We start from the raw sequence: 72,089 nt of genomic DNA, 5'->3' as shown, positions 1-72,089 counted from the left end.
CAAGGTGGTAACTAAACCGAAAGTTTAGCAATCGAGGCCACGAGGTCGATTCTGATACTCGGCTGGGAGCTATCGAGGGCGATTGATGTACGACTAACAGTTACGATAAAATGAATGGTGGCTCTGTATGGCCAATAATAAGCAATAAATGAAGACACTAAATGGAAGCAATAATATCAAGAGAATGTGTTAGAGAGCAGAGAGAGTGTTCTTGTGTATTTAGTATAGAGCAACAAATGTTTACAATTGACAAGGACCCCCTTTATATATGAGGGGAATCCTAACATAGTACAAGATACATTAATTACAAAGATATGGAGATGGGACAGCTAGTTAACGCCCTGATTCGGGTTTAGACTAGTCCACTAGACTTTGTGAGCCCTAGTCACGTGTCTTGGGAACTCCTCACTTTTACCATAACCGTGGTCAGTGCTTCCCCGAGGTCGAGCATCGTCGATCCTCGAGGGAGGAAGCTCGGTCGTAGCCTCGAACCTTCGAAACGATCTTTCGAGGTGCCTTGATGACGAGAAACTGGACCCTCTGATTTTACCGTATATAGATAGTCCTCGCGTTTCTTAGAGAGGAACGATAAGAAATGACTTTGACATCCCTCTCTTCGAACTTCCTGTGATGATGTCATATTGCTGATGTCACCATACTTATAACATAAACCTTTGTGACAACCTATACGTCCTGTCGGTCCACTTTTCTAGAATTATTCACTACACTGTCAGCTTTTATTCCTTATGACCATAATATTGCCGATAGTCCATTCTTCAAAAACGCATTGATTGTGCTTGCCGATACGTCTTCCAAGGATATTGATGGCACTGTCGGTTATGTTTTCCATAGAGTATTGATTGTGCTTGTAGGCTATGCTCCCCTTTTTCTATAAATGAGAGTTTTTTTATTCAAATGCTTTCTAATAGCCTCTCACCCCTTTCTTCTCTTTGTCCCTATCCATGGTTATTTTCCATGTTTGAGCCCCGCGGCCTTAGGGCCGCATGGCGGTGCACTCATCAGTCATGTCGCGGCCTTTTCCTAGGACTTTCTCTTACCGAGCGAGGTTACATCGGCTCGTTGTTTTGCTGTTGTTGTTGTTGTTACTATCGTCGTTGGTTTGACATGATGAGATAGGGGGACGACTTCTTTCGATTTAGGAGGATGTTTGGATTCTATAGTGCTGCTTGGGAGGGCATTCGGATTATATACCACTGCTCACCTCCCTACTCCGGCCTGGAGTGGCACATCACCCCCTTAGCTTTCCAAGAGATGAAATGCCACAACCGGCCGCTTAACTTGCATGGCACAATGCCCTAAGAGGCGGACTCAAAGTAGTCGTGCAAGTAGGGTCGGCGCTCGCCAAATCTTCTATTGGGCTTCGATTTCCCCGTCCTGATAGAAGCCTTCGGTCTTTGGCGGGCTATGTCTCTTTTTTCTGCTTCTTCTGCATCACTTTCCTCTTCTTCATCTTCCCCCTTGAATATTCCGTTCTAGAAGATCGAGATAAGACTCTCGAGGAGATGGCGCTCGAAGATACTGCCACCAAGGATGTTCCCTCGAGAATAGTCTAGGCTCTAGGCTTTCACTATATGTGTACCTTTTAGCTTCTTTGTTTCTATGTAAGGACCCCTCGTGGGATTTCGTAATCAAGTGATTATAAATATAAAGATGTTACTTCAATTTTGTCTTTGATGTATGCTATATTTCCCTTTCTCTATGTTTGTGAAGAGCCTGAGTGTATGACCCTACCGATTGGTGCAAATGTCGAGCCCAGGTGCGGCTCCCCACAGAACACTTTGTCGTTCCTTGGATCAAGCCCGGATTGGACTATTAAACTCGGGTCGTCGGGACCCTGACTTCGAGTTGAATGAAAGTAGTTCTTCGAACCTTTAGATTGAGATTTAGCCTTTAGACCCTGCAGTAATCTTCGAGGGGGGATTTGCTCGGAGGCCCAAGGATAGGGACTGCCTTTAGGCTTTCGAGAGTAGTCCCCGAGTGGGGGTTCGCTCAAACCTGGGCCACCTGGAAACTTGCTTTGAACTTAGCTTAGATAGCCTTAAGGCATTGTAGGTAAATCCCGGTTGAGGGGTTACCCGAATTTAGAAGGTACCCCGAGGCCAAGCCCATATGGGTAGAGTTTAAGTGCTTGTTTCCTTTTTGAGAGCAGCCCTCGATATCGGGTACCATTTTGGGACTCGCAATGATGCCAATGGCTTCTTAGAGCCTAACTTCTTTTTGATGGAGGTCCTTGAGGTCAGGTACCACCTCTGGACTCGCAATGATACCGATGGCTTATTAGAGCCTAACTTCTCTTTGATGGAGGTCATCGAGGTCGGATACCACCTCGCGACTTGTAATGTTGCCAATGGCTTCTTGGAACCTAACTTTTCTTTGATGTAGGTCCTCGAGGTCGGGTACCACCTCGGGTCTCGCAATGATGCCAATGGTTTCTTGGAGCCTAACTTCTTTTTGTTGGAGGTCCTCAAGGTCAGGTACCACCTCGAGACTCGCAATGATGCCAATGGCTTCTTGGAGCCTAACTTCTTTTTGATGGAGGTCCTCGAGGTCGGGTACCACCTCGGGACTCACAATGATGCTGATGGCTTCTTGGAGCCTAACTTCTTTTTGATGGAGGTCCTCGAGGTCGGGTACCACCTCGGGACTCGCAATAATGTCGATGGCTTCTTGGAGCCTAACTTCTTTTTGATGGAGGTCCTCGAGGTCGGGTACCACCTCGGGACTTGCAATGATGCCAATGGCTTCTTGGAGCCTAACTTCTTTTTGATGGAGGTTCTCGAGGTTGGGTACCACCTCAGGACTTGTAGTGGTACGGGTATCTCTGACCCCAAAACATCACATGGCATCGTCTAATGTACGACACGACTGCAAAGCGACTGAGGCAATCCCGCCGGCACATCTTTTCGATGATATCGTTCAGTATTTTTAATCGGCCTTTGAGACAGGTGGATCGTCGGCATTTTTTCCATATATTGGGTTGTTTCCACTTTTTTGGAGATTCCACCATTCTAAGTAGTTACCCTTTTTCCTGTGTTAGGCCTTCCATTATTTCAGTGTTAACGCTCTTACCCAAATTCCTTCTCCAGCTCTCTAATATTGCCATAGTCATGACTGCTACATCAGGATCCACTCGGCAGGGAGGAGAGAGTTCCACCTCCGATTTTTGCCTTGTTGGCGGAGCGTCGCTGATGCCAGGCGGGCCTGACTTGGGGAGTTTTGCTTCGAGAGGGGACCTCTCGTCGGAGAAGTACCCTGATGTTCAGGATCAACGGGAGCATACCTTGATGTTTACTTCTTCGATAGGAGAGGAACACCATGGGTTAGTGAGAAAAGACTGCGAATAGGGGGAGAAGGTAGTGTTACAGATACCTTCCCCGGATAAGGGCATCACGGACCATGCCAATAGGTTTTTGAATGTGTAAACATATCCTTTCACACTGGGCCCCCTTTATAGGGTTGTGCTCGACTTCTGTCTAAAGTATCGGGTTACCTTGGCGCAGATTCACCCGTCATTTTGGCGAATAGAGTGGATGATGAGATTCTTTGCAGAGAAGGCAGGTCTTCAACTTACGCTCAATCATCTTATCAGGTTGTACCGGCCTTTTCACCATCGAGGTCTGCTAACCTTACGATGTCGGTCAACTACGCCTTTCATCGTTGATGATGAGCAAGACAGAGATCAAAAGTGGATGAGTCGATTCGTCCGAGTACAGACCGTTGATATTATCCCAGTGGAGTTTATGTCATTCCCTAAGGGATGGAATTATATGCGTAAGTGGTACACTCGTGCCTTCTTAGTTTTGTTTATAAAACTAGTTTTGTAAATGCGCTTCCTTTTCTTTTTCTCCAGTGATTTTGCGAACGCCGGGCGACGTTCCTGATCTTCCAGATTAGGTTTGGAAGTTGGCGACCCACTCGACTTACGATGAGCGTAAGTGGCGAGCTTTGCCCGGGGGCAGATGGGAAGCGAAAAATCATGGTACATGCTGTGCGATTTTTTCCTTTCCCCTTTTTTCATTTGGAAAGGCACTTTCCCTTTCTGCGTACTAACCATGCTATTGTAGGCATCAGAGAGCCTTCCAAGGTGAGGTCGTCTCCCCTTGGAGAGGGGGAAGGGTTGATAGCTTCCGCGCTAAAGAATGATAACAATAAGCGAGAGATGCCTTCACAGGGTGATGTGGTCAAAGCAAGGCAACACTGGATCGGGGCCCCGGAGTGGAAGTATTGTCTTTTCCTGTCGCGCCTGTGGTTCCTGGTTTTGGAAAGGTGGTTTCTCTGTCGCTGTCATCTTTTTTTCCATCGAAAGTACTTTGAGGGATACTTAAAACCCGAGGTCGCATGCACCGAGCGACCGTGCCTCGACCGAAGTCGACTCTTTCGGAGCGAAGGGATCTAGGTTAGCAGATGTGCACTCACCTTCGAGGAATCCCAGTGGCTTCACTTTGTAGTGAGTTTTGGCACAGGCTTTTTGAGCTTCGCGCCCGCCCTTCCTTATTGAGTTTTCTTTTGCAGGCTTTCGATAAACTTAAATCTGAGTTGCTTCAGTGTGAGGCCAAGCTGCGGAAATCTCTGGATGAGGAGAGATCCCTTAGGCTCCTTTGCAATGAAAAGGAAGTCGAGTTGCCACACTTACGGTATAAGGCGAGTCGGATCTTGAATTATGGAAGCTACTTGAAGGAGCATGCAGTTTTTTGTCCTGAGTGAGTGTGTGTTCCTCCTTCTAGCTCCTGAGGCTAATGTTTCATTTATCTCAGTCGTAGAAAAAGACGAAGATCCTGTAGCACCTTCAAGATGAAGCTGGTCGAGCCGAGCACGAGCATGATCAGCTAAAAGTTCAGGCGGAGGTTCACGCTTCAGAGAGGGAGGGTGCTCTGGTTAAAGCTTCCGCCTTTGAGGCAACTTCGGTTATCTCATGACAATGCCTCGGTTTGAACAAATATGATTACGAAGCTTGAGTCCGAGCTTTTGAAGGTCAAGGCCGATGTCGTTGATGCCCAGGCTGAAGCTGTAATGAGCCGAACTAAGGCTGACCAAAAGATGGCGGTCTATTTGAAGGACGTTGCCAAGGCACAAGCTAAGCTGAGAAGGACCCTCGACCGCTAAGACAGGATCAAAGAATATGCTCGTTTTAAGTCTCGGAGAAATATTCTCGAGGAGATCTATGCTAGGGGATTTGTCCTCTCGGAAGAGTTGGAGCGAGCGAGGGCAGACGAGCGTGATATTCGGTTACTTCTATCCAACACCGAAGATAGCGAAGATAAGGCCGATAGGCCATAGCCCCTAGGGGGAACATAGACTTTGCTTTCTAATTATGTATATAGCATTTTCAAAGTATGTTGTAAATGGAGCTTGTATGTTATTACATATATGTATAAAGTGAAAACCTCATGATTTTGTATATTCCGAGTTTCTGTTTTTCCTTGATTTTAGCCAGATGAACCGGTCTTTTAGTTGATAGGAATCCTTAGATTCGCGATATAGCCCTGAGGCTCATTAGGCTGTTCTGAAGGCTTATACACGTTTGGTCGATGTGACCTTTAACGTGGCTGGCGACAATGGCTCTTATTCTTTTTCTCTTAGGCATATTTAGTTATATGTTTTGGGTTCAGTCTCCGAATCGGGTTTTGACTCGAGCTCATTCGACCCTCAAGTTTTGGATTTGTGTAGGCTGGCGACACTAGCTCTTACGCCTTGGGTCGATGCGACCTTTTATGTGGGCTGGCAATAATGGCTCTTACGCTTTGCTCTTAGGCATATTTAGTTAAATCTTTTGGGTTCAGTCTCCGAATCGGGTTTCGACTCGAGCTCATTCGACCCTCAAGTTTTTTGATTTGTGTGGGCTGGCGATAATGGCTCTTACGCCTTGGGTCGATGCGACCTTTTATGTGGGCTGGCGATAATGGCTCTTATGACTTGGGTCGATGTGACCTTTTATAGGCTTTATTTTTCCCCTGTTAAGGACTTTTTCGAAATAAAGTTTGTGTGACTCTTCGACGGTTCGATAAAAACCTCAATTACGAGTCGTTATGTGGCAATGATCGAGCACCTCAGGAGGTTTGGCTCGGAGGCTGAGTATCTCGAAGCCTGTAATTTGGAGCTTACATGGTCGAAGCACTTTTTCCTGTGCCGAGAGTAGCCTATTTAACCTATTCTTTTCGAAGTAGATTCGAAGTAATTGAAGTCCTGTGATTTTGTAGCAACAGTTGGGCGTCCCCGAGTCATGTTAGTTTGGTTGGTACAGCCTTGTGACCGTAGTCATTTGTGCTTGGCCAAAGCCATTTTCAATCTCGAGTGAAGTAGTTTCGGTGTCTATATCGAGGGTATGCCTTTTAGGGGTCTTAAAAGTTCGATATATAGCCTTAGCTTTGAGATCAGGTTTATGCCTTTAGTAAGGTCTTATAAATTTTTCATACCTTTGAGGTCTTACAGTTTTTAGATACTTGGTACGAGTATGGTTCATGCCTTGCTCGAGGTCTTACAGATATTGCCACTTGGTACAAGTGTGGTTCATGCCTTGCTTAAGGTGTTACAGATACTGTTCTTGCCTTGTGTAGGTTTTACGAGACTGAGTCTGCCCACTTGGGGTCTTATGGCCTCGAGTTTTTAATGAATGGTGATTGGCGACAGTCCCCGAGTCATCGAGGGTATCTTGGCTTGGGAGCCATTACTCGTAAACTTGGTATTGCCTCATTGTGGGCTTACGATTTCGGAGATTTCGACCCTGAGGTCGTTCGATTTTTGAGATTTTGACGTCATTCCCCGAGTGTTCGGGACACTTTTGACTTTGGAGACATTTTGTGATTTTGATGTTTCCTCGTTGAGGGCTTATGAGTTTGGAGTTCCGACCTGGGGGTCGTTAAGGTGTTGAATTGTTGACGCCAGTCCCCGAGTATTCGGGACTCTTTTGGCTTTGGAGACATTTTTTCGAAAAATGCCAAGTTTCTTTTGAAGCGTGAAATGCTTTGATGGAAGTATTCTTCGATTACTTGGTACAAGTATACATGTTTTCATTGTCAGGGGCCCAGCTATCCTATACGGACACGGTTCATTCGACCGTTTGGCCTGGTATATCATTTTCCTATTGAGACCTCATTCGGCGTTTCTTGGCTTCTCCGAGTAGATGGCTTTCCGGTGGGATGCCCAAAAGTATTCAAGGTTAATTGTAGAAGAAGCCTTGGATACTTGTGGAGTCTCCCTTAGGTAGCATGTGGATTTTTCCTCGTTAAAAACCTTGCCGGTAAAACCCTTTTTGGGATAAAAAACCCGGTTGAAGGAAAAGAGTGCAATGGATGCTTTAAAACCTTAAGGTCTTCGAGATGGGTTAGCATTTTTACTGCCTCGGTCGGGCGCCTGTAAAAAGGTTAGTATGAAGTATAAAATGAAAAGGGAGATAGCCATACCTCAGTGTGGAATGTGTCGGCGATGTTTTGAGCCCCAATGTGTTCCATTCGCTTGTGATGAGGACGTGGTACGGTCCTCTGCTTTGTATAATCGGGCTTAACCGAAGATGTAGATTCTTGTCGCTATTTCACTATTTGATTACCCTTTGGCTCCTTTGAGGGCAGAGGTACTGGTGTCGACACCACATCGTGTACCACAAACATTTTTCTTGCCGCATGTTGTTCCCCGTAGACGTTATTAATCTCGTCCCTTGTCAGGAATTTCATGATTTGATGGAGGGTGTATGGTACTGCTCTCATGCAGCATATCCACGGCCTCCCGAACAAGGCATTGTACCTCATTCTCCTTCGATGACTTGGAATTTGGCATTTTGGGTTGTGCCGGCCACGTTGACTGGGAGGGTAATTTCACCTTTCGTTGTTTCATTTGCCATGTTGAATCCGTTGAGGACTCGAGTGGCGGGAACGATTTGGTCAAGCAGTCCGAGCTGCTCTATTACCCTCGACCTGATAATGTTGGCCGAGCTACCTGGATCCACAAGTACACGTTTAATTTGAAATGTATTTACAAGGAAAGAGATTAGCAGTGCATCATTGTGAGGCTGAGATAAGGTCTCAATGTCCTTGTCGCTAAACGTGAGAGCATCCTTGGGTATGCATCCCCGGGTTCGCTTTTCTCTGGTAACGGATATTTTTGTTCTTCTCATCACGGGCTCCTGTGGGGCATCGATGCCTCCCAAGATCATGTGGATGACATGTTGCGGCTCATTCATTTTGTTCTTCTTGGCCGCCTCTCTTTCCCGGAACTGATTTTTGGCCCGGTCGCTTAGGATTTCTCGGAGGTGATCTTTATTGTGTAGTCTAGCTACTTCTTCTCAAAGTTGGTGGCTATCCTCGGTCCTATGGTCGTGCGTATGGCCACCTGGCATCTTTGATTTTACTGATGGCGAACACGATGTCCGATACGTCGACATTGAAATTGTATTCCGACAAGTGAGGTGCCTCCATTGACCATGTGTGCCTATCAAATCTAGCTCTGTTGACGAGTCCTCGAGGATTCTGTCCTCGATCCATTCTTCGATCATTGCGGGGTTTGTTTTGCCTCGGGGCGTTCCTCTTTGTCTTCGGTGTATGGCTGGTACATTTTTTTGTTTGGCTTTGGCTCCTTCGCCAGAAGCCTGCTTGGGTATACCGAGACCGAGGGGGCTCCTAGATGGTCGTCCTCGACCCTGATCTTCGATTGATATCGGTTGTGAATATCCGACCAGGTCACGGCAGAATATTCAACCAGATTCTGCTTCAGCTGCTTTGAAGCCACCGAGCTTCGTTCATTCAAACCTTGAGTGAAGTCCTGCACTGCCCAGTCATGGGAGACTGGTGGCAGTTCCATTTGTTCTATTTGAAAGCGAGACACGAATTCTCACAGCATTCGTTCTCCCTTTGCTTGATTTTGAAGATGTCGGATTTCCTTGTGGCCACCTTGATGGCCCCGGCATGTGCCTTTATGAAGGAATCTACCATCATGGCAAATGAGTCTAGAGTTTGGGGACAGGTTGTGATACCACATCATTGCCCCTTTTGAAAGTGTTTCCCCGAACTTCTTCAGCAAGACGGACTCGATCTCGTTATCCCTTAGGTCGTTGCTCTTCACTGCACAAGTATAAGCAGTAACGTGCTCATTGGGGTCCGAGGTACCGTTATACTTCAAAAGTTCTGGCATTCTGAACTACTTCGGAATAGGTTTCGGGGCCACTTCCTGTAGGAATGGCTTCTATACGAACTTCTTTGAGTCCACACATTTCCATATCGGGGGTGCTCATGGAATTTGGTTGACCCTAGAGTTGTAGGTCTCGACATTCTTATTGTTGGCTTCTATCATTTTCTCACCCGATTCGATCCTTCTTGTGAGATCCTCGAGCATCTTTACGATGGCAGGATTGGCTGCCGACCCGTTGTCGCTCGATCTCTCCAGTACTTGCTCGGCTGGGGGAGTCGTCCCCGATGCTGCCGTGCTAGGAGTTTTCTGGTGACTTTGTAGCTGAGCAATAGCCAACTGTTGTGCCTAAACATATCGAAAATAATATGAAGGCTAACCTCTCGTTCTTCCCTAGTTAGGGTTTTTTGAGCTTCTTGTTGGTCTCCTTGGTGCACACTCTTGTTAGTGTAGGAGCTTATATCGACATGTTGGGCGTCGTGTGAGATCGTGTCCAGTGGAATTGGTCCTGGTGTGTTCTCAAGGTTTCGTGGTGGCACACCAACACCTGGAATAGCCACACTATTCTCTCTATGATTCTCAAGATTGTTGTTTACTGAATCAAACATTTTGACCTGAAATCAAAGATCTTGGACAAGAAAAAAGTGTGAAAGATAACTTGCGTTGTGTAGTGAAACCAGCAAGAAAATAATCACTATTATTTTTAGCTCCACTGTGGGCTCCACACTGTTTACCGTAAAAATGGTAATAACAATTAAATTTTATTATGGGACTCTAAAAACACGTGATCTATTTTTATGCTAGTTGTTAGGCAGTTGATGCTATGTGAAAGACTTAGAAACGAGATAAGAGTTTGAGAACAAGGTGGTAACCAAACCGAAAGGTTAGCAATCAGGGCCTCGAGCTTGTCGATTTGGAGGCCTCGAGGTCGATTCTGATGCTTGGCTGGGAGTAATTGAGGGAGATTGATGTACGACTAACAGTTACGATAAAATTAATGGTGTCTCTTTATGGCCAATAATAAGCAATAAATGAAGAACTAAAAATGAAGACAATAAATGGAAGCAATAATATCAAGAGAATGTGTTAGAGAGCAGAGAGAGTGTTCTTGTGTATTTAGTATGGAGCAATAGATGTTTACAAAGTGACAAGGATCCCTTTTATATATGAGGGGAATCCTAACATAGTACAAAATATATTAATTACAAAGATATGGAGATGGGACAGCTAATTGACGCCCTGATTCGGGTTTAGACTAGTCCACTAGACTTTGTGAGCCCTAGTCACGTGTCTTGGGAACTCCCCACTTTTACCATAACCGTGGTCAGTGCTTCCCTGAGGTAGAGCATCGACGAACCTTGAGGGAGGAAGCTTAGTCGTAGCCTCGAACCTTCGAAACGATCTTTCGAGGTGTTTTGATGACGAGAAATTGGATTCTCCGATTCACCGTATACACTTGTGTACCAAAAGATGTACACATCTTAAATTGTATGCATGTCCTAAATATTTTTTATTTAATACCATTTGTATGAGCTTACTAATATTGCCAGTCCCAAATTCAGGTAAAGAAAGAGGATTGCGGTAGGCTTGTAACCAGCGTAAAACTAATCAATTTAATGACAAATTGTCACCTATTTGCTAACAATATTGTGCTATTGTCGAAAAGAATGAAGGCCTCAACCAAAAGCTTTAATTATGGAGAAGCACTATAGAAATTGTAGTGCCTAAATGCTAATTATTCAAATATTTAGATTGATTTTTCGGATGGAATGATAGATGAATATGTTTCACAAATTATTGGGATTTTGGCTTAAAGTGGTGTGGATGGGAAATGAAGGAAAAATAAAATTTTAAATTTTCTTCCTTTACAAAGAAGCATTATCCCATATTAGAGAAGGAAAAAATATTTGTTGGGTTTATATATAAAATATAAATGCACTTTTTCTAGCTCTTAAAGAGTTGAGAAGAAGGCAAGCCTCACGTTGTTATCCTCACTCAATCGGCTTCGGCTTCGGCTTCAGCTTCGGAATAAGTCAAATAATTTGATTGATTAATTTTATGTCTGTGTCCATTTGTGTAATGATCATTTAAATTTTTCTCCTGTTTTTCCTAAACATTTATTTTCGGTAATAGCCATTTTAAGCAATAGCCACTTGAAAGGTTGTAACTTTTGAGTTGCACCTCTTCATTCAACTCGGCCTTTTGGCTATAAATATCTTGCCAACCCTCAGATTTTTCTTATGAAAATTTAGAACTCACTTCTTTCTTCTTGCATTATTTTCTAACAAACAAAAAGTAATTGTGTTTTGTTGTTACTTATTGAGTTTGTTGAATACTGGTGTTTGAAGTACGTTGCACAAGTAAGGTTAATCCGTTCTATTATAGAAGGAAATAATTTTAGAAGTAGATTAAGTTCCTTAAGGACACATTATGAAATTAGTGGGCTCGAATTTATTTTAATTCTTATACATTTTTGTTTCTGTTTTGGTGAAGAGGACGTATCAAGAAGAGGTCAATCAATTAGCTAATCATGGGATTTCTTACCTCATGTAGAATTGTATCAATAGTAGGACTCCCCTACTATATAAAAGGGGGTTGATCATTTTTACAACTATCATATTCACGCAATACAAAGCAATATACTATCATTTTCTAGCTTTCATTATCTTGTTAATCTATTCATACGCCAGTTGAAATATCGTTAGTTCAAGGGTAATTGAACTCGAGGGCCAAGGCTGTTCAATTCGTGTGGTTTTGCATTTACTCTTTTATCGTCAATTTCAATACTAAGTTATTCTTCTTAATTTGCACCAAGTATATCACATGCCCTTAAAATCGCGTATAAATTCAATAGTTATCCGATTTAGGGTAAACAGTTTAACGCCTACAGAGGGGCTAAGGATAATAGTGATTAACTAGTACAAACTTTCGCATGACACACTATTTTACACTTGCTCTTTGAAGTGTCTTTGATTGCAGGACTAAAAAATGTCGAACTTTCAGTCAGCACCCCAACACATTCACAATGATTTCGGCCACCACGGCAAAAATAATAACATATCACCAGGGAGAGACATACCCTCGGTTGGCCTTGATGGAGTCCCGCCTATAGATCCAATCAACGTCAGTTCACATGTAGCCATTAAAGGAAATTTGGTCTTCGATCCCGAAGGCAACGTCCATGGGGATGCTCAATCAGCCACTCAGAAGCACGTGGATGCGAAGATAGCGGGATAAGCCTGAGGGTGATCGTCAAAATGTTGCAGGTTCTACCTCCCAAAACAAGAATCACACACCGATCAAGGTCGAACTCGTGCCATCCCAGGAAATTGTACACAGGGTTGAATCTATTTCAAGGAAATCGAGCAAGAAAGAATTGGAGACAAATCCTGCTATCATGAAGATGCTCTAAGAACTGACAAAGCGAATCGAATTAGGGCAAAAGAAGATCGAGAAAAATGACAAGAAGGTGGAAACTTATAACTCCAGGGTCGATCACATCCCAGGGGCACCGCCAATATTGAAGGGACTAGATTCTAAAAGATCGTACAAAAACCCTTCCCCCGAGTGCGGATCCAAAGCTAATCCCCAAGAAGTTTCACATGCCCAAAATTCCTAAATGTAATGGGGAAACTAATCTGAACGAGCATGTTACCTCTTGCACGTTTTCTATCAAAGGGAATGACCTAGAGGATGCCGAGATCGAATCTGTCCTGCTAAAGAAATTCTGAGAGACCCTATCGAAGGGTTCTATGATATTATACCATAATTTACCGCCTAATTCAATTGACTTGTTTTCTATGTTTGCAGATTCTTTCGTAAAGGCACATGCCGGGGCCATCAAGGTCGAAACCAGGAAGTCAAACCTTTTCAAAGTAAGGAATAAGGACAACGAGATGCTTAGAGAATTGGTATCTCGATTCCAAATGGAACAGATGGACTTTCCACTAGTCGACGATGATTGGTCTGTTCAAGCTTTCACTCAAGGTCTCGACGTTTGAAGTTTAGTGGCTTCACAACAGTTGAAGCAAAATTTGATAGAATACCCAGTTGTCACTTAGGCCGATGTGCACAATCGGTATCAGTCAAAGATCAGGGTCGAGGATGATCAACTTAGGGCTCCTTTTAGGTCCTTTTATCCCATAAAAGTCGCTGATAGAATCAAGAGGGATATTGACCGAGAACCAAGGTCGAATAGAGATCGATATCAGCCGTATAATGGGGACCGTATGAGCAACATTTTTGGGCAAAACTCTACGCATAATGAAAGAATAAATGATTGGGGTCAAAGCTCACAAGGACTCATGAGCAAGAACGGCTTCGATAGATCTATCTATCCCAAATAGGCTCCACGATTATCGGAGTACAACTTTAATATTGATGCGAGTGCAATCGTATTGGCTATTGGGCGTATCAAAGAAACCAAGTGGTTTCAACCTTTGCAAACAGATAAAACACAAAGGGATCCCAAAAAAATATGCAAATACCACGACACACATGGCCATAGGACGGATATTGTCGACAAGTGGGAGAAGAAGTAGCCCAATTATTCAACAATGGTTATCTTCGAGAATTTTTGAGTGATCGAGCTAAGAATCACTTCAGAAACATGATCTTCAACAAACAAAATGAACAAGATGAATCCCAGCATGTCATCCATATGATCATCAGAGAGGTTGATGTTCCTTAAAGTTCGATGATAAAACGCACCAAAGTATCAATCACAAGGGAAAAATGAACTCAAAATTACCTGCCAGAAGGGACTCTATGTTCGGCGAATATGCAGAAGGAATCATGCAACCACATAATGATGCATTGGTAATTTCTATACTTATCAATAAAACTCGAGTTAAACGTGTGCTAATTGATCCAGGTAGCTCAGTCAACATCATTCGATCGAGGGTCATAGAACAACTCGGCCTACAAGACCAGATCGTACTTGCGGCCCGAGTGCTAAACAGATTCAACATGACTTGCAAAACTACTAAAGGAGAAATAACGTTGTCGGTAAACATAGACGGTACCACCCAGGAGACCAAATTTATGTCATCGAGGGGGACATGAGATACAACGCCCAGTTCGGATGACCGTGGATCCACAACATGAGGGTCGTGCCCTCGGCCTCGACCCAGCACCTAGTATTGAAATTTCCAATGTCAGAGGGGATAAAGACGATTTACGGGGAACAACCCATCGTAAATGAGATATTTGTCATTGATGAAGTAATTCCAATGTCAACACTCTCATCAACAAAAGACTCAAGTTTGAAAGAAAAACAGGAAAACAAATAGCAATCATTGATGCCAGCCTCAACCCAATTGGACAAGCAATGGATTGACGAAGACGATGACTACGAGGTTCCTTGATCCTTTATCACCCCCGATGATTCTGATGCTACCAAACCAACGATAGAAGAGCTGGAGCAGGTTGTGCTGATTGAACATTTGCCCGATCGAAAGGGATCACACCGGATATCACTACTCATAAATTGAGCTTAGTCCCGAAGTTTCGCCAGTAAAGCAGAAAAGAAGACTCTAGTCCAAGATAAAGAATGGTTTCATCAAGGACGAGTCCCTGCGAGCAGAGGACCAATTAAAGTTTTTGCAGGAAACCTTCAATATATTGAGGAAATACAACATGAAGCTAAATCCAAAAAAGTGTGCATTCAGGGCCGGGTCCGGTAAGTTTCTTGAATACATTGTGTCCAACCAAGGGATGGAGATCAACCCCGACAAGATCAAATCTATCGAGGATATCATGGTAATGGATAAAGTGATAGTTGTACAAAGACTAACCGAGCGCATCGCAGCCCTGGGTGATTCATCTCGAGGTTGTCCGATAAAAGCCATCGATTTTTCTCATTGCTAAAAAAGAAAAGCACCTACACATGGACCCCAGAATACCAACGGGCCTTAAAAGAACTTAAATGATACTTATCAAGCCTACCATTGTTCCACATGCCAAGGGCAGATGAACGACTATACTTGTATCTAGCAGTATTGGAAATAGCAGTAACTGGAGTCCTAGTTCGAGAAGAACAAGGTACGCAATTTCTGATTTATTGTGCTAGTAGGACCTTAGGTAAGGCCGAAACTAGATATCCTCACCTTGAAAAATTGGCACTCTCTTGCAACGTGCCTCTAGAAAACTAAAACCATATTTTCAGTTCCATCTTATATGTGTTGTGACAACCTACCTTTTACGAAACATAATGCATTAACCCTAACTCTCGAGGTGATTGGCCAAATGGGCCGTGGAAATTAGCGGGTATGATATCGAATATCAACCCTTGAACAACCATTAAATCCCAAATTTTGGTAGATTTTGTAGCATGACTTTACACCATCCCTAATACCTAAAGTGGAAAGAGAATTGTTGGTAAACTCATGAACGTCTTCGAGAATCTAGAACCTCTTTATGGACAGCGCCTCGATCGTAAAGGGGACCGGACTTGGCAACATACTGAAACCCCCCACAGGCAATATAGTTAGACAATCTCTTAGAACTGTAAAAGTTGCTAATAATGAGGCCGAATATAAGGCCATGATTATAGGTCCTGAACTAGCTAAAGGCTTAGGGGCAGAGGTGATCGAAGCTAAATATGACTCCCTCCTTGTAGCAAACTAAGTAAACGGAACATTCGAGGCCAGGGAAGGACGAATGCAAATGTAATTGGACAAGCTACAGGTAACGTTGCATCGTTTCAAATAATGGACTTCGCAGCACGTGCCCTGATATCAAAATAGTGAAGCCGATGCACTTGCAAACTTAGGGTCGTCGATCAAAGATGACGAGCTTAAATCGGGGGAAACCGTACAACTCATAAGGTCGGTAGTAGAAGGTCACTCTAAAATTAACTCTACAAGTTAACCCGGGATAGTATAAATAAATACATAGAGTATTTGAAGACTGGGAAACTACCCTCAGATCTCAAGTAATCGAGGGCTCTACACACAAAAGCAACCTAATTCAGCTTGTCCGAAGAGGGAACTTTGTTCAGAAGAATGATCGATGGCCCACTAGAAATATGTCTGGGACCGGGAGATACCGAGTATGTTCTAAGGGAAGTTCACGAGGGCACTTGCGGTAATCATTCAAGCACCGAATCATTGTTTTGAAAGATTGGTATTACTGGATCGACATGGAAAAATATGTGAAAGAGTTCGTACAAAAGTGCGACAAGTTCCAAAGGTACTCTCTGATGATTCACCAAGCCGAGGAGCTGTTATATTCGGTCTTGTCTCCATGGACATTTATGAATTAGGGGATGGACATTGTCGGCCCTCTTCCATCGGCACCAGGTAAGGTTCAATTTGTCTTATTAATGACTGACTATTTTTCTAAGCGGGTTGAAGCGCAGGCATACGAGAAGGCCAGGGAGAAGGAAGTCATCAACTTTATTTGGTGTCACATCATATGTCGGTTCAGGATACCATCCGAAATTGTATGTGATAACGGAAAACAATTTATCGGCAGTAAAATGACCAAATTTCTCGAAGACCATAAGATGAAAAGGATCTTATCGACGCCTTACCACCCTAGAGGGAATGGACAAGATGAATCGACCAACAAAACCATAATTCAAAACCTCAAGAAAATGTTGACTGATGCCAATAGGAAATGTAGAGAGATCTTGCCCGAAGTTCTTTGGGCATATCACACAACTTCGAAGTCCATTTCCGGGGCTACCCCATTCTCATTGTTTTATGGCGCCAAAGCTCTTATAATTGTTAAAGTCGGGGAGCCGAGTATCAAATTCTGATATGCAACAAAGGAATCAAATGACGTGGCCATGAATACGAACCTGGGTCTATTAGATTAAAGGCATGAAGCTCCCCTTGTTCGATTGACTGCCCAAAAGCAACAGATCAAGAGGTATTACAATTGAAGGGCCAACCTTTGATACTTCAGTGTTGGGGACTTAGTATTAAGGAAGGTCACATTAAATACCCGGAATCCAAATGAAGTAAACGAAGGGCCATACAAAATTCTCGAGATCACAGGGAAAGGGTCCTATAAGCGCGGAATGATAAACGGAGAACAGCTACCGAACAATTGGAATGTAACTCATCCTAAACGATATTACTGCTAAGATACGACCCCATTTTGATTCTTTTCTATTTTTGGACTAACACTTGCAGGTGATCAACAAGGAGTGGCACGAATCCTTTAAGACTGAAAGCATGCATTGCAATCTTTTTCCCTTGAACCGTTTTTGTCCCAATTGGGTTTTTCGGCAAGGTTTTTAATGAGCTAATAGTGGATCATGCTAACTTAGAGTTGTAGGCCGATCAAGAATCGGTATTGAAGACAATACTAACAGTATCTGAGGTTCCTCTACAATCAACCTCGAATACTAGGGGGCAATACCCTCGGATATCAACTTTTTGCGAGGAAATTACTTCGTAATAGAAGGGTCTCGATAGGTAAGATTGTTGTAAGGGACAAATGGTCAAAACGAACTGTTCCCACATAAGTTACTCAAGCCCTGGCATAAAACATGTACACATGTATAAATATTTCTTTACAAGAATATAGAGAATTACTTTCCTTGCAATTATCTTATGTCTTAAAAAAACTTCAACTTTACAATTTCGTACATTCAATCTCTTAGGGAAATGATCTCGAGGGCCGATTATAACCAAAGTTTGAGTGATCACCCACGCACTCGGGGTCTATCGTCCGAAAAAATGCTCGAACATATCAAACTATCAAATATCGGGGGCATAAGACCTCTCAGAAAACCCACGAAGTATAAAGACCACGGCCATATACACTCAAGGACTGCTATCCTAGCCAAGCCTAGTTAACTCGAGAAATCAAGCTCATTGGGCTAAGCTCGAATTAAAAGGCTACGACCACACTAACACAACTCAAATACGTTATTGTGACAAAAAATAGGCCTTCGAATTTTTCATAACCGATTTTAAAGGCTACCCTCAGCAAACTATGGTCAAAGTTACTTACTTTTGGAGCAGGTTCTCGTTAACCCCGAACCTCCAAGATGGATCAAAAGCAAAATAATGTAAAGGTAGGATTATTCGAACTTACCCAACCTAAGCTATTTTATTCCAACCTTTGTGAATATAAGTAATAAAGCAAGGGAATATTCGAAAGCCAAAAGGGAAAAAAATCCTTGTATATGTTTACACAATGTCTTTTACAAAAGCCAAAATGGCTTAATCGGAAAAATTTAAAGTGGCCGAAATGGCGCCAAAAAGTTGCAAAAGGAAAGCAAAATATACAAAGGCCTAAGTGGCTTGTCTTCATCGGAGGTAACATCTCCTCCCTCGGGATCTTCCCCGCCTTCAGATTCACTTAAACTATCTGAGTCTTCCTCTGGAAAGGCCAGCTTTCGAGCCCTAGCTTCCTCTACTTTGGCGTTCTTGAGTTCAGCCAGTGTATTGAATCCCTAAGCATAGACTCCCTCAAGGGTTTTCCTTTGAGCTTGCCACTTTGCATGATCCACCATGCTTTTGGCCTGCGCCTGGATGGCCTCGATGTCGACCTTATATTGGGCCACTATAGCATTAGCCTTGGTGTTGGCCATGACCATCTTAGATTTGGCCGCCTTGAGCTCATTGGCCAAGTTTGCTAATTAGGACTGAAGCTCCTCGATTTTCTTGGCCTTCATTGAGGCCTTCTCTCTTGCAGCTCGGAGCTGGATCTTGGCCGACACTAGTTGTTTTTGGGCAGCTTCCCTTTTCGAGGCTAAGATGTCCATATTTTTCTTGAACTCTTCAGCCTCAACTCGAATTGTATTTACTTGTTTCTAAAGCTCCTCGATTTTTTCAATCCTTTACCGAACCTGCAGAATCGGATCGTTATTATCTCCAGTTCGTCTTCACTATCGTGAAGCATTCAGAATACCTACTCGGCCATCTTGGCATGTCCATCCCGAGCCATTACTAAATCGGCTTGAAGCTTCTCACTGAGAAGCTTATAGGTAACACTTTTCTCAGTGAGGTCCCGGACCTCAGCCTCGTGATGAGTTAATTCCTCTCGATATTGCAGGAAAGCCTCGTGATGTAACACCAAATCCTACAAGCATAAGGGAAGATGTAACTTACAACTTTAAAAGTTAGAATATATGAAAAGAAAATACACTCAAACTTACCTGATTTAATGCTTGTTAAGCTTCATTGAAAAGGAAGGGGGTTTCCACCTTGTCCATCACTGCCTGATCTTCTTCGATCACTAAGCACCGAAGGTGACTAGCGACCCCCACGGGGGTAGAGAAAACCTGGTCATCATCTGGGATAGAAAAGGCTATTGACTGTCTTCAGTCAGGGTTAACACTTGGGGATGGGAATGAACCCACATGAAGACCCTGGAGCACTCAATGACGGCTCTTTCCTTGGCACCGGCAGGTCACCGAACCCGGTGACGTCTTCCAAAGCAGCAACCTCAACCCCATAAAAGAAGTCATGGATATTAGTCACCCCCTGAGGACTCAACATACTAGCCTCATAAAGCATGGTGTCCGAAATTTGAGGAGACCCGCTAATGTCGATCGCTCCCAGTTCGTTTATCGGGGTACTTTCCGCAGCTCGAGAATCATCACCCCTAGTATCTCTCTCTCGACCCCCCTAGCTTGGGGCAGAATGGCTCAGCCTTTTCTCGCTCAGAACCTTCATCCAGAGATCTCTCACCGGCCTCCTCATGCCGGGATGTTTCAACCTAAGCGCCCGCCGGTTCGAGAACATCTTGTACTATGTCACCAGCCCGCACGCGAGCCACCAATTTGGATTTATCCTCCTCTTATTCTTCTTCAAACTAATCCCTTAATTGGTGGATAGAGTCCAAGTACATGGCACCGGTGTCTCCCCTGGGCTTATGTGACCTCTTCATCGGTTTCTTCTTTTTCGAGCCCGGGGAACTCGGAGCCCCTTTCCTTTTCTTCTCTTTAGCCTGCTTCAGAGTAGGTGGGTGGGGAAGGACTTCTTCTCCACCAGATGCGGGCCTTATTGCAACATCCTTTCTGAGGCCTACAAATGAAAGAAGATGAGTAAGCTCGAGAAGCAGCCCGAACGATAACCGTTCTAAGAAAGAAAATTACCATGATTGCAGGCCTCCCATCAACCCTTCAATAACTCCATCCAAGCTGGTCTCTGAGACATCAGGCCCTCCACCCATTGCTTGAGTTCGGGAACTACTTTCGGCACCTAGTCCACGGCTGCAACACCAAAAACATAGATGAGGAAAGAAGATAAGAAGTAAAATGGCATAACTGAACATTTAATGCGAAGTACTACTTATGATTCGTGTACCATTTCTCAGGAAATGGCATGTCTTCAGCAGGGATCGGTCCGAATTCCTTATTCGAATAAATCGGCCGATCCAACCTCGGTCACAAGCCTCGCCTATGCTCGAGAACGGGGCCTTGCTAGCCATACGAGCAAGCTTGACCAGCCCTCCTTGATAGAAACGGGGACTGTAAAGACGCATATTGTGATCGAGGGTGAAAGGACATCCATAGATTTTTATTACGAAGAATCGGAGGAGAATCATTATTCTCTAGAAGGAAGGATGAATCTGGCCAAGGGTCATGTCGTACTTCTTGCAGAAGGCGATAATGACAGGGTATAAAGGACCCAACATGAAGGGGTAAGTGTAAACACTTAGGAAACCCTCCACGTGGGTAGTGATCAATTCCTCAGGCGAAGGTACCTCCACATGCTTACCGACCCAGTTGCAATCCTCTTTAACCTTGGCAAGGAGGTCATCGGTAATTGTGCATATATACCTCAAGACCGGTTCACATCAACCCGGTACCTAGGAGGTCTTTTCTATCTTAAAATCAGCAAGGGTAGGACACCTTCCCGGAATGAAATCCTCAAGGGGATACTCTGTCGCAACCCTGTCGTCGGCGGGCCGTAGTGAAGAGGCAACCTCCTTTTGCGGTACAATCTTAGAAGTTTTTGCCATCGTAGAAGAAAAATGAATTAGGATGGTATGCGGTTTGCTAAAAGTTCTAGAAATTTGGGTGAGAAAAGAGATTTTTGAAGAGAAGTAAGAATGGAAGAATCTTTGAACGTAAAGTCTGAAATAGACGGAGGTTAAAGTACTTATAGATTGTCGGTGACGGTTCAGAACTCATGGTGGCCGACCAGCAACTGACAGGCATTTAACACCTTGGTAACTGGACAGACGGGACGTTTCAGTTTATTGCTTACATCATGATCGAGTGTATCGCTGACGTTCGTCACTTACGTCATGGTTAATCGAGACGGAGCTCGGAAATTCATATCATTTCTCGTCATCTTTTCTCTGAGAAACGAGGAGACTATCTGTATACGGTCAAAATCGGGTTTGCCTTTTGTATGACTAATCGAGACCGGAACATGATAGACCAAGGTTCAACGATGTGTTATATCGAACCATGGTGCAGAATTAGATTGCCGAGCTTGTGACTCAGAGACTGATCAAGATCGAGATCGACCAAGATCAAAGCTGAGCAAGATAGAGATCGAGCGAGATCGAGGGAAGCTTACCGAGCCAAATAACAGAAAGCCAAAATATCTGCAATCGGGTGAGGATCACGGCGGAAATCCCGGCATGTATCAAGAAGAGGCCGATTAATTAGCTAATCATGGAATTTCTTACCTCATATAGAATTGTATCAAGAGTAGGACTCCCCTACTATATAAAGGTGGTCTAATCATTTGTAAAACCATTATATTCACGCAATACAAAGTAATATACTATCATTTTCTAGCTTTCATTATCTTGTTATTCTGTTCATAGGCTAGTTGAAATATTTTTGGTTTAAGAGTAACTGAACTCGAGGGCTAAGACTGTTCAATTCGTGTGTTTTGCATTTATTTTTTTATCGTCAATTTCAATATTAATTTATTCTTCTTAATTAGTATCAAGCTATATCGCGTGTCCTTAAAACCGTGTATAAATTCAATTGTTATTTGATTTTAAGGTAAACATATATAAAAATAAACATTTAAAATTTTAACATCAGATAAAAAATAATCAAAGCAGAAAACAAATTTTGTAGAAAATTGTCATCAAAGCAGGAAACTTTGTAGAAAACGGATTCCCACTGTCGAGTGCTACCGTCATTTTCACCCAAAACAAAGGTGTTATTTTAAAATCCACGATATAATAGGACAAGCCAAACAAATTACCAAAATACTTTCAACGGTTTTACAATATTAAAGCATGGAAATCACAAAATCAAAGCAATAATGCAAAAGATTCGTACATAACCTTCAGCATACTAAAAACAGAAGAATATACTGACGAAAGGTTATTGGTTAAAGCACCTTATTTTTTTCAACCTCAAGATCTGATCACATTTCCAAGAAAGGTTCAATTAGTACTAACGAGTAATCATATTGAGTAAAAGTATTAGAAGGGGCAAAGCAGACCAAAAATCACATTGATGTGTGGCTATAATTCCCTAGTTTTGTATATTATGTGCCTTGCATTTTACATGCTTTAAAGATAAATTAGGCAAATTAGGCAAATTTATAGAAAATGTAGCAGAAAGGATTCCGACATTAGGGGAAATCATAACTCTAGACCTCTGTAATCTTGTCTCTAATCCTTATCCCTGTTAATTGATAGTTTTACTGCTTTCTAGTATTTGTTAGTTAATTAGATAAAAATAAATATTATAATCTTTATAATTAGGAAATTGTTGGACTTGTGTTTCTTAGCGATATTGAACAGTTGTAGCTAAGCCTTAGTTCTCTGTGGGATTCGACTCCGGACTTGTAAACCGGATTATATTTGCAATGACCGCTTAGTCCTTTTTTATAAAGCATATTGGGCATTATCAAATTTTGGCGCCGTTGCCGGGGAACTAATGGTGTAGCTGTAGGTGTACATATTTCTAGGTTGCAAGTTTGAACTTTTATTTTTGTTTTCTTGTATTTGATTATTTATTTTTTATTTTTTTTATTTTTTTTATTTTTGATTTGAGAACATGGCATCTTTGAATTATGAGAGTTTTGATGTTGGTAATTCTACTTTTGATCCTCCTTATACATATTGTGGAGGAAACCACCCATTGCAAAATTGTCAAAATATTTCCAAGAGCGAGTTATGTGCACCAACTAAATCTTATGTGTGGAATGTGTGTGATATGTATGGTGGTCAAGATGGTCACTTTCATGGTTGTGATTATATGTCTTATCTTCCCCAAACCCCTTACTATGATGGTTCTACTTTTCTGGTGAAGTTAATAGGAACAAAGAACCCAGAGAAGCTGACCTAAAGGAGATCAACGATATAAATGCAATAGGCAACTATTCACAACTTGGAGGCTCAAGTGAATAAACTAATTGAACCTTCTAAAGGGCAACAATCTTACATTGTGGATAGTAGCCAAGAAGAGCATGAATTCGCTGCAGAAATTGCCATTATATTGGAGGATTTAAAAAAATACGAGGAGATGGTAGTGGAGAAGGCCAGTGTAGAACACCAACAATCAATCAAACTAGATTTTGAGGATGCCGATGTTTTAGAAGAGAGACTATAGTCAACCAAGGACATTGATGATACGTATTTAGTTGACTCTAGTATCATTAGTGTTGAGGATGTAGACAGTCCCAATGTTCATGTAGTTAAGCGCCTTGGTCCACACTCCAAGCATTTTTCCGCATTATGTTTGGATGATGATACAGAAATAGAGCCAACCGAGCCACTTCAGGAGTTAAGGGATGAGGAAAAAGGTGCCTACATTCTGGAATTCGTCTTGCCAGAATGTCGGGAATACACATCTCATCTAAAGGCCAAGAACTGCAGAATACTACATTATTTTATTGGGCTAGTCAGATTCGTTCCACCACCCCAGGAGCATGATCATAGAGCAGAATCAAAACTTGGGGTCCAATTCATAAGTTCAAAGTGGAGGCAGAAAGTGATTCGCGTCGTACCGCGACGTTAAATCAAGCGCTTGTTAGGAGGCAACCCAGGTTTACTGCTTTCTTTTATTATTATTTTTTTATTTTTTTTTAATTGTATTATTTTGTAGTGTCAATTTTTGATTTTCTAGGAGCATGAAAAGCAAATCCATTGGAAGGATGAAACAGCAAACCAGATGGTTGGAACTAAGTGTGAGCTACCCGCATGAAGGACCCTGCCTGGGAGAAGTCTGAGTACCCCATGAGCTGCTAGTGCTTCGGCCATTGGCCTACATGGAGTTTCTTTTACCCTATTATTAGTTATGGTGTACATTAGTGACAATGCACAATTTTAAGTGTGTGGAGAGGAGATTGTCTGGGTGACTTTTTATACTATTTTAGTTGTGTTAGCTTAATCAATTAATTTTTTTTCTTTTTTTTCTTGAGGGATTTAAGTCTAAAAAAAGATCTTCTTTGTAGGTAGTGTAATAACTCCCCCTTGATTTTTCTTTTGAATCGGGTATAGTTAGTTTTATTTTTTAGGAGTAGGAGCTAGTGTGAGATGAATTGAATTGCAGTGATATCTCTTGACTTTGTTATACCTTGAGAATAGTGAGTACTTTGGTTTTGACACTTAGGCTCAGGATTTGACTCTTGTATAAGTACCTTAAATCTTATGATCTTAAATTTGCTTAATTGCTTTGACTAAAGTGTCTTGATGAACCAATCCTGAATGAGTTATGTACCATGTGTGTGTAAGGTTTGTATGTATTCTGTGCATTGCATTTGATGTCTAGAACTTGCTCTGCGTATGTGCAAAGAGAAATAGCAGTCTTGTTCAGTCTGAGAAGTGATACAGGCGGCTCATTATTAAGCCAGATATATATAGAGTACCTAATAAATGTGATGTATCGTATTAACCCCGTTGAGCCTATAATCTTGTTTCTTTAGTAACCACATTACAAGTTGTACCCCTTTGTTTGAATCGGCCATATATTTGAACCTTGTCACCTCTCCTGAGCGCTTGAATTGTAATGAATTATGGAAAAGTTAAAGTGTGGGGTGGTGGGTTAGCTTTTGAGTGGAACAAGTGAAATTAGGAGAAAGGTGAACCGTTTGAAAAAAAAAAGAAATGTGTCAATAAAAGCCATTTGGAAAGAGAAAGAAAAAAAAGAAAAAAAGAAAGATATTTGTATAATAACTGTAGAAAAATAATTCCTGATGGTGGTAACTATTGGTGTACTGGTGCTTAAAGAAGTAGGGGTAAAATATAATGAAGTTTAGGTGGAGTTTTGGTTTGACATAAGTATGGGCTTGAAGGTTAAGGTGTTTGTATTAAAGTGCTTAAGGGAGGTGTAGTCACTTATATCCAAATGTATCCTACCCGACCCACAACCTACATTACAACTAATAAAAGTCCTATTTGATCTTAGACTGAATGAGCTCGATTAGTAGAGCAGTACACTACGGGCAACCTATAGTGCATCTTTTGTAGCATATGAATGTTATTTCTGAGAGTGAGTGAATTCTTTCTATCTTGAGTTCCTAATTATTCTTAAATTTTATTGTGTGTGGAACTACTCTCTTTGTTGAGTGAGTGCACGTGATTCATGATGGAAAGGTAATATCATTGACCTTTATGATAGAGTAAATGAGTGAGTGGTGAATAATGGATGGTACTTGCAAGTCAATGAGGTGAAGATGTTACACTCTTGTGCTTGGTCTATTTTAAAGAGTCTTGGCGTGATGAGTTAGGAGAATTGCTTAAAAAGGTCATGTCTATAAGTGTAGTTTGATAGCTCGAGGACGAGCAATATTTAAGTGTGGGGTATTGATGTGTGGATACAATTATGTAGTTTCGTACATTATGTGCCTTGCATTTTCCATTCTTTAATGATAAATTGAACTTTATTTGCGCGTAATGGAGTCTATTTTATATGTATATGAATTGGATATGAAAGTAGAGCAAAAGTGATACTTAAACGTTGAAAGTGTGGTCGAGAACAGTGAAAGGAGAGGCCAGCCAAAGGCCAGGATGAACCAGGCTTTAGCTTGGTGAGGCCAGGCTGAGGTTGGAGTTAGGCAGGCAATACCAGGCCTGGGGCCGGGTCCAGTCCGAGTTTTGAAGACTTAATTCGTCTCCTAGTTTGACTAGGACTTGGCCTACACGTTTAGGTCATTTCCGACACATATAAATAGACCTAATAATGTCACTTTTGAGAGATTTTAGACAGACAAGATGAGATCGAGATAAGACGGAGAGACCGACATTAGACCAAAGATTTGACCTAAGGAGGCAAGAACACACTAGGAGCAAGGAGGAGAATTCTTTTACGAGTTTCTCACTTCCTTCTTCCTGTTTTCATTATTGGTTGTGAATTCTAGTATTGTAATTCTGCATAGTATTATGAATAGCTAATTTGTTATCTAGGGTTTTGATAGAACTTATTGGAGGATGATTTTCCTGTTATGTTAATATAGATTTGTTGTCGCTTTTTCTCTATTTGTTCAACTATATATTGTGGTTGGTTGAAGAGCTCTCAATCGGATGTGCCTATTTAGTGTGTATTACTAAGTTTAGGTAGTTGTTGAACAATATCACTCCTAACATATATGAGGGATCAATACGGAGGGTTTAAAGGTGGGATTAGGGATAACGAAACCTAGGTGCGATCCGAGTGAGCCGTACTTAATGCCAGTTAGCATAATTCAGGAGAATATATCTAGTAAATGTGGTAGTTACTCGGGAGAGAAACACGATACTTAGATCGCTCATGATCGGTAGAGAAAACTTTGGCAAATTTATAGAAAACGTAGCAGAAAGGATTCCGACATTAGGGAAATCATAACTCTAGACCTCCGTAATCTTGTTTCCAATCCTTATCCTTGTTAATTGATAGTTTTACTACTTTCTAGTATTTGTTAGTTAATTAGATAAAAATAAATATTACAATCTTTATAATTAGGAAATTGTTTGGACTTGTGTTTTTAGCGATATTGAACAACTGTAGCTAAGCCTTACTTCTCTGTAGGATTCGACTTCGGACTTATAAACCGGATTATATTTGCAACAACCGCTTAGTCCTTTTTTATAAGGCATAGTTGGGTGTGATCACACATGCAGAAAATTGTCTTAAACGATTTATAATTTTTTGAGATCCATACAGACTTCGCAAAAAGATAGCACATAATGAATAAAATGATCAATATAGGCGAAACATATATATATAGTAATTGAGAATACGTTTGTCACGATCCAAAAATCTCAACTACGGGGTTGTGATGGCGCATAACACTACTTGATATGCAAACCAACATTAGCAATAATGAATAATGCAGTTTTGTGTACAGTGAAATCGGAGGGTCCTATTTCTCATTATCAAAGCACCTCGGAAAACCGTCTCAAAGTTCTGAGGATATAAGGCTGCGAGAGATGCCTCCCTCGAGGTTCGTCGACACTCGATCTTATGGTAGCGTCAACCACGGCCACGGCGGAAATGGGGAGTTCCCAAGGCACGTGGCTAGGACTGATGAAGCCTAGAGAGCTACTCTGAGACCTGAGTCAAGGTGTCATTTAGTTGTCATGTCTTCGTGCCCTTGCAATTAATGCTGGTTGTACTATGAAGGGATTCCCCTCCTATATAAAGGAGATCCTCCCATTTTGTAAACTCTATTGCTCCAATTGCTCCATATGAAATATACAAGAAACATTCTATTTGCTCTCTAACATATTCTCCTAATATTATAGCTTCTATTTATTTTCTTCATATTTGTTCATCATTTATTGCTTATCATTGGCCATAGAGAGCCTCCGTCAATCTTATTCTAACTGTTAGTCATATTTCGACTCCCCTGATAGCTCGCAGTCGAACTCCGGAATCGACCTTGAAGCCCCGAATCGACAGGCTCGAGGCCTCGATAATTGGCCCATCGATTTGATTATATTTTTCTCCTTAACTCTATTTCGTTTCTAAACCTCACACACTTAGCACCAACTGCTTAACAAACTAGCATAAAAATATATCACGTATTTTTAGAGTCTCATCAACAAATTTAATTGTTATTACCATTTTCAAGGTAAACGATTTGGCGCCCACCATGGGGCTAAAAATAATAGTGATTATTTTCTTGTTGGTTTCGTCCTATAACGCAAGTTATCTTTCATGCTCTTTCTTGTTCAAGATCTTCGATTTCAGGTCAAAATGTCTAACTCGGTGAATGGAGACAAAAATAACAATCTTGAGGACCATGGGGAAAATGGTGTGGCTGTTCCAGGTGTTGTTGTGCCACCACAAAACCCTGGGGATGCGCCGGGGCCAATCCCCATGGACGCGGTCTCATGCGACACCCAGTGCATTGACATAAGCTCCCACACTGACAGGAGTGTGCACCGAGGGGATCAACAAGAAGCACGGGATACTCCAATTAGGGAAGAGCGTGAGGTTAGCCCTCATGTTATTTTTGAAATGTTGCAGGCCCAACAGCTAGCTATTGCTCAGCTGCAAAGTCACCAGAAAACTCCTAGCATAGTAGCGCCGAGGACAGCTCCCCCAGCTGAACAGGTACTTTAGAGATCGAGCAATAACGGGTCGATAGCGACCCGGTCATCGTAAAATGCTCGAGGACCTCACCGAAAGGATCGAATCAGGTGAGAAAATAATAGAAGCCAATGAGAAAAAGGTCAATACTTACAACTCCAGGGTCGACCAAATTCCGGGCGCACCCCCGGTCCTGAAAGGCGTGGATTCAGAGAAGTTCATACGAAGGCCATTCCCCGAGGAAGCAGCCCCGAAACCCATTCCGAAGAAGTTCAAAATGTCGGAACTCCCAAAGTACAATGGGACCTCAGATCCCAATGAACACGTTACTGCCTACACCTGCGCAGTAAAGGGCAACGACATAAAAAACGACGAGATTGAATCTGTATTACTAAAGAAGTTCGGGGAAACACTCTCGAAGTAGGCCATGATGTGGTATCACAACTTAGCTCCTAACTCCATAGACTCATTCACCATGCTAGCAGACTCCTTCATAAAGACACACGTCGGTGCCATCAAAGTAGCAGCGGGGAAATCCGACGTTTTCAAGATTAAGCAAAGGGAGAACGAGATGTTGGGGGAATTCGTATATCGCTTCCAAATGGAACGGATGGAGCTACCTCCAGTCTCCGACGACTGGGCAATGCAGGCTTTCACTCAAGGTCTAAATGAACGAAGCTCGGTGGCTTCAAAACAATTGAAACAGAATTTGATCGAGTATCTAGTTGTGACCTGGTCGGACGTCCACAACTAGTATCAATCAAAAATCAGGGCCGAATATGACCAGTTGGGAGCCCCCTCGGTCTTAGTATACCCAAGCAGGCTCCTGGCAAAGGAGCCAAAACCAAACAAAGAAAGATATTAGCCGTACGTCGAAGACAGGAGGAATGCCCCAAGGCGCAACCCACCTCGCAATGATCGGAGGATAGACCGAGGATAGGATCCTCGGGGACTCATCAATATAGCTAGATTCGATAAGAATGCAGGGCCAATGGGGGCACCTCACTTATCAGAATACAACTTCAACATCGATGTGTCGCACATCGTGTTTGCCATCAGCAAAATCAAAGACGCCAAGTGGCCTAGGCCTGTACAATCGGATTCTTCACAAAGGAATCATAACTTAATGTACGAGTTTCACAACACGCACGGCACAGGACCGAGGATTGCCAACAACTCCGGGAAGAGGTAGCCAGGCTACTCAATAAAGGTCACCTCCGAGAATTCCTCAGCGATCGAGCCAAGAATCAGTTCCGAGAAAGTAAGGCGGGCAGGAAAAACGAAACAAACAAGCCACAACATGTCATCCACATGATCTTGGGAAGCGACGACGCCCCGCATGAACCCATGATGAGAAGGACAAAAATATCCATCACCAAAGAAAAGTGAACTCGGGGTTATATACCTGAGGACACCCTCACATTCAGCGAAGAGGACACCGAAACCTTTTCTCAACCTCACAACGACGCACTGGTAATTTCTTTCCTTGTAAATTCTTTCCAAATAAAATGTGTACTCATGTATCCAGGTAGCTCGGCCAATATTATCAGGTCGAGGGTGATAGAGCAGCTCGGACTACTTGACCAAATCGTGCCTGCCACTCGAGTCCTCAACGAATTCAACATGGCAAGTTAAACAACAAAAGGAGAAATCTCCCTCCCAGTCACCGTGACCGACACGACCCAAAATGCCAAATTCCATGTCATCGAAGGAGACATGAGGTATAACGCCTTATTCGGATGGCCGTGGATACACTGCATGAGGGAAGTACCGTCCATTCTACACCAAATGATGAAATTCCCGACAAAGGATGGGATTACTACCATTCAACTAAGCCTGTTTATGACGAGTGAAACGTCTAGGCTACATGCTTAGCCTAGTATTCTCGGATTAAAGGATGGGATTAAAACCATCTACAGGGAACAACATGCGAAAAGGGAAATGTTCGTGGTGCACGACGTGGCACCAGTATCCGTACCTCCTCTCGCGAAAGAGCCAAAGGGTAATCAAGCCACGCCCCTGATTAAGCCCAATTAAAATAAAGGACCGAATCGGTCCTCAAAACATCGTCGACGCGCCTCACACTAAGTGATAACCATCTCCCTATTCACTTAATATTTCAGACTAACCCTTATGCAGGAGCCCGAGCGAAGCAGTCAGAACATTAACCCAGCTCGATGACCTTGAGGTTCTAAAGCATCCGTTGCACTCTTTTCCTTCAACCGAGTTTTTATCCCGAAAAGGGTTTTACCGGCAAGGTTTTTAACAGGCAACATCTGCATGCTACCTAAGGGAGACTCAAAGGTGTCTGAGGCTTCTTTTGCAATCAGCTTCGAACACTGAGGGGCATCCTTCCATGAAGGTCGTCAGTTCGAAAAAGCCAAAAGACGCTGAATCGGGTCCCTATAGGAAAATGATGTACCGGGCTAAACGGTCGAACGAACCATATCCGTATAGCCAGGCCCGCGACGGCAAAAATGTGTACACTTGCACCAAAAAATTGAAGAATATTTTTTATCAAAGCATCTCACGTTCCAAAAAAAGGCTCTGCACCTTCGCAAAAACAACTCCTCCGCCGAAAACGTCCCGAACACTCAGGGACTGGCGTAAACAATTCAACACCTAAACAACCTCTGGGTCAAGACTCCAGAATCATAAGCCCTCAGATAAGGCAATGCGGAAATCGTGAAACATCTCCAATGCCGAAAGTACCCCGAATACTTAGGGACTGGCGTCAAAATCAAAAAAAGATATGCACGACCTCAGGGTTGGGATCTCCAGAATCGTAAGCCCTCGACAAGGCAATGCAAAGTTAGCAAAAAATGGCTCCCGAGTCAAGAAACTCTCAATGACTTGGGGACTGCCATCAAGCGCCACCTCTATCGACTTATCAAAACCCGAGGCCATAAGACCCCAAGCGGGCAGACTCGGTCTCGTAAAATCTACATAAGGTAGCAACCAAAACTATAAGACCTCAACTGCATGTAAAAAACTGTAAGACCTCCACGGCATGAAAAAACTGTAAGACCTCAACGGCATGTAAAAACTGTAAGACCTCAATGGCATGTAAAAAACTGTAAGACCTCAATGGCATGGAAAAAACTGTAAGACCTCAACGGCATGTAGAAACTGTAAGACCTCAACGACATGAAAAACTTGTAAGGCCTCACTAAAGGCATAGACTTGATCCCAAAGTTTCGGCTATATATTGAACTTGTAAGACCCCTAAAAAGGCATACCCTCAATATAGATGCCAAAACTACCTCATTCGGGATTCAACAGCTTCAGCCAGACACAAGTGACCCCGGTCACACAGTTGTACTAGCCGAAATAATGCGACTCAGGGATAGCCGACTGTCGCTACAAAATCACAGGCCATTACTTCGAATCTACTTCGGAAAGAACCGGTTAGACATGCTACCCTCAGCATAGGCAAAAGAGCTTTGACCATGTCAGCTCCAAATCACAAGGCTTCGGGCTACTCAGCCTCCTAGCCAAACCTGCCGAGGTGCTCGAACATCGCCGCAAGTTGCTCGAAATCGAGGTTCTCCCCGAACCGACAATGAGCGAAGCAAATATCACTTCAAAAGCACTTAACGAGAGGAAAATAAGGCCTACATAAAAGGTCGCATCAACCAAGCACGTAAGATCCATATTCGCCAGCCTAATGAGCCTCAGGGCCTCACACACAAAAGGTCGCATCGACCAAGCGCGTAAGAGCCACTGTCGCCAGCCTAAAAATCTGAAAACTTGAGGGTTAAAATGAGCTCGAGTCGTAACCCGATTCGAAGACTGGACCCAAAATAGTTAATTATATATGCCTAAGGGCAAAGCGTAAGATCCATTGTCGCCAGGTTATACCGAAAGGCCGCACCAACCCAAAGTATAAGATCCACTGTCGCTAGCTTACATCGAAAGGCAGCACCGGCCCAAAGTGTAACAGCCATTGTCATCAGCTTACATCAAAAGGTCGCACCGGCCCAAAGTGTAAGAGCTATGTTGCCAACTTACATCGAAAGGTCGCACCGACCAACAGTGTAAGAGCCACTGTCGCCAACTTAAAATTCAGCCATTCGAAGGTCAAATAAGCCCGAGTTGATGCTTGTCTCGGGGACTGAGCCCAGAACAGGTGGCCTAAAATATGCCCGATAGCAAAAGTACATGAGGGCCTACGGGCTAGTCTAAGTGAGCCTCGGGGCCACATCACAACCTTGAGGATTCCTACCAATGCAAAAACCAGCTCGCCTGGTCAAAATCAAGACAGAAAAAGATACGAAAGGAGTAAAGCCGCTAGGTTTTCTTTCATACACATGCAAGAAATGCAACCTCCAGCTACAAATATGCTTTGAAAATGCTACATACAGATGACAAAATCTATGCCCTTTCCCTGGGGGTTACGGCCTACTAGTCTCATCCTTGTTTTCCTTGGCATCGGCCAAAAGCAACCGAGCATTATGCTCATCTGCCCTTTCTAGCGCCAATTCTTCCGAGAGGGAGAAACCCCTATCACGGATCTCCTTGAGGGTCTTTATTCGAGACTTGCAACGAGCATATTCTTCAATACTCACTTCACGGTCGAGGATCCATCTCAGCTCGGCTTGAGCACCAGCAATATCCCTTGAATAGATTACTATCTCCTAGTCAGCCTTGGCCCTGCTCATTGCAGTTTTTGCCCATGCATCAACGATCTCAACCTTGACTTTCGAAAGCTCAGACTCGAGCTTTGCAATCATTTCTGTCTGAACCAAAGCATTGTCACGAGCAAGGCGAAGCTGAACTTCAAAATCCGAAACTTTGGCCATAGCATCCTTCCCCCCTAAAGCCTGAGCCTCCACCCGAGCTTTCAATTCATCACGCTTACGCTGGCCCGGCAACTTCATCTCGAAGGCGTTATAGGGCCTCTGTCTTTTTCTACAACTAAAATAAACTAAGTATTAGCTCCAGGAGCCAGGGTCAGAATGCACACTCACCCGGGACAGAAAACTACCTGCCCCTTCAGGTGGTTTTTGTAATTCAAGCTTCGGCCCCCCCTCATACTGCAAATATACCAACTCGACTTCTTTTTCATCACAAAGGAGCCTCAGGGACCTCTCATCATCCAGAGCTTTCCGTAGCCTAGCTTCACAATGAAGCAACCCGGACTTAAGCTTGTCTAATGCCTACAAAAGAAAACTCAATAAGGAAGGGAAGGCACAAAGCTCAAAAAACCTGTGCCGAAACTCACCGCGAAGTGAAGCCGTTGGGCTTCCTCAAAGGCCGAACGCACACCTGCCAATCCATTCCCTTCGGCCCTGAAAGATCCTACTCCGGTCGAAGCACGGTCGCTTAATGTATGCAACCCCGGGTTTCTAGTATCTCCAGAAACACTATTGACAAAAAAGGAAGGTGACAGCAATGGAGAAACCCTCTTTCCAGAATGAGGAGCCACGGACACTACAGGCTCGGATGATGCTACCACTCTAAAGCCCTGGTCCCGCTCCGCGTTACTTAGAGCACCATCACCCTGTGAAATCACCTCTCATTCATTGTTACCATTCTTCAGCCCGGGAGTTGGCAACCCTTCCCTCTCTCCGAAGGGGTGTGGCCTCGCCTCAAACGGCTCTCTAATGCCTACAACAGTAAGATTAATATGCTCAAAGGGGATATGCTTCTCCACAAAAAAAAAAGGGAAAGGAAAGAATAACACAGCACTCACAATGGTATTTTGCTTCCCATCTGCCCTGGGACAAACTCGCCACTTGCGATCATCACATGTCGAGCGGGCCGCCAATTCTCGGACCCAATCCGACAGATTAGGAACGTCGCCCGGTGCTCATGGAACCGCTGCAGAGGAAGAAAGGAAGGCACGGTTACGAAACTAGTTATCATAGAGTCAAAACTAATAAAGCACGAAATGCACCACTTACGTATATAATTCCATTCCTCAGGGAATGGCATGAGCTCCACGGGGATAATGGCAGCGGTTTGCACTTGGATGAAATGACTCATCCATCCCCGATCTCCACATTCCTGTCATCAATAACGAAGGGCGTGGTCGATCGACATCGCAAGGTCAGCAAACCTCGATGGTGAAAGGGCCGGTACAGCCTAATAAGGTGACTAAGCGAAAATTCAAGCCCCGCCTTCTCCGCGAAAAATCTCACCATCAACACCGTTCGCAAAAACGACGGATGGACCTGCGCCAAGGTAACCCCATACGCTAAGCAGAAGTCGAGCACAACCCTATCCAGGGGGCCCAATGTAAAAGGATACGTGTACACATTCAAAAACCCATTGGCATGGTCCGTGATGCCTTCACCCGGGGAAAATGCCTGTAACATCACTTTCTCCCCCCATCCGCAGTCTTTTCTCACTAACTAAAGATGCTCTTCTCCTATCAATGAAGTGGTCTCCAAGGCATACTGTCGTTGATCCTGAAGACAGGAGGCGAAGCTCTCTTCTCCCTGATGGACAGGCCACGAGATATCGGCCATGGCGGTGACAAAATTAGAGAAATAAAAAGCAGGAGTATGTGCAGACGCGTTAGTGCTGAAGTGCCGAAAGAATAGCGCAGAAAAGGAAGGGAGATTTCTTAAAATGGTGGAACCCCCAAAAAGGCGGAAACAACCCTATTTATATATGGAAAAAACGGTGACAATTCGCCTGCCTCAAAGCCGGTTAAAAACACTAACCGATGTTGCCTTCTCCAGTCCCGAGGTGGTACCCGACCTCGAGGACCTCCATCAGAACAAGGTTTGGCTCCAAGAAGCCAATAACACCTTCTCCAGTCCCGAAGTAGTACCCGACCTCGAGGACCTCCATCAGAACAAGGTTAGGCTCCAAGAAGCCAATGACACCTTCTCTAGTCCCGAGGTGGTACCCGACCTCGAGGACCTCCATTAGAACAAGGTTAGGCTCCAGGAAGCCAATAACACCTTCTCCAGTCCCGAGGTGGTACCCAACCTCGAGGACCTCCATCAGAACAAGGTTAGGCTCCAGAAAGCTAATAACAACTTCTCCAGTCCCGAGGTGCTACCCAACCTCAAGGACCTCCATCAGAACAAGGTTAGGCTCTAGGAAGCCAATTACACCTTCTCTAGTTCGAAGGTGGTACCCAACCTCGAGGACCTCCATCAGAACAAGGTTAGGCTACAAGAAGCCAATAACACCTTCTCCAGTCCTAAGGTGGTACCCGACCTCGAGGACCTCCATTAGAACAAGGTTAGGCTCTAGGAAGTCAATAACACCTTCTCTAGTCCCGAGGTGGTACCCGACCTTGAGGACCTCTATTAGAAAAAGGAGCCAGACTTTAAAAGGCCAACGGCGTCATCACCAGCCCCGAGGCAATATCTGACCTCGAGGATCTCCACTCAAAAAGGTTTGAGCTCCAAGAGGCCTTAAACAGCATTACAGATATCATCCTGAACCGGGCAGTCCCTCATCTGGGACCTACCTGCAATGGCTTGAGATTGTATACATTAAGTTCAAAACAAGTCTCCAAATGCCCCGGATCAACCCTCACTCGGGGACTGTTCTCGAAGATCTAAAGGCTGAGTCTCAGTTTATGGGTTCGAAGCCTACTTCTTTTTGACTCAAAGTAGGGGTCCCAACGTCCCGAGGTAATCGGATCAATCCAGGTTTGGCCCGAGGAACGGCAAAAGATCCCCCAAGAAGCCGTTTTTATCAACTTAAGGTCAAAAAGAATACTCGCATTTGGGTTCGGTATTAGCAACAACAGACAGAGTCGTGCGCGCAGAATCTCCACAAATTCAATAGAATACAGCAAGCATCAAAGATCAAAATTGAGGAAATATCTTTGTATTCATGAATATTCAGTTACAAAGGCCCGCGAGGGGTCCTTACATATGATTACAAAAGCCCACGAGGGGTCCTTACACAAAAACAAAGAAGGAAGGTATACATATAATAAAAGCCTAGAACCAAGTCTACTATTGAAAGTTCATCTCCGAGCAACGCCTCCTCGAGTATGTACCTTCGACGGTGATACATTCGACCGTCACTTCCTCTAGGTTCCTAGCTCAATCCCACGGAGCAATATCTCTGAGGGCAAAGATGAAAAAGAGGAAAGAGGGAAGGCAAAGAAGGGGAAGGTGATGCGGAAGACGCAGAAAAAAGAGACATAGCCCGCCAAAGCCAAAGGTTGAAGATTCGGCGGACCTCAACCCTACTCGCACGGCCACTCCAAGTCCACCTTCTAGGACATTGTGACGTGCGAGCTTCACGGCCGGTTGCGCCATTTTATCCCTTGGGAAAAAACTCGAGGGATGAAGTGACACACCAGGCCAGGATAGGAGAGTGAGCAGCGGTGTATAATCTGAACACTCTCCCAAGTAGCTGTGTAGAGTCTGAATGTCCTCCTAAGTCGAAACAGGCCGACTCCATTTACCTAGTCACCTCGGTCCAATGATGACAGTAGCGATAGTCGTAACAATAACAACAACAATAACAACAAGACGGTATAATCTGCTCGGCATAGGGGAGTCCAGGTTTAGGAGGCCACAGCGCAGCTGGTAAGAATGCTGTCGTAAGATCATAAGGTCGAAAACCACAAACATAGAGGATAGAAATAAAAGAAGGATAATGAGAATGAAAAGAGGGGAATGGAAAGATGTTGAAAAACACTTGAATGAAAAGTTAGCATGGAAAGGCCCCATTTATAGGGGACGATAGTGTGGCCTACAATGCCATTAATGCCTTCGAAGACATATCGACAGGCGCAATCAATGCGCCATTAGAAACTGGATCGATGGCGATACGGTCGCCTTGAAGAATGGGAACCGTAGCACATTGAATGACGCTGAAAAGACAAGTCAATAAAATGTACCGGTTATCGAGGAGACTTATATCGTAAGTATGATATCGTCAGCATGACATCACTGCGGAAAGTTCGAAGAGTTGGGTGTCAAAATTGTTTCTTATCACTCCTTTCTAAGAACGCGGGGACTATCTGTATAAAGTGAAATCGGAGGGTCCTATTTCTTATTATCAAAGCACCTCGGTAGACTGTCTCGAAGTTCCGAGGCTATAAGGCTGTGATCGAGACTCCTCCCTCGAGGTTCGTTGACACTCGATCTTGTGGTAGCATCAACCATGGCCAGGTCAGAAACGGGGAGTTCCCAAGGCACGTGGTTAGGACTGATGAAGCCTAGAGAGCTACTCTGAGACCTGAGTCAGGGTGTCATTTAGTTGTCATGTCTTCGTACCCTTGCAATTAATGTTTGTTGTACTATGAAGGGATTCCCCTTCCTATATAAAGGGGATCCTCCCCATTTTGTAAACTCTTTTGTTCCAATTTCCCACACGAAATATACAAAAAATATTCTATTTGCTCTCTAAAATATTCTCCTAATATTATAGCTTCTATTTATTTTCTTCATATTTGTTCATCATTTACTGCTTATCATTGGCCATAAAGAGCCTCCGTCAATCTTATTCTAACTGTTAGTCATATTTGACCCCCCTCGATAGCTCGCAGTCGAACTCCGAAATCGACCTCGAAGCTCGAATCGACAGGCTCGAGGCCCCGATAATTGGCCCATCGTTTTGATTATAGTTTTCTCCTTAACTCTATTTCGTTTCTAAACCTCACACGCTTAGAACCAACTGCTAACAAACTAGCATAAAAATAGATCACGTATTTTTAGAGTCCCATTAACAAATTTAATTGTTATTACTATTTTTACGGTAAATAAGATTAAAAGCTATAGACATAATAATAAGGATAAAGAGGTAAAATCTCATAAATGAAAAATAAAGTCACAACCAGCGCTGTCTAAAATTATCCAAAGATTTTAGTGTCACAGGTATATAAGCCACTAGAAGTACTAAACACAAGTCTGCAAAGAAAAGTACAATATTGTCCAGTACAATAAACAGTAAGTGGAGATAGGAAGGAGACTCCAGGGTCTGCGAACACCAAACAGCACTACCTCAAGTCTCCTAGAAAAGGTCAAAGCAAATTACCTCAAAACTCTGTTGAGACCAATGCCGGGATCTTCACAAGAAGTACAGAAGTGTAGTGAGTACAACCAACCTCATGTACTTAGTGATTACCGAGCCTAACCTTGATGGGGTAATGACAAGGCTACGACAAGATACTCACTATAAACATGTACGAGTAATAACCAAAAAGGCAATAAAAATATAGAGATATGAAACGAAATTAAGAAAAAATTATGATTACCCATTCACCTCCGAGTCCAAATATGTGATTTGTTTCGAGATCCGACCACAAATCGAGGTCTAAGTCTAAATAATATAAAATTCAAAATTTCTAACCAAAATCCTATTTCTACTCTATGAAATCTTAGGTTAATTAGTGAAAATCTATAAAAATGAAAATTGAAAAAATTTAGTTATAGTTATTAACCTATGAGTTGAGAAGAAATTGTTCTCCAAAAGTGCCTCTATGTGGAGTCTAGGTCTCAAAGATGGGATAAAATAAGCTAAATCTAAAAATCCAATCTTTTACCCAACTGTAGGTATTGTAATCGCGAACTCTTGTTCGCAATTGCGATGATTGCAGAATAGTACAACTATTCGCAAATGAGAACAGTCCCTAAGCCCCATGATGTTGCAAATGCGATAAAACCTTTGCAATCGTGAAGGCTAGTGCAATGAACCAATCGGGCGTTTTGAGATTTAGCATTTTGTTCGGCAGTTCGAGACCTTGAAAAGCTTCATATGGTGCGTTATGACACACGTGTGTGGGTAGCTTTCATTTTCGAGAGGTCCGAAGGTTATTTGAGAGAGTAATTCTCTATATGGAAGCTTTAAGTTGGAAGAGTTGTCCAAGGTTTGACTTTTGAATAAAGGATCCTTAATTCGTATTTTGATGGTTCCAATAGGTTAATAAGGTGATTTTGGACTTAAACGTATATTTGGATTTGAATTTAGATGATCCTAGAGGGATTTGAATTTGGATAACTAGTTGGGAATACGTTCTAGACTTGTTGGGGAACTACTACCACCATTATTACTACTACCACCACTACCACTACTCCTACTACTACTACTACCACTACCACTACCACTACCACTACCACTACTACCACCACTACAACTACTACCACTACCACCACCACAACCACCACTACTACCACCACCATGACCACCACTACCACCACCACCACTACTACCACCACCATCACTACTACTACTATCATTATTATTGTTATCATTATTATTATCATTATAATTATCATTATAATTATTATAATTATCATTATTATCATTATTATCATTATTATTATTATCATTATTGTTGTTGTTATTATTAATATTATTATTATTATCATTATTATTATTATTACCATCATCATTACTATTATCATCATCATTATTACTTGGTATGATGATGATGCAGAAATTGCAAATGAATAAGTGAGGATTCATATAGTCGGGCCCAACTTGTTTAGGATGATGCATAGTTGTGATTGAGAAAAATACACATAACTACTAATATTTTTTTTTTATATGTGCATAATACTTGCATGCATGAAATGAGTTTTTTTTTTTTTAAAAGGGAACGTGGTCAGCGAGAATTCCGTCGGTTTAAATTTAGATGAGCTAGTTTGACTCGATACGGAGTCTAAGACAAAAAAAATACTTTTAAAATTTGTGGTCTTAAATGCTTAAGGGGTAAAAGCTTTGTCGGGCCATGACATTTATGTGGTTATAAAATCTTCTTATTAATGGTAAAATGGATAAAATGAAGGGTTCAACATTAAATTATTTTCAATTGTAGAAATGTGTCATTCTTTTTAGAACAAGCTAATAAAGAAAGATTGTCATCTAAATTGAAACTGAAGGAGTATTATTTAGAGGTATTGGACTTGTTTATATCTGTAAACGGATAGTTGGCACTTGTTTAAATCCGTAAACGGATAGTTGGCAAATTCGAAATAGTTCATAGCCGATTCATTATTTATTCATATAATTTATTAAATAAAAAAATGTATGCAGTTACAGCTATAATGGTCGTTAATTATTTATTCAGCCACGGACCATGTGTGTTCTATCTTTCAGCGAACGAAATTGGAATGCTACAGCTATGCTAGTTATTCATTTGTTTGAAAAGAAAGATAGGAAAAAAATCTACCATAAAGATTTCTGTGCTCTTAATTAAAGGTATTGGGTTCTTAAACTGAAGTCTCTTTAGGAAGGACCACTAAAATCTCCATAGAGAGCATTATAAAATCACGTATAACAGGGAGAGGGGAAAACAACTTTGTGTTTCAATCAAGATGAGCTAGTTTGATTCGGCATAAAGTTTAAGAAATAAATAAAGATTTTTGAAATTTATGGTCTTAAAAGTTTAAGGGGTAAAAGCTTTGTAGGGCGCTGAAATTTTTGTGGTTATAAAAGCTCTCATTAAGAGTAAAATCGATAAAAATAAAGAATTTAAAATTTAATTATTTCCAATTAAAAAAATATGACATTCTTTTAGAATGCACAAATGAAGAAAGTGCGTGGTCTGACTTGAAACAGAAACACAAATGGAGTAATTAAGCTGAAGGCATCTACATATACACATTATCACATCCACAAATCAGTCATAAGCCATTCTATCAAATGGGAAATGCAATTAACAGCGGAACTAACAAAAGGGAAAAGCAAAGGCAGTTGCCTAAGAGGCTCATACTGGTGCGGCATGGTGAGAGTGAGGGGAACTTAGACAAAAATGTGTACGCCATCACACCTGACCATAGAGTCCAACTCACACAGAAAGGCAAAGAGCAAGCCAAAAAGTCCGGGGAGATTATCCGCGGCGTGGTTTGTGACAAAGGAAACTGCAGTAGTAAGGTCTATTTCTATGTATCTCCATTTTTGCGTACCCGGGAAACACTGAAAGAGATAGGCGCTGCGTTTTGCAGCAGCGAGATCGTGGGGGTAAGAGAAGAATGCAGGTTGAGAGAAATGGACTATGCCAAATTTAAGAATACAGAGAAGATGGAGGAGTATAAGAAGGAAAGAGAGAAATATGGAAAGTTCTTCTACCGATTTCCCGGTGGAGAATCGGCCGCCGATGTGTATGACCGGGTTTCAGGTATCTATTCAAGTAAATCTTGTTAAAGAATTGCTCTTTATGTGGATGATTTGTTTCTTGGTATGTTGAATCCTGATGTGGAAAAAATACATAGTATCTACGTACATAGGTTAAAGTACCTTATTTTCATTTTTGAAATGCAAGCTAGTTAAGAATTATATTTAATGGTAAAAGACGGAAACCATAAAGGATTAAAGCAGATCATATTGGAAAACAAACAAAGAATATATGTTTTTCTTCGAAGCCAACATCTATGGCCAGCGGAGCCAACATCTCCGACGCCTAAACACCATTTCTCCGGCGAAGTCGTTGAAGGCTTCGTCTGAGTATCCAACATCTCCGACTCCGGTGGATGGAAATCCGCGTACTTCATCATTGGAGAGACAGGGCCAGGGGCGGATTTATAAGTTTGTCTGTAGGCATGACCTTTTCGCCAAACTGGTATTTTACGTATGTATTTTTTAAGAATTACTCTAATATTATCTATTGATACTAATAGCGGAGCAAGAATTTTCGTTAAGGGTTGTCACAATATATATAAGTAAACATATCAGGAAATTAAGGGGAGTCACTACATAGTATATATACATATAATTTATTTTTTTACCTACCAATACAGTATATTTTTCCCCTGAAGGGGTGTCCTATAAGGTGGTTCCGCCACTGGTTGACACCCATGCTCCACAAAAATTGAATAATGCACTTTATTGAATATTGAGTTAATATTTGAGTTATTTAACCAAAGGCATGTTCTCCTCCTGATTTCCAAGTTTTATGTTCTTACAATGCGTTTTTCGAACGGACAAAACCAACTGAAAAATTGACGGAAGAAATTGCGCAGGGAGGTCACAAGCCCTGTCTACAAGCTTTGGGATCCGACCAATTTGAAATTCTCAAGATATCATTAACAAGATAAGAAAGTCTGATGTCAAATAGAACGAGAATAACGTCATCTATTTTATTGTCTTTTTAAGGGTTGAATAGATAAAAGCTTATACTAAAACAGATAAATATAGCTTGAATTCATATATATTTAGTACTCCATCTGTTTCAATTTATGTTAACATATATGACTAGACACAAATTTTAAAAATTAAATAAAAAGTTTTGAAACTTGTGGTCTTAAACATATCATAATATATGTCTGGATATAAAAGTTTATCATTTAAGGGTAAAATGAGAAATTTAAATTACATTATTTGCAAATTTAGAAAAAGATTATTATTATTTTTAACGAGCTAATTATAAAAATTCACATAAATTGAAAAGGTTTTAATTTCATTAATACAGGTTTTATCGATTCTTTATGGAGTGACATAGACATGGACATGATTCCCTATGGTGCTAACGAGGACCTAAATGTTGTTGTAATCAGTCATGGATTGATCATTCGAGTGTTGCTCATGAGAATATTCAGATGGACGCCAGAACAAGTTGATAATTTAATAAGTCCCAAAAATGCCGAGGTTCGAATTATGGAGTTAGGGCATGAAGGTGAGTACAGCCTTGCGTTACATCATGATGATGAAACCTTAGTGAAATGGGGACTTTCTGCTGAAATGATTGTTGATCAAAAGTTGAGGGCTTACGGTCCTATGGTTGACCTTGACAAGTGCTTCTTCAGTCGTTACTTTGACTGTCTAGCCGACAAATAATTTTGAGTATGAGAAAAATAAAGTATTTTAGCCAATAACTCAATTATTCAGTTGTTTCTGCGGAAGGTTATGTACCAAACTTTTGCATTCGTTCCTTATTTTGTGATTTCCATAATTTTATGTTGTAAACCACTAAAATTATTTTGGTTTATTGGCTTGTCCTATAATATTTGGGTTTTAAAATAGAGTTCAAGAAACATTTTTAATGGTTTTAATTTAAACTCTCAGAAAAAACATTTTTGTTTTGGGTAAAAACGACCATAGCACTCACAGTTGGCACCCGGCCGTGTTCTACAAAATCTAAGCATTTTTTATCTGATGTTTAAAGTTTGAATATTTACTTTATCAATATACAGTTACCTTCATTAAGGCAAAACTCGGTTGATCCATTGTGGTTATTATTAGAAATTGAGAATAGCTAGTACGCCAATTGAGATGAGTAGATATTGTATACGTTGGAAATCGGGCTCGTCTATTGCATGACAGGTCGGAACCGAAATGTGATGGGTTGAAGACAACCCGATCGGATTATATCGAACTAAGGTACGAAGTTAGATCATTGAGCCCGTGAACTCCGGAACCGACCACGACTCCGAACAAGATCGAGAAAACTTTATCGAGCAAAGTAACGGAAGGCCAAAATATCCGCAATCGGTCGGATATTATGGCGGAAATCTCGGCACGTATCAAGGAGAGGCCGATTAATTAGCAAATTATGAGGTTTTCTACCTTTTATAGAATTATATCTAGAGTATGACTCCTCTATTATATAAAAGAGGGTCTGATCATTTGTAAGACATTGGCAACACTCATGCCAAAGCAATATACTGTTATTTCTAGTTCTTATTATCTTGTTATTCTGTTCTGACACCGATTTAGGCATTTCTTGACTCAAGAGTGACCAACCTTCCAGGCTAAGACTGTTCAACTTGTGTAGTTTGAATTTATTTCCCTACCATTAATTTCAATATTAATTTATTTTCTCAATTTGTATCAAGTTATATCATGTATCCTTAAAACCGCATATAAATTCAGTTGTTATCCGATTTTGAGGGTAAATAGTTTGGTGTCCACCATAGGGCTAAGGATAATAGTGGTTATTTGATACAAACTTTCATAACGCACACTATTTTACACTTATTCTTTGGAGTATCTTTGATTCCAGGACCAAAATGTCGAACTCTCAGTCTGCACCCCTATACGTTGAAAATGATTTCAGCCACCATGCGAAAATGATAACATAGCACCCGGGAATGATGCACCCCAGGTCGATCTCGATGGAGCCCTGGCTGCAGATCCAATCGACGTCAGCTCATATGTAGCCATCAACACAAATTTGGCCATCAATCCTGTGGACAACATCCATATGGATGTTCAATTAGCCGCTCAAAGCACACATGGCGGCGAAGATGGAGGAATCAACCTGGGCGTGATTTTTGAAATATTGCAAGCTCAACAAGTGGCAATAGCCCAGTTCTAAAACCAGAATCATCCACCGAGTAGGATTGAGCCCGGGCCATCTCAGGAAGTTGTCCACAGAGTTGAATCGGTCTCCGAGAGATCGAACGAGAAAGAATCGGGGACCTATCCTGTAATCATGAAGATGCTCGAGGAACTGACAAAACAAATTGAGTCAAGAGAAAAGAAGATTGAGGTGAACGACAAGAAGGTGGAAACCTACAACTCCAGGGTCGATCAAATCTCGGGAGCACCGCTAATATTAAAGGGCTTGGACTCCAAAAAGTTCGTGCAAAAACTTTTTCCCCGAGCGCAGCTCCCAAGCCGATCCCCAAGAAGTTTTGCATGCCCGAGATTCCTAAATACAACAGGACGACCAACCCGAACGAGCATGTCACCTCTTACACATGTGCCATCAAAGGGAATGATCTAGAGGATGATGAGATTGAATCTGTCTTACTAAAGAAATTCGGAGAGAACCTGTCAAAGTGAGCTATGATATGGTATCACAATTTACCACCTAAATCTATTGACTCATTTGCTATACTTGTAGATTCTTTCGTAAAGGCACACGTCGAGGCCATCAAGGTCAAGACCAGGAAGCCAGACCTTTTCAAGGTAAGGTAGAAGCACAATGAAATGCTCAAATAATTCGTGTCTCGATTCCAAATGGAGCGGATGGACCTACCACCGGTCGCTGATGATTGGGTCGTTCAAGCCATTACCTAAGGACTCAATGTTCGAAGCTCGGTGGCTTCACAGCAGTTGAACCAGAATCTGATAGAGTACCCGGATGTTACTTGGGCCAATGTGCATAATCGGTACCAATCAAAGATCAAGGTCGAAAACGATCAACTTGGGGCTCCTTTCAGGTTCGTTTATCCTGTCAGGCCCGTTGAAAGAATCAAGATATATTGATCGGGAACCGAGGTCGAACTGAGATTAGTACCAGCCATATAATAGAGATCATAGAAGCAACAGATCTGGGTAAAGTTCTATGCAAAATGAAAGGAGAAGCGATCGAGGTCAGAGCTCTCGAGGGCTCATGAGCAAGAATGGCTTCGACAGGCCTATCGGACCTAAAGAAGCACCACGATTATCGGAATACAACTTTAACGTTGATGTGGTTGCCATCGTATCGGCTATCGGCACCTTAGAGAATTCGTAAGCGACCGAGCCAAGAATCATTTCAGAAATAGGGACTCTAAACAAACAGACCGAACCGAAAGAACCTCAATACGTTATCAACATGATCTTTGGAGGAGTCGATGTCCCTTAAGGACCGATGATGATACACACCAAAGTGTCCATCACAAGGGAAAAACGGACTCAAGATTACATGCCGGAAGGAACCTTGTCTTTCAGCAACGAGGACGCAGAAGGGATCGTGCAACCTCACAATGATGTTATGGTAATATCTGTTCTCATAAATAAATTTTGAGTTAAGCATCTATTAATTGAACCAGGTTGCTTGGCCAATTTCATCCGGTCGAGAGTCGTAAAATAGCTAATCTACAAGATCAAATCATGCCTGAAGTCCAAGTTTTGAACGGATTCAACATGGCATATGAAACCTCTAAAGGGGAAATAACATTACCGGTCAATGTCACTGGGACCATCCAGGAGGCCAAGTTCTATGCAATCAAAGGTGACATGAGATACAACGCCCTATTCGGGAGGTTATGGATTCACAACATGAGAGCGGTGCCCTCGACTCTTCACCGAGTGTTAAAATTCCCAACGCCGGGAGGGATTAAGACGATCTATGTAGAACAACCAGCCGCAAAGGAGATGTTTTCAGTCGATAAAGTAATTTCGATATCAACATTCTCGTCATTAAAGGAACCAAGTTTGGAAACAAAACAGGAAGCTAAATAGCAATCACCGATGCCGGCCTCGACCCAACTGACAAGCAGGGGACTGATGAAGATGATGATTACAGGGTTCCTTGATCCTTCATAGTCCCCGATGGTTATGACGCTACCAAATCAATGGTCGAAGAGTTGAAGCAGGTCATATTGATCGAACGTCGTCCAGTCGAAAGGTATACTTGGGCACATAATTAACTCCCGAGCTTAGGGAAAAACTCATTCAATTTCTTATAGCTAACATAGATTGTTTCGCTTGGTCCCATCTTGACATGAAAGGGATTCCCATAGAAATAACCACCCACAAGCTGAGCCTGGACCCGAAATTCCATCTTATCAAGCAGAAAAGGAAACCCCAGTCCGAGATCAAATACTCATTTATCAAGGGAGGTATCTAAACTCCTTAAAATAGTGTCCATTAGGGAGATTAAATACCCGGATTGGTTAGAAAACGTGGTGGTAGTCTCTAAGAAGGGGAACAAACTAAGAATGTGTGTAGACTATAAGGATTTGAACAAGGCCTGTCCGAAGGACTCCTTTCCTCTACCTAACATCGATCGCATGATTGATGCCATGGCCAGCCACGAGATCCTCAGTTTTATTTATGCCTATTTCGGGTACAACCAAATACATGAACCCGGATGATCCGGAAAAAACCTCTTTCATTACCAAGTACGGCATGCATTGCTATAACGTGATGCCATTCGGACTAAAAAACACCGGTACCACTTATCAACGCTTAGTAAACTGGATGTTTGAGGAACAAATAGGAAAATTGATGGAGGTTTATATTGACGACATGTTGGCTAAGTCCCTATGAGCAGAGAACCATTTAAAACATTTGCAGGAAACTTTCAGCATTCTAAAGAAATACAATATGAAGCTAAACCCGAAGAAATGTGTGCTCGGAGTCAGATCAGGTTAATTCCTCGGGTTCATGGTATCCAACCATGGAATCAAGATCAACCCCGACAAAATCAAATCCATCGAATATATCTCGTTTGTAGACAACGTGAAGGTCGTGCAAAGATTAACCGGACACATAGCCGCCCAAGGGAGATTCATCTCGAGGTCATCGGATAAGAGTCACCGATTCTTCTCGCTACTCAAAAAGAAGAACAACTTTTCATAGAACCCGGAGTGTCACCGGCTTAGAGGAGCTCAAACGATATTTATCGAATCCAACATTGCTTCATACACCGAAAGTAGATGAACAGTTGTACTTGTACTTGTCAGTATGGGAAATAGCGGTGAGTGGGGTCTTGGTTTGAGAAGAACAAAGTACGCAATTTCCAATTTATTATGTTAGCAGGACCCTAGGAGAGGCCGAGACTAGGTACCCTCACCTAGAAAAACTAGCGCTCACTTTACTAAGTGCCTCTAGAAAACTAAAACCCTATTTTTAATGTCACCCCATATGTATTATAACAACTTACCCGTTGTAAAATATTATGCACAAGCCCGAGCTCTCGAGAAGATTGGCCAAATGGTCCGTTGAAATCAATGCGTGCGATATTGAATATCGACCCCGAACAACCATCAAATCTCAAATTTTGGCAGATTCCGTGGACAACTTTATACCGGCCCTAATACCCGAGGTCGAACGAGAGTTGTTGGTAAACTCTGGGGTGTCCTCGGGAATTTGGACCCTCTTCACGGATGGTGCCTCAAATGCGAAAGGGACCAGACTCGGTATCGTTTTGAAACTGCCAACAAGCAATGTAGTTAGACAATCTATCAGGACTATAAAATTGACTAACAATGAGGTCAAATATGAGGCCATGGTTGTAGATTTCGAACTCGCAAAAAACTTGGGGGTGGAGGTGATTGAAGCTAATTATGATTCCCTCCTCATGGTGAACCAAGTTAATGGAACATTCGAGGTCAGAGAAGAACGATGCAGAGATACCTAGAAAAGTTGCAGGTAGCATTACATTGGTTCAAGGAGTGGACCTTACAACACGTAACCTGGGATCAAAACAGTAAAGTCGATGCCCTTGCTAACTTAGGGTTGTCGGTCGAAGACAATGAGCTTAATTCGGGGCAATAGTACAACTCATGAGAATGGTGGTGGAAAAAGGTCATGCTGAGATAAACTCTACAAGCCTGACTTGGGATTAAAGAAACAAATATGTAGAATATCTGAAAATCGGAAAGCTACCTTCGGATCCAAAAGAATCGAGAGCCCTCTGTACAAAGGTAGCCCGATTTTGTTTGTTCGATGATGGGACCTTGTTTAGGAGAATGTTCGATGGCCTACCGGAAATATGTCTAGTATTGGGAGATACTGAATACGTTCTAAGGGAAATTCACGAGGGCACCTATGGAAATCATTCGGGTGTCGAATCATTGGTCCAAAAGGTGATCAGAGCAGGTTATTACTAGCTTAATATGGAAATATGCAAAGGAGTTCGTACGAAAATGTGACGCATGCCAATGACATAATCCGATGATACACCAACCCGGGGAGCTATTGCATTCAGTTTTATCGCCATGGTCGTTCATGAAGTGGGGAATGGACATCGTCGGCCCCCTTCCATGGGCACCCGGTAAGGCCCAATTTATTTTATTTATGACAGACTATTTTTCTAAGTGGGTGGAGCCTAGGCATATGAGAAGGTCAGGGAGAAGGAGGTCATCGATTTCATTTGGGACTATATCATATGTCGGTTCGAAATGCCGACCGATATCATGTGCGATAACGGGAAACAATTCATCGGTAGCAAGGTGACCAAATTTCTCAAAGACCACAAGATAAAAAGGATCCTATCAACACCCTATCACCTTAGTAGGAATGGATAAGCCGAATCAACCAACAAAACCATACTCCAGAACCTTAAAAGGAGGTTGACCGAAGCCAAAGGAAAATGGAAGGAAATCTTACCCAAAGTCCTTTTGTCATATCTTATGACCTCGAAGTCCAGTACCGGGGCCACTCCATTCTCATCAATGTATGGCGTCGAAGCTCTAATACTGGTCGAAGTCGGAGAGCCAAGTATCAGATTCTAATATGCAATAAAGGAATCAAATGACGAGGCCATAAATACGAGCCTGAAGCTATTGGATGAAAGGCATGAAGCCTCCCTTGTTCGATTGGTTTCCCAAAAGCAACGGATCGAGAGATATTACAACAGAAGGGCCAACCTTCGATACTACAACGTTGGGTACTTAATTATAAAGAAGGTAACATTGAACACCTGAAACCCGAACGAGGGATAGTTTGGGACGAACTGGGAAGGGCTGTATCATATCATCGAAATCACCGAAAAAGGATCTAACAAGCTTGGAATGATGAACAATTACCGAGCAATCAGAATGTAACTCACCTAAAACGATTTTACTGCTAAGGTACGACCCCATTCATTTTCTTTTATTTATATTTTGGAATAATACTTACAGGTGATTGACAAGAAGCAGTATGAAGTTTTTAGGTCTTGAAAGCACGTGTTGCCCTCTTTTTCCCTTGTACCGATTTTGTCCCAAATGGGTTTTTGGGCAAGGTGTTTAACGAGGCAACGGCGGATCGTGCTAACTTAGAATCAAAGATTGATCACGAATCGGTGTCGAAGATCACATTAACAATGTCCGAGGCCCTCTATAATCAACTACGAATACTAGGGGGCATTACCCTTGGTTATCGACTTTAGCAAGGAAAGAAACATTGTAGCTAAAGGGTATCGATCAGTAGGATTTATTGTAAGGGTCATACGGTTAAACGAACCGTGCCCGTATAGCTGCTCGAACACTAACACAAAGCATGTATACATATATTACTATTATGCACAAGAATAAAGATAAGTCTCTTCCTTGCAATCATCTTGTTTTTTAAAATTTCTTCTTTACATTCCTTAAAGAATTTCCCTTCCGGTCCCCTAAAGATAACGAACCCAAGGGCCGCTTATAAACAGAGTTCGAATGATTGCTCTCTTACTCAGGGACTGCCATCTGAAAATAAACTCAAACGGCCCAAGCTACTCGACCTCGGGGGCATAAGACCTATTAGGCAACGGATAACTTGGGAAATCAAGTCCACTAGGCGACTCAATAACTAAAAGTCTACGGCTATATTAACATGGCTCGGAGACGTCTGAGACCCGTAACAAAAACTAGGCCTTAATAAAGAAAATTTTTCATAACCAGTTCTAAAGGCTACCCTCGGCAAACTATAATCTGAATTACTTACTTTGGGAGAAAGTTTTCGGTAACACCGAACCCCCAAGACGCCTTAAAGCAGAATAATGTAAAGGCGAGATTTGTTTGAACCTACAAACATAACCTAAGTTATTTCATGCTAAGGCATTTCGATCTTTGTAAACACAAATAATAAAGCAAAGGAAAAATTCGAAAGCTGAAAGGGAAATAAAGCCTTATAAATATTTATCCAAAAATCTCGTTACAAAGGCCAAATGGCCCCGATACAGAAAGCTACAACGGCCAAAACGGCCTCAAAAAACAAAAGATTAAACATCTAAAAAGATCCTAAGTGGCCTAATTTTCACCGGAGAGGTCGCGTCATCACCTTCGGGGTATTTACCACCTTCGTGCTCATTCGAGTCTTCATACCCCTCGGAATCTTCCTCCTCAGGATAAGCCAGCTTCCTGGACTTGGCCTCAGATATCTTGGCATTCTTGATCTCAGCCAGCAGGTCGAAGTCCCTAAGCTTGAACTCCTTCGAGGGAATCCCTTCGAGATTGCCACTTCATGTGCTCCACCAAATGCTTCACTTGATCCTGAGCTGCCTCGACATCGGCCTTATGCTAGGCCACCTTCTCATCAACTTCGGTCTTGACCTCAGCAATCTCTGACCTGGCTGTGTCAAGTTCCTTGGCCAGATTTTCTTGGCTAGAGACTGTCGAGCTTAGCTGATACTGGATCTCCTTGATTGTTTCGGCCTGGGTTGAGGCCTTTTTCCCTATAGCCCAGAGCTGGGCCTCAGTCAATACTAGTTGTGCCTGGACAGTCTCTTTTTCCGAGGCCAGGACATCCATGTTTTTCTTCCATTCTTCGGCCTCACCTTTTACCCTATCCACCTCCGCTTGGAGCTGCCCGATCTATCTCTTTTGGACCTGCAAGTTCGGATCGTTAGCCACTGTGTCCAAATCATCATCACTATCTCAAGTACTCATCCTACCTGCTCGACCTATTTTGCATACTCCTTCCGAGCCGCTTTTAGCTCGGCCTGTAGTTTCTTACTGAGAAGCTTATAGGTATCACTCTTCTTAGTAAGCTCCCAAACCTCAACCTCATGTAGGTTAACTCCTCCCAATATCTGAGGAAATTTTCATGGTGAAGTACTGATTCCTACAAACATAAAGAAAAGTGTTATGATTGTTTGCAATATAAAATCTAAAGTACATAGTAAAGAGGCACTCGATGTTACCCAATTCAACGCCTGTTGAGCTTCATTGAACATGCAAAGCGCTTGCACCTCATCCATCTTGGCCTAGTCCTCTTCGGTCACCAAGCAACAAAGATAGCTAGCAACCCCTACGGGGGCGGGGAGAACCTGAGCGTCCTCCGAGATAGAGATAATTATTGACCGCTTTCGGTCAAGATCAGCACTCAGATCTGGAAATCGATCCACTAACTTCGGACTCAAAGAAGACCTGCTTGCTCCCAAATATGGTGTTTTCTTTGGCACCGGTAAGTCACCAAACACGGTGACATCCTCCGCGATTCTAAGCCATCGAAGAATTTATTGCAACCTGCCACCCCCTGAGGCCCCTTGTGTGAATGCTCTTTTAGCATGTCGGCCTCGTTGATCATGGAGTCATAGAATAAAGGGTACCTGGAGATATCAATCACCCCAAGCGCATCTTTCGGGACACTTTCCTATGCTCAAGGAGTGTCGGCCATGGTCTCCCTTGCAACCTCCCTAGCTTAGGGAAAAGCATCCTCACCCCTTTCCGGTTCAGAGACCTGGTTGCTGCCCCTCATCAGCCTCCCTGGCTTGAGGTAGTACGGTGTTTACTGGCACCCGAGCCACCAACTCGGAATTTTCTTCTTCTTTGGACTCATCCCTCAGCCGGTGTACTATGTCCAATGGGAGGGTGTCGGTGATTTCCTTAGGTTTGTGCACCTACCTCATTTTCGGTTTCTGCTTCTCCAAGTTCGAGGAACTAGGGGCCCCTTTTCTTTTCTTCTCTTTATCCTGCTTCGGAGTAGGTGATTGGGGGAGGACGTCTTCATCTCCGGATGGGGGCCTTATTGCAACATCCTTCCCAAGGCCTACAAAGAAAAAATAAATGAGTAAGCTCGAAAAGAAACCCAAGTGATGTCTGTTTTAGGAAAGAATCGTACCATGAGAATGAGCCTCTCACCGGCCCTTTAAAAGTTCGTGCCATGCTCGAAATAGGGCTTCTGTGATACAATACCCTCGAACCACTCCTTGAGCCGGGGAACTTTATCCGGCATCCGAGCAACAGTTGCACCACGTAACATCGATAAGATGGGAGGGAAATGAAAAGCAATAAATGAAATCTTAAAGGTAAGATCATACTTATGTTTCATGTTCTATTTCTAGAGAAATGGCATGTCCTCGGCCGGGATTAGATTCGAGGTCTTCACTTGAACAAATCGGCCCAACCAGCCTCGGTCCTAATCCTTATCTATGCTCGATAATCAGGCCTTAGAGGCCGGACGGGCAAGTTTTATCAATCCCCCTCGATAGAGTCGGGAACTTTACAGATGCATGGGATGATCGATGGTGAAGGGGCACTTGTCGATTTTGCTTATGAAGAAGCGGAGGAGAATCACAATCCCCAAAAGGAGGGATGAATTTGACAAAGGGTCACCTCATACCTCTTATAGAAGGCGATGATGATGGGGTCCAAAGGTCCTAACATGAAGGGATAAGTGTAAACACTTAAAATGGCCTCCACGTGGGTAGTAATCGACTCCTCGGGCATAGGCACCACCACGTGCTTACCGGACCAGTTGCAATCTTTCTTGACCCTGGAGAGGAGACTGCCAGTGATCGATTATATATATCTCGATACCAGCTCGCACCGACCCGGTACAGAAGAGGTTTTCTCGACTTTAAAGTCAGCACCAGTTAGGCACCCCGTAGGAACGAACTTATTTAAGGAGGGCTCCGATGTCTTTCCCTCAGTGATAGTAGACAAAACATTTTCCTCTTCAGCCGGCCGCGAGGCACGGGGGTTTCTTTTTGGGGAACAGACTTTGAGGTCTTCACCATTTTTAGGGAAGCTTAGAGAAAAAAAGAAGTTAAAAAGGATATGTTTGATAAATTAAGGTACAAAGCAGAATGATTCAATTTTATCATTTTCTTATAGATTGAAATTGCTAGGAGTATCAGAATGTTGTAGTACTTCTAAGGAAGGCTCAAGCGAGGTATGTTGCCTAAACCCTCTTGTAAAATCGGATTCCATGAATCCTTCTAAGACTCAAGCGTGATTTGCCCAAGCTCTTAATTCTTATGTTCTGAGTTGTTTCCAACAAGTTGAGCTATCCCTAATGAATAGTGCATCGAAAGACTATGTACTCAAAACTGTATTCCAATTGTTTCTATCAGATTATGCCCCCTTCTGAAAAAATGTTTCAAGCACGATTAATGTATCAACTTCTATGACTTAAGTTCATGTTTAAATTGCAAATTATCATGCTCTATTTTGGAAAGAAAATTTAATGTGTTTAAGACTCTTATTACTCATATATTTAAAGTCTTGATTTTAAAATGCTCTTTATGTTGATAACCTACGATGATCCTTGAAAGTGAAAGAATGAGAGTATGAAATATAAGATGCGGCTATCATGCCAAGAATGATAATTTACATTTGTAACCAAGAGTGCCAATGAAATGAAAGGAAGTGTGAAAGGCTATGAAAAGGATTGTAACTCTTTTATATGAAAAATGTTTTTGGGAGGATCTTTCGGTCACTGAGGAAGGGTGGGTTGAAATAACCTAAACCTGAAACTACACGTGCCGGTGTAGGAGTGATTGAGAGATAAATTCTCGTGTTGATGTATTGCAATTATTTCCCTTAATTTGAATGAGATGATAGCTATAAAAGGACCATGTTTACCTACACTGCATTGTGGTGAGACGGCTTAGCCGATCAGGTGGTGATCGAACACCATATCGTGCACATGGTGGTGGTGTTGTGTTTCTTTGTCCACCCGCACACACTAGGGTGAGATGGGTTAGCTGATTGGGCAGAGATCGGACTCCATGCCATACATATGGTGGTGTGTCGATACTAAATATCCCCCAACTTAAAATATTAGTATTTACTTGAAGATTTATCTTGCTCTTAACTTGGTATTTTAATATTATTTAAGCTTCTCATTGAGTTCATGTTTGTCTCCTTTATGTTGGTACTCTATTCCATGAGAGGGTATTTAGAATTGCATACTAGTACTATTCCATATTTACTAACGTCCCTTTTTCAAGGACGCTGCATTGTTAATGGATGTAGGTGGTTCCAGGCAGGCGACGTCAATCATTAAAAGTAGTACACCCTCTTCTTAGGGTGAGCCCCACTTCCTATCGGGGCCTTGTGTTTTTTGATCCTTGTACATTTGTATTTTGAGGTATAGTTGGGGCCTTGTCATTGAAACTTTTATACTACTCCTTTGTTCTATTTAGAGGCTCCATAGACATGGTGTAAGTTGTGTTTTGATTTGGGAAATAGACTGTAAATGTGGGATATTTCACTTTCATATGTGAACCTGTAATCTTTTGGAAGTTGTCATTGAAACTCTTTTAAGTAAATATAAAAAGGATGTTGTACACCTTATCCTTCACATGTCTATCTCTGGCTATTGATTCTTATTTCGTTCAGGGTAAAATTGGGTAGAAGGCATCAAGTAGGCTTGCTTGACTGGGATATCTCGGTCGAGCTCGGTCACACTCTCCAAGGTTGGGGTATGACAAGCTTGGTATCAACGCATAACGTTTTAAAGTGTCATAGGATGTCTCGGAGCCCCGTGTCTAGTAGAGTCCTTCTTATTGGTGTGTTGTTGACCACATCTATAATTGGGAGGTTACTTGGGAATTTAGGATTGTCACCGTTCTTTGGTATTTTAGATCGTGCGATAGAGTTGATTATAAGACTGTTCCCTTTTTAACTTATGCAATATTCTAATTTTTAGTGCATGGCACCTAAGAAGAAGGCAAGGAGTGGCCAAAGAGCCAATGCCACTCCAGGAGTGGTAGTTGATACTATACCTGATGTTACCGTTCATCACTCGAGGGGTGAAGACATTCCCTAACCACAACACCTCCTGATTCTACTACTCCCGCTCAGACTACATCAAATCCTACTCCGACTGAGGATGCAACGGTTCCTCCACCAATTGATATTCCAGCTCCACCTCAATCCTCTACCACCGATCCTAGTGTTGCTGATGCGGGCCTTAGGGGAGCCATACAGATTTTGACTTAGATAGTTGCCTCTCAGGCCCATATATTGAATTCTACACCTACTTCTTTAGTCACCAAGGTGATTCTCCTAGTTCAAGGGTGAACCAATTTCTTCAGTTGGTTCCTCCAGTATTCATGGATACTAAGACCGAGGAGGACCCCCAGGACTTTATTGATGAGACGTATAAGACTCTTTGTGTGATACGTGCCACTGAGACAGAACAGTGGAGTTAGCCTTGTATCGCTTGAAAGAGGTGGCATATTGATGGTTTGAGTTGTGAGAGGAGTCTCGTGAGGAGGGTAGCCCTCCGACAAAGTGGAGTGAGTTTGCGGATGCCTTTATTGATCATTTCCTACCTGTCGAGACTAAGGCAACCCATGCCATCGAGTTTAAGAACTTGAAGCAAGGGAGTATGAGTGTGTGGGACTACCATATGAGATTCGTGCATCTGCCCAAGTATGATGTTTACATGTTTCCCACTATGGAGGCTAGAGTTTGTCGATTTGTGCAAGGCCTTAGCCTTTTGGTTATTAATGAGGCCGCGTCTACAGCTACCTTGAATTCTGACATGAACTATCGGAAAATAGTGGCATTTTCTCAAGCCACCAAGGCCCGAAACTTGAAGAATGTAATGGAAAGGGATGGTAACAAGAAGGCCTAGTCGGCGGGAAACTTTGGTGGTTCTTCAAGTGGTGGAAGGTCAGTATTCAAGGGAAGGTCATTTGAATTGACACAGTCTTTTGCTCAGTCTTCATCCAGTGCACCGCCATCAGGGCCAACTCAGCAGCAGTGGAATCACTTTAGGCCTAGTCAGGGCAACATGGGATCTTATCAGCAGGTTCAGTCGGGCGGGAGATTCCAATTGCAAAAGAGGCCCACATGCCTTAGGTGCAGAAAGATGGACTCAAAAATCTGTTATATGGACCATCATGTATGTTACGATTTTGGACTTAGGCGTCATATTTAGAGAAATTTGCCTTCGTCGCGTTAAAGTGTTGGTAGGGGTATGGCGCAGTCGTCCAGTTCCGCGGCACCTCCTTCGACTCGAGGTATTCCGGCACCCCCAGGATGTGGTGCAGCTAAGGGTGGTGCACAGAGTTTGGGAGGGCCCATTAGGTTCTATGCTATGAGGTGTCTCTAGAGTTCAAAGACTTCTTCAGATGTTTTCATGGGTATATTGAATGTTCAATCTCATGATGTGCATACTCTTATAGACCCTAGTTCCACCTTGTCATATATCACTTCTTATGTTTTATGGAATTCAGGATAGAACCGAAATAATATCATGAGCCATTTTGTATCTACTCGAGTTGGTGGGTCTATTATGGCTACGTGGCTTTGTAGGGATTGTATTGTCACAGTTCACGATCGAGACATCACAGCCGATCTCATTGAATTAGTGATGGTAGATTTTGATATGATAATGGGAATGGACTGGCTTCACTCATACTTTGCCAAGTTTGATTGTCGGACCAGAACTGTGAGATTTGAGATTCTTGGTGCGCCAATAATTGAGTGGAAGGGGGATGATGTTGTGCCGAAGGGTAAGTTTATTTCTTACCTTAAGACCGCGAAGATGATCATAAAGGAATATATCTACCATTTGGTCTGAGTTACGGCCACTGATGCTGAGGCACCGATACTTGACTCTGTGCCAGTTGTGAATGAATTTCCTGAGGTCTTTCTTGATGAGCTTCTTGGAATCCCACCAGATAGAGAGATTTATTTCGGCATTTATGTTTTTCCAGGCATACAGCTTATGTCTATTCCACCCTACAAAATGGCTTCGGCAGAATTGAGAGAATTGAAAATGCAATTAAAGAACTTGCTAGAGAAGGGTTTTATCAGACCGAGTGTGTCACCTTGGGGGGCACTGATTATTTTTCTGAGGAAGAAGGATGGGTCATTAAGGATTTTCATCGATTATCGGCAGCTCAACAAGGTCACAAGCAAGAATAAGTACACATGGCCTAGGATAGATGACTTGTTTGATCAGTTGCAAGGTGCTAAGTGCATCTCCAAGATTAATTTAAGATTGGGATACCACCAATTGAAGATCAGGGAGTAGGATATTTTGTGAAATTTTGCATGGGAGGATGTAAGGCTCCGTAAAATATTGCCAAGGAATGGTTTTATGGTGTCGAGGTAGGCTAATGCATTGGAAGGTTATAGATAGTATGGAAGTTTTGGGTTGTGCAATACGTCGGGGATTTGGTGGAAATTTTATTGAAGAACATGGCATTTCTATGGTCCATTATGCAACCATAGAAATGTTCTGCTGACCGCAGAATTGTCACGGAGTTGAACAGAAAAAACTTAATTTTGAAGGTCATTTTGCGGTCCAATATGCGACCGCATAACTATTTCGCGAGCCGCACTTCCATCGCAGAACCAACATGAGGATTTTCTTGAGTGAGGTTTCGCAGACTATTTCATGGTTGCCTAAGTGATCTGTGGACTGTAGTCCTACCGCAAACTAGGCTAGGCCATCCCAGTTTTGAAGGACGATTTTGCGGTCCTGTTCGCGGACAGCATACTTGTTTTGCAATTGCACTTGTGATTACAAATCTAGTTCGGAGGGTCCATTTTAAGAATTTTTCTAACCTGAACCCGTTTTAACAAAAAGCTACTGGGGTCGTTTTGAAGGCAAAAATCATGCATTTTAGAGAGAGGTGAGAGCTATCTAGAGAGATAGGGTGACACTTAATCACTTCAACACTCCACTCTTTAATCAAACTTTGGGAATTCAAGGGGAAAACTCACAAAACCTTCTACTAAAGAGGTAAGTTTTCATCCCTAGCTCTCAATTTCTAAATTGGGCTCAATATAGGTAGTGGAAAGTATCATTCTTGAGAATGGAAGTAGTCATTTGTGCATGCATGTGCCAGTGGGAGGTGGTATATATGTACGGTTGTTAAACTATTACGGGTAGATTCTTGTTGTACATAATACGTATTTAACAAAATTCCCAAGAGACTTATATCAGGAGAATCCTCCTAATTATGATTCAACTTTATCATCTTCCTATAGATTGAAATTGCTAGAGCATCAGAACATAGTAGTAATTCTAAGAAAGGCTCAAGTGAGGTATCTTTGTTAAACTTCTCTTGTAGAATTGAATTCCATGAATCCCATGTACGCCTGAAGCACGCTTTGCCCAAGCTCTTTATTCTTATGTTCCGAGATTTTTCCAACAAGTGTAGATATCCCTAATGAACAATGCATCCAAAGTCTATGTACTCAAAATTGTGTTCCAATTGCTTCATCAGATTATGCCCCCTTCAGGAAAAATGTTTCAAGCATGATTATTGTATCAACTGCTATGACTTAAGTTCATGTTTCAATTGCAAATTATTATGCTCGATTTTGGAAAAAAAATTCAATGTATTGAAGACTCTTATTACTCATACATTTAAAGTCGTGATTTCAAAATGCTTATGTTGATAACGTATGGCGATCCTTGAAAGTGAAAGAATGAGAGTATGAAATATAACATGCAACCATCGTGCCAATAATGATGATTTACATTTGTAGCCAAGAGTGCCAATGAAATGAAAGAAAGTGTGAAAGGTTATGAAATAAATTGTAACTCTTTTAAATGATAAATATATTTGGGAGGATCGTTAGGTCATCGAGAAAGGGTGGGTTAAAATAACCTAAACCCGAAACTACGCATGTCAGTGTAGGAGTGATTGAGGGATAAATTCCCGTGTTGATGTACAGAGATAATTATCCTTAATTGAGATGAGATGATATCTAACAAAGGACCATCTCGACCCACACGGCATTGTGGTGAGACGGCTTAGCTGATCGGGTAGTGATCGAATACCATGCCGCATACATGGTGATAGTGTTGTGTTTCTATGTTCACCCGCACACACTAGGGTAAGACGACTTAGCCGATCAGGCAGAAATCGATTCCCATGCCATATGCATGATGGTGTATCAGTACTAAAGATCCCCCAACATAAAACATTAATATTTACTTGAAGAATTACCTAGCTCTTAACTTGACATTTTAATATTATTTAGGCTTCTTATTGAGTTCATGTTTCTCTCCTTTATGTTGGCACTCTATTCCGAGTATTTAGCTTTACATATTAGTACTATCCATGTGGGATAAGGTTATACCCCTCTCACCTTCCTGTTACCCAGGGCCAGCTCACATGTCCCCTACCCCCAGGCTACACTCTCCTATTTTGGCACTTCCTTTACTCCCACCTTTCACCTCAGATTGGGTCCCCAAGGTAGCGAATTTGTTCCCTATTTTCATAGGTAGTTCTTGCAGCAACATTGTTCCCATCCTTCCATTTTCACCCTTCCTAACTTTTTTTTGGCAGTGACTTTACCTCTTACTTACCTTACATCCTGTTTGCCCTTTCCACCATTGTCTCCAGAGGTTGTTGCCCCTTCTTGTTGTATTAATTTTATCCATGGCCCCTGATTGTCCCCTTTGTTGATACTTTCAGTTTCTTTGGTGCTAATTGTGCTTCCCCATTGGTTGTATCAGTCCCTCCTTTTGGTGTTCCTTCTGTTTCCTGGTTTTTCCTTTTCTTCTTTTATGAATTTCCTACATCCCTTTATCTCATGCCCAAAATTCTTATACTTCTCACACAATGTGGGCTTCCATTCATAATACACCTCTTGTTTAATGATTCTTCCTCATTCATCCTCAAACACTATAGAAGTCAGATAATTTTGATATAAGGTTACCATGACTAGAACCCTGATAAATGCAACCATTCCTTTTGCGATGTAGCTCTATCAGTCTTCAATGGTTTTCCCACTAATCCGGCCAATTTTGTTACTGCAGATTGTCACCACACTTTTTCCTACAGAAGTAATTATTGTTGCAAAGCTATTTTGCAAAAACATACAAATTAGAAGAGCGATTGCTTTGAATCTCATTAAAATGCAACAATCGAAGGAGAAGTATATATACAACAAGAAGATGAATATCATTCTATATTTTTACAGGATAAATTCGATGCAGCTTAATTCTCTTTCTAACGATTAAAGGCAATAGATAACACGGCAGCCAGCACAAACCAACCTAAAAAGAAATATCCCACCAATCTGGTTGGCTCCACATCCTCGGGTTCCTGCAATCATGTTTATATAACAACCACAAATTAAAATGCAAGCAGAAAATATCCTTTCACTATAAAGAGAAAGATGTAGTCAAGTGTGTACGTGTCTACATGTACGCATTAAGAGTATCTTGTACGACCTGAAAATTTTGGTTTTGAGAAATGCTATGAAAGAAGTGAGAGACTTAAACCTCTCAAATATACTTTTGTAAAAATTTGGGCCGCAGTGAGAAGAAGCTTTTGGAGGAAAGTGCAATGATAAAGAATTGAAGAACTAAGTTATGAAAGTTATTATTCGAATCAGGCCAACTTTTGCGTTAATAGAATTCACACACGGTCACCAGTTTTTCCAAAATAAGGTGAGATTTGGTGCTTATTACTCACGAAAACATCCGATCTATACTATAGTCAAGTCGTTCGCGTATCTCTTTGATCTCATTTCCTTCTATTTAAAGAGTGAAACAGTATTCCTGCTATTGTCACAATATTATTTTAGTAGGCTGGTTAAAATGAATGACCTACTTTTGTATTTGGAAATATTTTATCCTAGACTTTCATTTAACCCTTAACGAGAATATTTTGAAATTAACACAAATATTATTGAATATTAAAATCATAGATTTTAAAATTTTCATAATCACATAAATATAATAACATGTATAAGAACAAAAATTTCAAAAGTCTTCATTTTTCCTATACTTCATCCCAAATGAAACTTTATCGTATAAAGTCAGATTGATGAAGTAATTCAATACAGAAGAACAGAGTATTTCATGTAGGGATATCTTTTAATCAATAAAATATATATCTTCAAAGATGTTTATATTAGCCAATTCACTAATTAGAGGAGTAGTGTCTATATTACAAATTATAGGTCATGCATAAAAAGAAGGAATTAGTACCTGTGGAGGAGGAGTTCCTGTAGACATTGGAGTTTTATCAACCTCAAAAGGCCACTTGTACTTATCCGGTGCCTCACTCCTTACCAAGCTCCAATCATACAGCCTTCTCTCCTCTGGTGTTGACAAAATTGAATATGATTCCTATGCCCAAAAACAAAAACAAAAATAAAATGTTTAAAAAGAAAATTTGTGCAGGGTCATTTCTGAAACCTTTCTCGAAAGGAAATAAATAAATACTTTTAGGAGCTCAAGCTTCTTGTTAAGATCCTCTTCTTCCAATCCCTCATTCATAACTTCTTCAACTTTCTTCTTGTACGCAACTGGTACCTATATTGTAGGCAATAGAAGTCAAATACTCAGAAAACATTGGACATCACAATTTGTTCTTTTTCCTTTATGATTATTTTGTTTTCAAGGTGGTTGGGTAGAAAGAGATTGTGTGGACCTCATTGTATGAACATTTTCTTGGAAGTCCAAGTCTGTCATAGTGATCAATATCTGTTATTGCTGCATTCTAAAATGAAATTTATTAGTCAAATGATACATTCATATTGATAAAGAAAAGAGTTAACTTCTATATACCCTCTAAAAAATTTAGACATCGGATCATCTTAAAAATAATTACAGGTAGCACCATAAAGCTTGGGATTAATATCCTTAAAGATAGACAAGTTAATACGCTTTACATCATCTGTATACATAGCTTAAATCCCCCCCAAAAAAAAGGTCACTTAAGTAAGCGAATCACAACGACAATATTTAAAGAAATATAAAGCAGCCCGGTACACTAAGCCCACGCTATGCGCGAGATCCGGAAAAGTGCCGGACTACAAGGGTCTATTGTACGCAGTTTTACCCTACATTTCTGTAAAATACTGTTTTCATGGCTCGAACCTCCTAGTCACATGGCAGCAACTTTACCAGTTACGTCACGGCTCCCTTCCACAATATTTAAAGTAAGGGGAAAAAAATAGTTAGAACAGTAGTAAAAAGAGCACCTATGCCAAGAAGAGCTTTTTCAACATTAAGAGCTGAGATTATAGAAGGTGGTCCAGGTGGAAGTTCAACAGATGAGATTTCATTAGTTGTTGCTGTAGCGGTTTCAATGGATGCATCGCTGCTGCCGGAGTTTTGAACGAGAAACAATTTTCTAATCTGTTTGGTGGAATTACCAAAATAAGGAATAGAGGTAATTACAGGTATATTGTTACTAGAATGATTTGTAATTGTTGGAGATGATAGGAAATTTTGGCTGGAAATGTAGCGAGTTGCCATATCTTCTTGTTACTCTGTTGCATGTTTCTGCTTCCTTCTTCACATTCTGTTATCAATTCAGATAAAGGATTGGTAATTCAGCGCCAATCATTTTCTTGTCGTGATATGATAAATTACACATAAATGTTGACTACTAGGGATAACGCTGTAGTATACTGGTGATAATTCCTGCCTGTTACGCTGGTAAGGGTGGACATTCGAGCAATTCGGATTGGATATGAAAATTTCGATTTGAATTTTCGATTTTCGGATTGAAAATGACAATCCAAATACAATTCAAATAAACTCAGATCCGATCCGATAGGATCGGATTTTTTAAGTCTGGATTCAGATTAATTGGTTCGGATATTTTGGATTTTCGATTTTGAGCTTATAAGTTAGGATACTTCTTCTTTCTACAATACTAAATATCCAAATGAAGTATTCATGTTAAATTTCCTAGAAAGTTTTTTATTTTCACAACAATCATCCAAATAAAGTATTCAAGTAATAAAATCATCATCAAGGAAATACAACAAAGACACTATAAGGCCGATAAGAAGTTGCAATGATAAAATCATATCCAAATAGAAAATATTCTGATAGTAACTTAGTAATTAACATTGACTATATGAGATTATGTCTAATGGTTAGGACATTGAACTTATGTCACGATCCAAATCTCCCTCCTTAAGATGTCGTGACGGCACCTTGTCTCTATGACTAGGTAAGCCTAACAGTTGCGGAATAACTGAAATAATAACAAAATTTAACAACTAAACTTCAACAGATAACTATATGGCTGGAAAAGAAATGTCGCTCAGCATGTACAAGTAAAACCAGCAATTCGAGTATAACAATATTTTTAAAATCCGGTAGTCACAAGTCACAAGCTCTAAGAATTAATTCTAACAGTCTACATACATCAGTAACTAGGAAAAACAAAGGAGGAACAATCATAAAGGATAGAGGGGGACTCCGAGGTCTGTGAATGCTGACAGATATACCTTGAACTCTTCGAAGCAGCAACAAGTACTCTCAGCTAATAGAGGGGCTAGTAGGATGTACCTGGTTCTGCATACAAAACATGTGTAGAAGAGTAGCATGAGTACACCACAACGGTACCCAGTAAGTGTCAAGGCTAACCTCGGTAGAGTAGTGACGAGGTCAGGTTAGGGCCCTACTAGAAAATAATAATTTAAAGCAGAAAATATAGCAATATAATAAGAGACTGAAAATTTAACAAGGAGAAATTACAGAAAGATAACAGCACAAAACCGTCACGACTCAAAATCACTAGTCGTGATGGCACCTAACTTGATCCTCTAGGTAAGCCAACTAACAGAAAAAACAATCCAAAAGAGATTATAGGAAAATAGTAAAGAATTGGCTGAACATTTATAAATTGACCCAAAAACTGGTAGTACGACTCATGAGCTTCTAAGACTTGGAATTTACAAAGCTAGTACAAATAATTACACGATCTGTTTAAAATTCACATAAACAAATTACCAAAATCTAAGCTACCTAGGACAAGTGGCAGCTATATCCGGAATGCATAAGCATCTTCAGAGCCAGCACCCGACATCACCAGCAGCTCCGCTCCAAAATCTATATGCAATGTACAGAAGTGTAGTATCAGTACAAATCGACACCATGTACTAGTAAGTATTTTGTCTAACCTCATCGAAGCAGTGACGAGGCTTTTTTTGTTAAAAGAAACTTTATGATAAAACCTGCACCGTAAATCAGCAATAGAACTATACTACGATATAATAGAGATGAATACATGAAATGGATACGCAAAAAAATAACCGAGTGCTAATAGAGATCACAATCTGGCATCTTCAAATACCTCAACCAATCTTTTCCTTAAAATGAAGCCAATAAACGACAACCGTAAATTTTTAACTTTCCTAGCACGAGGAATGTACTCAGATGTCAGGCAAATGCACGGCAACACCCTTCATGCTTTTATCTCATCCTCACCCAATTTACGTATAATAGAACCAACCAGATGACAGAAATACCGATAATAGGAATTACAAAGTAGGAGAATACACAAGTAGCTATAATAAACTAGGATATACATGTGGGCAACAGTACAAGACTAGGTGGAAAACATGTGAGTGATGACAACAATTGGAAACAAGTAATATCAACTTCAACTAACTAGCATGATGGAGGCCTAAGTACAGATATAACAAGTAAGAAGGAAGCACATGATCTTTACAAATTAACAAGTAGAGGCATGAATGACTAGCATGGTGGAAGGCTTGTACCAAATGCAACATAATAGATACGACATGAGTGTAATTTTAAAAGCAGGAAAATAGGCATGATATTTGCAAGTTAAACAAGTAGAAGATATGAGCGACACAACAACAATTGATATAAAGATAAATGACAGAACAATAGCAACAAGTCACATCAGATCTGAGATTGCGATAATAACAGCTCAAGGTAAAGGCATACACATATACACGGGAAAACAAATATCATAACATAATGCATGTCCCTCATTCTCGCTTTAACGGAAACACCAATCGTTCAATGACCTCACGATGATATAAAAGCATAACGGTATAGATAAAATGCACGGCATCAGCATTCGTGTTTTATACTCTCATAACATGGCACAGTATCACCCTTCATGCTTTACACTCACATAACATGGTACGACATCACTCTTCATGCTTTTACTGTCAATAATATGGCATGGTATCACCATTCGTGCTTTACACTCTCTCTCATATGATAATGTACAAACGATGACATGACATCACCCTTCGTGCTTTACACTCTTCCTTACCAAGCATATGTATATCAATGGCAAACAAGGCAGGAAGCACAAATAACATCAAGGGGAGTGTTTTTAACGTATATTCCAAAAAAATCCCAATCACAACTTTCCAAGCAAATAATAGTTAAATAAACCCTCAACAACTGTATTATTCAAATACTTCCACAAATCTCACAAATGATCCACAACACAAGTATAGAATCTAGTATCTCAAAAAGATCGGTTGTAGCAATGTATTAATTATTATGCATAGAGATGACCGAATTAGACACATAAATGTATTCTTAGAATCCCATCAAATTTGATCAAGTTATAATAGGCTAAGTCTTGATTTCTAACATTTAGTGCTATGTTCTTAATATCTAGAAGTCAAGAGAGGCATGAATCAAGAAGGTCACGTAGTTCTAGAAGGCATAATTATAACATAATCTACCCCCAAGCATGATTAACCATGGTACATACATATACGCTCATCACCACATATATGTATCACCCCTGCATGTAGCAAACAATGTCAAATAGGAGGAAGAATTCCCTCAACAAAGTTAGGCAAGACACTTACCCGAACAGGCCAATTACAATACCGAGCAAGCCAAACGATGCTCCAAAAATTTCATCACGCGCGTAGTGACCTTCGAACGGCTCAAAACTAGCAAAAATAAACTCAAATATATCAAATAAAGCCCAAGAAAACAATTCCAAATGATAAAGATTGAATCCTAAATCAAATCCCAAATCCGGCCAAAAATCACACCCGGCCAACGCCTCGAAACCCGACAAAACTCACAAAATTTGACAACCCATTCAATTAGGAGTCCAACCATACTAATTTCACTCAATTCCTACTCCAAATCGATGTTCAAAACTCAAAAATTCATATTATGAAAGTTTAGGCCAAAACCCCCAATTTTCTCTTTAAAATTCATCAACCAAAAACTAAAATCGGAGATAGATTCATGGAATATAATCAAAAACGAGTAGAGAATACTTACCCCAATTCATATGGTGAAAATCGCCTAAAAATTGTCCAATTCCGAGCTCCACAACTCAAAATATGTTAAATGAATAAAATCCTCGTTTTAACATTGTTCTGCCTCGTGTCTTGTGCCAAATGATCTCGAAACTTGATTTTGATGCCTCTAACGGATTTCTTGTGAAATTCTAGTCAAGTTAGGCTCTTGAATCACTCTATTTGACCTTATATTGAAGGAGATGTTGGTTTTAATATTTGAAAATAGTGCATATTTTTAAATGCGGTGGCAATTTCGTAATTAATCTAAAAATCTGGCAATCCAATTCTTAGTAAAATGACCATAAACTCCTCATACGATGTCCAAATTCGATGATTCTTTTTTCTATGACTGCATAATTATGATACGGATCTAATGCTTCAATAAAAACAGAAATTGAAGCTCATTTGCCTAATGTAGTACCAGTTATGCTTGAAGAAACAACATTGAAAAATAAAACAAACGAGTGCCACATAACTCAAATCCATCCGAAACTCACCCGAGCCCTTTGGGACCACGTCCAAACATACCAACAAGTCTTATAACATAACACAGACTTACTCGAGACCTCAAAACACACATAACAATATCGAAACAATGAATCACAAATTAATCCAAAAATAAATGAACTTGAAACTTCAAACTTCTACAACTGATGTTGAAACCTATCAAACCACGTCTGATTGCCCTCAAATTTTGCACACAAGTCACATTTGACATTACGGGCTTGCTCCAACTTTCGAAATTGAAATCCGACCCTGATATCAAAAGTTCACTCTCGGTCAAACTTTTCAAAAAAAAATCCAACTTTCGCCATTTCGAGCCAAATTCAACTACGGACCTCCAAATCACAATCCGGATGTGCTCCTAAGTCCAAAATCACCCAAGGAGCTAACGGAACAATAAAAATTCCAATCGAGTTAAATACTAAAAAGTCAAACTCGGTCAACTCTTTCAAATTTAAAGCTCTCTAGTAGAGAATCATTCTTCCAAATTAGTCCTGAATAACCTGAAAATCAAAACTGATGATTCACATAAGTCAAAATACATCATACGGAGCTACTCACACCCGTAAACTACCGAGCGAAGATCAAATGCTCAAAACAACCAGTCGGGTCGTTACATCCTCCACCACTTAAACATACGTTTGTCCTCGAACGTGCAAGGAGTCGTTCCAAAGATATCAAATCACGGTGCAACCTTACTAAGCATAAACTCGGGGATGATCCCATGTCACCCTGCTCTATATAATTCTGCCAACACAAAATAACTAGAGATTCTTACTTCAACCTTGGTCCTTAAACCTTAGAACCCAATCTTTATCATCCAGACTTCATTACGAGACCCAAATCCCTCATCTGCACATTGTATAAGCCTGAACAAGATGTATCAAGTGATAACCATAACCCATCACATGATATACCTCATCACTTCGGCACTCATGGTAGGAACTGATGACCACCATTACTGCCCAAAAACAAATCCGGTGTCGGTAGCAAGCCTCCTATTGGTTAGAAACTCGTTCAAACCCTTCATACCCTACTGATGATGAAAGAAACATTCATAACTGCTTATGAAAGAAACATTCATAACTGATTAACCACTCATCTGATCAATAAGCCAAAAAACTCACTCGCCTGACCAGGGCCATAGTCCAAATCCTCAACAACAAATAGTGTTATTCTTCCAAACCTTCCTCATATAAAACAATAGCGCAAATCTCAGGTCTAGAAACCTCATCTCAGCCAATACAAGCAGCCCCACAGACAAGTGCCAACAATAATCATATAGAGCCCCACACAACCTGGTTCCATGCACCAACAATTAATAATTCAGACATGACAAATAACAGTAAGAAAACTAAATAAGAAGACTACTAAGAAAGTTAAGCAGACAGGGACATTTTATCATTTTATTATGAACTATTTTCAACAAGTTAAGGCATGTAACCGAAAATCCATATGTTCCATCCATTGCTCGGAAAGGTGCGGTGTTGACATTCATGGCACGCACTTGGCCGTCACCCGTAAGGTAGACCCTTGGGCTCCTCCCAAGTCCTTATTATTCTTCCTTGGCACTCTTAGGACATGAAATAAAACATATCTAGATGGTCGTTGCCTCCTACAAAGTCCCTTTGACTAATACTCCTTCTTGAAGCCCATCGTCAACACGTGTCGCATGCATGGCTGATACTCGCATAGCCGACTCAGGGCGTGCAGCATTACGGGCATCGAGAGTCAATAAAGGCAGACACTAACAGTTATCATGTTCCAACTATTTTTTTCGCTCTTGTGTGGACACATGTACATATTAAAGTAACTTTAAATATGTCCTTGAAATTGTAATTAGCACAAATATATATTGAAATACATGGGGCTGTAGATGCAAGCTTCTCAAAATTAGTTGTCACGGACCGAAATCCTCACAAAACTATGACGATGCCTAACACCGCTTGCTAGACAAGACAACTTTTAATATTCAGAAATAAACTTCAATAGCAATATTGTTTTAAATTAGAATAAGATAAATAACGGTAGCCAACAATGATATAACTGAAATACCATCCCAGAACTAGGTGTCAACGAGTACATGAGCTCTATAAAATAAATAAGTACAACGGTCTGAACAATGATACAATACTGTCTGAAGTACATAAACACTAATAAATAAAGTAGGGAAAGGGACTCCAAGGCCTACGTACGAAAACAACAGTGCTATCTTAAAATCACAATGGTACCGGTACAACTCCTTAGAAATAAGCTAAATCGGTAATACCTGGATCTGCACATAAAGTGCATAGTATATTATGAGTACAACCGACCCTATGTACTTAGTAAGTAGCAAGCCTAACCTCGGATTGAAGATAGTGATGATATTGTCAAAATCCGATGCTCACTTTGAATAATAATAATAATAATAATAATAATAATAATAATAATAATAATAATAATAATAATAATAATAATAATAATAATAATAATAAAGGGAAAATAGTTTGTCTTCCTCTGAAAAATGACAATGAAAAAAAAAAGGCATGCTTTCCAATCAACTCGGAATAAGTCATCAATCTCAAGATATAAGGTATTAATTAGCATGAGGAAGATACGTCTCTATTCTAGCATGACAAGTAACAATACCAAAATCAATAAGTTCACAAATAAATCATCAAGTAAGTACAATCTTATCATTATACGAGTGCCTGGCATAAAGTCCCTCACTTAGCACATACCAAGTACCTGCACTCACAGGGCCCAAAGTAACATGGGTTATCACCTGATTCTGGAGGGGCGGATCCTAGCTGAAATGCTGATCGGATCAAAACTCAACGATCATCACAACTCAACCCAAATGGCCTTGCGTACACGCCACCTCAATATCAATACCACTCAGCCCAATAGGGAGTCTGGCGTACGTGTTACCTCAATATCAATATTAACACGGCTCTATAGCCCAAATTTAGTCATTAAACCACTCAAATCACAATATTTGACCATAATCACAGTATCAGAAATCAATATACCACACAAATTATACCAAGGTGCTGCAAATCCCCTTAAACCTGTATCATAGAAGTAAGGTCAGTAACAATATGTAAGATAACATGTAAGAAGTATACAAATATGGTGATATAACATGCGGATATAATATCATGACTGAAGAAAGTATGACTACAATTAAGGCAACAACTCTACTAAGCAAAAATAACCCAATCATGTCTCAAGCTGATAACCACATAGCCTAGATATAATTCCTAACATGAATAATAGCTCAAGTAGTCATACAAGTAGGAAAAACAAGGTAACACGAAGGCATAATATACAAAACAAGGCACATTGTAGCCTAAAGTCCACCCGGATCATAAATAACCTCGGTGCATGCATATACATTTGTCACCACGTACATGCGTCACCCCCTACAGATAGAAAGCATCGTAGTCTATAGGGAAAATACCCTCAAGCCAAGCCTAGACAATATACTTACCTCAATGTGCGAGAATCAATACTCAAAAAAGTCATTGCCTCTTGAATCAGCCTCCAAACGGGTCAAATCTAGCGAAAAATAAACTCAATAATGTCAAACAATGATGTAAGAATCGGTTACAAGTTATAAAGCACCAATTTTTATCAAATTGCAAAAAGTTAACCTGAACCCGCCTCTCGGAACCTGAAAAAAGTCACAAGTCCCTATTACCCATTCGAATACGAATCCAATATACAAGTTTCATCCAAATCTAACTTGATTAGAGGTTCAAATCTCCATTTTTCACTCTCCAAAGTATAGTCAAAATCCCCAAATTTCTCTTTCAAATCCCATAATCTATGTGTAATAATACATGGGAAAACAAGATAAAATATTAAAATCAAATAGAAATCAATTACCCTCTTGCCTTATGTAAAGATCCCCCTCAACAATTTTCCTCTCCAGGTTTAGGGCTCAAAATATGAAATAATGGGTCTAAATCCCAAAATTAAACAACTTATAATTATGGCTAGTGGTACCCTTGGCGAACGCGACCACTGCCTCGCATTCGCGAATCCCAAAACCAGCTCCAGCCTCAATGATGATCATGAACGCGCTCAATCGCCCACAAATGCGATGCACTGCCAACCCCAACCCCAAGCCTAAGCAAAGTGTTTTGTCCCACGTGAACGCGAAGGCTTATCTCCAGCTTTCCCCTGCATGCCTTCCTTCTACGCAAATGTGATGCCCTTGTCGCAAATATGAAGGCCACAAATCAGAATGCTTTGCGAATGTGACTCACCTATCGCAAACGCGAAGAACAAAATGTTGCTTCCCCAAATAAGCCTTTGCGATCTTGAGACCTGCTTCGTATTCGTGAAGCACACCACACACCAGCAGTCTTCAACAATCCACCCAAGCTCAAGTGATCCAAAATCCATCTGAAACACTATAGAACCCTTCGGGACCCTGTCCAATCATATCAACCAATACCAACACATAACACGGACCTACTAGAGGTCTCAAATAACACAAAGTAACATCAAAACTACAACTCGCACCTCAATTCAAGCTTAATGAACTAATCAACTTCCAACTTTCAAAAGTCATACTGAACAAC

General features: G+C 41.4%; 2 protein-coding genes across 2 annotated transcripts; one reads left to right on the top strand and one right to left on the bottom strand.

Moving 5' to 3' along the window:
• Positions 1-41,041: 41,041 nt before the first annotated feature.
• LOC107780993 (phosphoglycerate mutase-like protein AT74) lies at positions 41,042-43,522 on the top strand. The gene is made up of 2 exons (XM_016601621.2): positions 41,042-41,582; positions 42,873-43,522. Exons 1-2 carry the CDS (start codon positions 41,108-41,110, stop codon positions 43,235-43,237), a joined length of 840 nt encoding a protein of 279 aa, XP_016457107.1. The 5' UTR covers positions 41,042-41,107; the 3' UTR covers positions 43,238-43,522.
• A 17,308-nt stretch (positions 43,523-60,830) lies between these two features.
• LOC107780992 (NAD(P)H-quinone oxidoreductase subunit U, chloroplastic) lies at positions 60,831-63,333 on the bottom strand. The gene is made up of 5 exons (XM_016601620.2): positions 62,941-63,333; positions 62,388-62,449; positions 62,180-62,269; positions 61,943-62,083; positions 60,831-61,052 (listed from the first exon to the last, which is right to left on the bottom strand). The coding sequence occupies exons 1-5, from the start codon at positions 63,215-63,217 to the stop codon at positions 60,957-60,959; spliced, it is 666 nt and encodes a 221-aa protein (XP_016457106.1). The 5' UTR covers positions 63,218-63,333; the 3' UTR covers positions 60,831-60,956.
• Between the last annotated feature and the right edge of the window lie 8,756 nt (positions 63,334-72,089).

Source organism: Nicotiana tabacum, chromosome 3, assembly GCF_000715075.1.
Source record: "Nicotiana tabacum cultivar K326 chromosome 3, ASM71507v2, whole genome shotgun sequence".
NCBI lineage: Eukaryota > Viridiplantae > Streptophyta > Magnoliopsida > Solanales > Solanaceae > Nicotiana > Nicotiana tabacum.
Note: the sequence above shows the minus strand (reverse complement) of the source record. Positions and strands in the feature narration are given on the sequence as shown.

Bases quoted from the DNA above. Each gene is read 5' to 3' on its own strand.
- LOC107780993 (XM_016601621.2), top strand. From the start codon at position 41,108: ATGGGAAATGCAATTAACAGCGGAACTAACAAAAGGGAAAAGCAAAGG. The intron at 41,583-42,872 runs GTATCTATTCAA...TCATTAATACAG, and splicing joins TGTGTATGACCGGGTTTCAG to GTTTTATCGATTCTTTATGG.
- LOC107780992 (XM_016601620.2), bottom strand. From the start codon at position 63,217: ATGGCAACTCGCTACATTTCCAGCCAAAATTTCCTATCATCTCCAACA. The intron at 62,270-62,387 runs GTCCACACAATC...CCTACAATATAG, and splicing joins GAAAATGTTCATACAATGAG to GTACCAGTTGCGTACAAGAA. The intron at 62,084-62,179 runs GTATTTATTTAT...TTTTGGGCATAG, and splicing joins AGAAGCTTGAGCTCCTAAAA to GAATCATATTCAATTTTGTC.